The sequence below is a fragment of the Hetaerina americana genome, unplaced genomic scaffold (assembly GCF_022747635.1).
Source record: "Hetaerina americana unplaced genomic scaffold, ioHetAmer1.1.p SCAF_4, whole genome shotgun sequence".
Classification (NCBI taxonomy): domain Eukaryota; kingdom Metazoa; phylum Arthropoda; class Insecta; order Odonata; family Calopterygidae; genus Hetaerina; species Hetaerina americana.
In genome coordinates this window covers 57,623,600-57,695,688 of record NW_027286985.1, presented here as the reverse complement: position 1 = coordinate 57,695,688, position 72,089 = coordinate 57,623,600, and the positions used below count along the sequence as shown (strand labels likewise).

The window sequence follows — 72,089 nt, the reverse complement described above, 5'->3', positions numbered from 1 at the left end:
ATTCAAACTCAGGCCTTCAGCATGGGAAGCCAATACACTAGCTGTTGCACCAATGTGAACTCTCCTTCGTTGAAGTCATGTTATTTGGCTAGTAACTAAGAATGTAAAAACATTCAAAACAATTTTATATTATGTAACAATTGATATAATTAAAAAAATTTTTACCAGGTCATAATCACTACTATGAGTCATTTCTTCCCTTAGAACAAATTTTAACTTGAGTACATGAAAAGAGATAAGCAACTTATCTGCCTGGATCTTTGCCAAGTAACTGCTCCAAACATTTGATATATGTATTAAATTAATATTCATAATAGAATGATGCAACATGGTAGTCTGGAGAACTGAAATTTTACATACTGTTCAGTGGTCCCCGGAATGAAATCCTGGTCGATATATTTGGATTATACTCATTTAAGGCCACCTGGAGTACACGGAGCAGCATCCAGTAATTCCATTGACCCACCAGAGCAGCTCTATCTTCCCTCACTCTGACATTCACTCCTCATCCTCCCTCCGCAGCCACTAACAGAATACTTCCAGACAGCTCCACTCACACCCTGCTCAAGAGAAGGAAGGTTGCCAGGAGCAGAAGAGAGCAACGTAGGCAAAAAGTCAAGATCGAGGAATACAGGGAATGAAGAGCTGGAAGATGCAGGTGCGGAAAGTGGTGGAGAGCGAGCAAGTGTAATGAGAGACTATGACGCCCGCATGGGACAGGGAGGGGATGTGAGAGAGGAGGGTTAGAATGAGAGAGGGGGGAGAGAAGAATGAAAGAGGTAAAAAACTCATCCACTCTTGATGACCTGGCCACAGAGGGCACTGGAATGGTGAACAGAGTAGAGGAAGATGGGGGCATATGTTTGTTGGGGAGGAGGTCCTTCCACGTTGACCTATCCGATGGCTTCGCACATGGGATAGGAAATAATGGAGGGGTGGGAGTGATTTCAATGAGCATGGGTGCATTTGGCCATGGCAAACATATCAGGGACTCATCTTGAACCACACTATGGTTCAAGCTGAGTCCCAAGTTAGTAGGCTGCCCTTCGAAACAGAGTGAGGAGTTGGGGCTGCTGCACTTAAATTTGACAAGGCTTTTGGGGAATGGCGGTGCAGGCCATTTCATTAAGTCCCCTTATTGTGGACAAGGGTGAGTTGGCCTGGGCCGAGAATATTTCCTATGAAGCGAGCCTTTACAGTATTTTTGAAAGCTTTCTTGTTCCACTTATACAGGGGTTGGTGGTCAAGTACTTTGCTCTGATTAGATAGTCCTTTTCCATGCACTGTTTAATCCATAGCCATCGTCCATGCTGATATTTCTTGGACAGGCAAGAAAGCTTCAAAAAATATCTTTGACCTAAAGATGCAGGGAGGATGGTCTGTGACTACCTATCAACCAACTATTGTCACCACAAGACCACCAACGTGGATGGAAAACCCAGAAATGCAAAGACAAGCATTACAATCATTTGTTATCAAATATTTATCCAATGAAAAATAACACTTCATTGGAAGGAATTTCCCAAGTTTCAATTTGAAACCACATAACTTACTACTCATTTTCAATGAATTTGGTATTGTACTATAAATTATTACACCCATTACCATTGGGGTTTTACATGAAATTGCTTATTGATGATAACTTATGTGGATACTAAGTTAAATATGAGTGAATATTGCTATTTGCATGAAAGATATGGAATTGTATCCATGGTGGAGACAGACATGGCAAATATATGTAATACATACAAGGAATGCAAAGAAAATTACAATTTTGTGAATAAGTACCTATTATTATTATTATTATTATTATTATTATTATTAGTTAATCTACCAGTTAAGGTAGGTTTTTGGATGGACATAATTACTAATTAAATAATTTGTGACCCCTATCAAAACACAACATCCTACTTTACATCAGGTCAAGGAGCATACTTTGAAGATTAAGTACCTATATGGTTGACAATAACTTTGAACAAAATGCATACAGATAATGCCTGACGCATGTGGGATTAAAATGTTTGACACAACCGGTTGCAAAGGTGCTCGGAAAATTATGGCACCATGCCAAAATCAAGGAGCTGAAATGAGGAAGCTCATTTCCTTGGGCTGCCTATGGTTTGTATGTTAAGTACCTCAAAAATAATAGAATTATGGTGAAGCTGGGATTTATCCAAAGCCAACAGGAATCAGGCCTGGCACTACAGAGTTAATCTGAATTATCTAATACCTTGGCTACCACACCTCGCAGAAGAAATAATTGCATACCAAATTCCCATTACAAGATCATGTTAATTTAATGATGAAATTTGAAAAACTACTTTTTCAATAAATATTAAGATATCAACAATCTTACATCATTGGGATGATTGCAAATTGGGCTTCTTTTGCTACTTTTTGCATTGTTTTCCCAAAGATCTGATGCTTTCAACATGAGCAACTTTGCTCTCAAAAAAAGCTAATTTGAATCTGTAATTGCACCTTTGGTGGCATAAAACTGAAAACTTTCCTAGTCCTATTAATACAAAAAAATCTACATACATTCACTAGATTTGGCAGATACTACATATTTAAGAGGTGGCATCTCAAAATCTTTTGCCACCACCAGAAATTGGTGCCATATTTTATAAGATTTTCAATGTGAAAATATTTTAGGGAAACCTAATATTACTAAATTATAAATTGAACCAGTAAAAAACATTAGTTCATCGGTAAATGAAAGTTTAAACTTGATATTGGAAAGAACCACTTTCCAATCTTGCCAAAAAAGAATACCAGACACCACAAACTTCAATTAATCCTTCCTTTCTGCACTTCTTCCTCCCTTAATTCCACACATCCCTAGTATATTCCTGCAGTCACCCGTCTTGACTAAGGTTCTCCCCTTATATACTCTCAACATCAGGCTTGATTGGGTGGAAATTTATTTTTGAATGAAAGGAGAATGGGATGATTTTTCCACCAAACCTTTATTTGCCACATCTAATTTCAATACACAGGCATCATCTTATGGTACCCAAGGATTATGACTTTGCATTGAAACTAGTTGTTGCAAATGTAAAGTTTTCTTGAATTTCATAGTAATCTTTTACTCTCGGCTCTATTACAGTGTCAACCTTTACACCTTTTCTACTTGCTAAGACAAAATATAAATAAGTCATCAACGTACCTGTAATACTTGGTGAGTGCAAATATTTGGCGAATTTTCTCAGTAGAGCCAGAGATTTTACCCATATTTTCTCCTCTCGGCAGCAGAGGTACATTGTTTCAGGTGATTTTCCTGCAATAGTCCTCAGATGAAATGACGAGGGAAGTTTGTCATGTTTCAGCCGAGCAGTGACCTCATCTGAAGCGTATCTATCTGCAGAGAAAGCAATTTCAAATTAGCATTTTTTTAAGACTGACAAAATTAAGGAATTGGCGGCTAATTTCACAGAGCTCCAACGCGCCGGGACGGTTGCTTTTTTTCCATATTCGGATTCCTGGGAAATAGATTCCAGTCCCTCGGTATTCCGACAAAAGATTTGAGCGCACAGCCTGTGCTTAGATGGCGAGCGCGATACTAATTAGAGCGCTACCGTCTCACACAAAGGAATGAACTACAAAATTAAGGTTGAATTTTTATCCGCTTAACACGCGATCGAATCTGCTGTCCCTCCCCATTTCGAATTACATGCCAAGCGAGGGGTAGACCATAAGCTAATCATTGAGAATTGTGGAGCGTCTACAGCGACTAAGAACCAGACGTCACAAATCGAAATTTCATTGTGTGTTTACACACAATTTGAAGCTACAGTAACCGTGATTGCACCGTCAGTATCGCCGAGGATCGGCAATATTTGTAATTTTAAGGGAAGTGGCTGAAAGCAGAGGCCATTAGCACCATTTAGGGTGGATGAGAAAGGAAGAAGGGTGGAGAGAAACCTGACGCCGGCAGTAATCCACTATCTACGAAAGGCGCCAAGGGGTCCGCAGTTTAACGTCCCAAACGACGGACGTTGTACTCACTCAAAGTGCTCTCCGCAAAAAACCTACATCGTAGGGATCGAGACACACTGAAAAATACCTATATTTAAACTAGGACCCTCTTGGTGGGAAGCCAGTACGGTAAGATCTAGATAATCGAAACCTGACAATTAGAAACATGATACACTGAACACGTTTATAAAGAAGCCTAATCTACCACTATATGCTTGCAAGGGGCTTGTATGAAATTGCCACTCACCAATGATATACTAAGCTGCCCGTGATTTCTACCGCTTAAGTCTTCTCCAGAGTAGCTCGACGATATGCCCTCCCGGGTCCCTCCCCTTCGATCGGCCGGCTCATCCCGGCTCTCAAAGGGAACTGGCGAGACGAAATGCCCGTCGGCAAATAAGGGGGGGACTTCGGGGGGAATGCGGCGGAGGATAGGGGGGTTTATTGAGTGGGAGACTTCGCACAAGAGAGAGTGAAATTGAATTTGGGCGATGGAAAAAGGAGTTGGAGGGAATTGTTAGCCCATTTCAATTCCGAAAGTCCGCATTTCGCGTGTCTTCGCAAGACTTTACACTGGAGCGAACTGGAGTCCTGCAGTTAACCGCTCCCTTCCTCACCGAAAGCTTGAGTGCCGAGTGTACGTACAGCTGCCTCCAAGACCACAAGCCAGCAACGCAATTGCGTGCCCCTCCAGAAATGCGCGAGCGTCATTAAACGAGCCATCCTGTGACCATTTGTTGATCCAGACTTATGGTATCATTGTTAGTCCATGACTATAAAAAATACATGCCGTAATACACATGTAAGTGAATGAGCCCAATTATGATGCTAATGCCTTAAGACCCGGTAAATAATTTGCAAATAAGAATTAAATTGTCGATGAATTGCTGTTAGGAAAATTTCATCAGGAACTCGTTAAAACAAATGTGTTGGCAACTACATGTACTATTCCTCAGTAGATAGTATGAACCTGAATATTTCCTTAGCTTTCTCTGAGTTTATGACATAAGGGCATGGCAACTTGTACATAACTGGGAGGGTGGGTTGGATGGAGGGTCAGAGAAGAGTGGGAGGGAGGGTTGCCAATCCCGCCTCGTAAGTGCGATGAGTCAACTGCGTCCCATCCGACGGACTGTCCAGTGCACTGGGATATACTTGGGTAGCATTAAACCTCTTTCGCGGTGACTCTATCATGTCTTTGGTTGGTCTCAACCCCCCTACCCTCATACGAGATTCTCCCGCAGTATCCCTGCCTGTCGTATTGGGCGACTTAAAAGGCTGGAATACATAACCGAAAACTAACCCCTAGAAAGAAAGTGATACTTCCATACAGTCTAATGGATTTACTGTCTGTGCTCGGCCATACCATGCGGCCTGCGATCCGCATGGGAGTCTGCCGCGCCTGGAGACCCGTAAGTGAGCGAAGGGGACCCCGGAAGATGAGCGCTCTGGTTCCCAACCCGGTTTTGGAAATCCGGTATGGACCAGGGAGTAATATTTCTCTTTGGACTTGGATTTCGAGAAATTGGGTTTGCCCTATCCACTCCGAGTCAATTGGCATTCGTCACGTTAATATATTTTGAAAGAAGACTGGAAGTGGGACCTTTTTTTCCGACATTATTTCACTTGGTCCTCCAAAGTCATCGCTTCAAAAACCGAGCATAACGTTTCTGAATTCCAATGCATGATACGAAGAACGGAATGAAAAAAATCGTGGATTGGGATTGTTGCGGTGGCTATCGTACTGGCTTCCCACCCAGAGGGCTTGGGTTCAAATCCCGGCGGTGTTGAATATTTTTCAGCGGTATCCAGATCCCTATTTGAGGTGCTTTGTGGCGGGCACCCTGAGTGAGTACGCCGTCCGTCGGATGGGACGTTAAGCTGCGGACACCTTGGCGCCTTTCTTAAAGAGTAGGCTAATGCCGACTCCGGGTTTCTCTCCACCCTTCATCCTTTCCTGTCCATGCTCTATGGCACAGTCGACGCAGTCGGTCGATTCCCCTAAATACCACTACTATGAAAAATATCGTGCTATGCCCATTACAATGCAATCAAAACCAGAATTCACAGTGTATTATACAATTACAAGTGAGAGCATACTGGTCTGAATGTCGGAGCAGATGTACCATTATGCTCTCTCACAAGCCCTTTGTCCACTGACTAGAATATATGGAAACAAAAAATACACCTCATTATGGTTAGTTAATAAAAATTCGGATCGACCGCAGTTCAGCGTGACACTTCTTGTCGCATCAAAAACGGGATAGTTGAGGTCAGAATATTGCTAGTCATTTTCGGTGAAACTTTGTACTTGCAGGTAAAACTAGGCGAGGGGTATGTCTTCGAGCCATGACGCAGTGCATCTGCGATCAATATTAAGGTTTCCCCGAAGGACTTTGTGAGAACCGCATTTCTATGGTTGCCATTTCCATCGTAAATCTCCAGGAATTTGGCCATTGAAGCCATTCCCTTTCGGTGAGAGGCTCAATTAGGCATTGTAGGCTAATTTCCTTGTTTAGTTATGCCGGTATATTTATTCCAAATATCTAAGTTTATCTAAATGTAAAAAATTTACTTCCTCGATGACACTACTGTTTTCTTAACTAGAGACTATTGATGACATTTGGTAATTACATTATTTTATTAATTTACTTTTTTACTCCAAAAAATTTATTTCATTTTATCTGTTTTATAGTGCTAAGGTTACCACCTCTCGAATATCCCTAAAGGTTTATCACCATTTAATTTATCGAGGTCTGAAAATATTCTGCAGTAGAGGACATTTTTGACTATCATTAAAGTCGTGATTTTTTACCAAAGATCCATCCAGCCATCTCGAAAACTGTCAGCGCATACTTTTCAGCCTTGGAACAAGAATTACGTAAACCTGGATGGTAGTATTGACGAAGAAATGGCACTGCGTGGGACAATGTTATTCTAATCCCCTATCGTTTGTGGGAAGAATGACATCTTAAATCTGTTCTACGCTTAATCTCTCTAATGTTACTAACATGATCTCTCCTACCGTAGTACGATGGGGGTAATAATACATTTACCACATCACTGCTAAAGATACCTCCTTCCAATTGATACAGGAGCTTCAATCTGTAATTTAACCTTTGCTCCGTCAGTGATTTTCAGCCTAGCTGCTCTAATATTTTGGATGCACTACTAAGTCTATCATAACAACGTTTTACAAATATAGCTCCTCTACACTGCACGCGATCTAATTCGGAAATTAATCCATCTTCGTGAGGATCCCATGCACTTGCAGCAAATTCTAAATGAGGCCTAACCCACGAAATATAACGTTTTTCTTTGACCTTTTCATCACATTTACTTAGTAATCTTCTAATAAAGCCTCATTTTTTGTTAGCTTTGCCACAGATACCCCGTTTGTCTCTCACCGAGGAGAGATTGTGAGTGAGAGTAACGCCTAGGTATTTAATCGAGTCTACTCATTCCATTTTGGTGTTCCCAATGCAGTAGATGTTCGGGTGGGAATTGCTCTTTTTCCAAAAATGTATGACTACGCACTTTATTAAGTTGAATTCTAAATTTCAAGTGTCACACCTGCGTTTTTTAGCATCAAGGTCATCTGACAAAGCTACTATTTCCTCAGGATCACGGATATTATGGTAAACCAATGCATCATCGGCAAATAAACATATCTTACTAGTGATTACGGAGTCAATGTCGTTAACTTAAAGTAGGAATAAAAGACGTCTGATGACACTTCCCTGGGAAATACCTGAAGCAACTTCTACTGCATTTGAGAAAACTCCATTTATCACAACTCTTTGAACCCGGCCATTCAAAAAGTCTTTAATCCAATCCCGGATATTTTTATCTATGCCAAATGCTTCTAGCTTTGCGAGTAATTTACTATGAAGTACATTGTCGAAGACTTTCTTAAAATCTAGAAAAATTACGTCCACTGGAACATTACTCTCTCCCGAAATAAGAATATCATGAACAAAAAGCGCAAGTTGTGTCTCGCAGGATCTACCTTTTCGGAATCCGTGCTGATTTTTCATTAATAACTTCTTATTATCGAGGTGTCTCACGATCAAACTAGCACCTATATGTTCCATAACATTGCACAAAATGGATGTGAGGGAAATAGGTCTGTAATTCCTCGGTTCCTCCTTCTCTCTGATTTTAAATATTGGTGTTACGCTGGCCATTTTACAATCCCTGGGAAATTTGGGATCTACCAGCGACTTCTTAAATATTATTTCTTGATACGGCGCAATTTCCGAAGCTGTATCCTTAAATATACGAACGGGTATTTCATCGGGCCCAGAGGATTTATTTGGCTAAATATTTTTCAGCAAACGCTCTATTCCATGATATGAGATTTCCATTATGGGCATCGGTTGACCGACACGATTTGGTAAGCTATCAGGGGGATTCTGTTAGATGTTCTGAAGACGTTTTGAAAGAAGGATTTTGATAAGTTAGCCTTTTTCAAACCACTGGTTACTCTTTCACCTTTATCATTTTTCAGTGAATTAACAGTAGACTTATTTCCCCGAACTTCTCCAACGTATGACCAAAATTCTTTTGGACTCTATTCCAAATTTTCCGCTAACCTTTTCCTTTTGAATTCCCTTGACGCTTTCCAAAATTCATTCTTGGCGTTCGCCCTGCATATCTTATAATCATAAGTGATCTCATTCTTTTTGTCGCTTCTTTTTCGTGTTTGTTTATATAGGTAATGGCTATTCTATTTATTCTAGCTGAGGTGAGTAGTAGCTGTTACGTCTCTAATTGTCTTCAGAAAACACGCAATCTTAAACCTAACCGTTCTGCAGTCTTTCTCTCTAATTTTGAAGGAATGATCATTTCTTCCACAACAATTTGAAATTTTTTAAAATGTGCTGAAGATCTTGAGAAAACTGAAGGGTCTCAAATTTACATACATTTAGTCTAAACATTAATATTCATTTTTAGAAGGTATCCCGCCCCAAATCTTTCAATAATTTTGTCACACTGTTATCTTGTTATACACTCAATCGGATAAATCTCGCTACCCTACACTCTCCACGATCTAACTCTTTAATTAATCTTGTCTGATGAGAATACTAGATCCTGGCTGTAGACTCCAGGTAATTCGTTGGTAAATGGCTACGTAGACAAGAATTTTTCATGCATGGATCTTGACCAACCGGTAAATATCTGACGTAGCTAATATTTATTACATGAGAAATGTATTCATTTGAGAAAATGCCAACTCTCGATGATTGCCTGCTTAATTTTCATTCTGTTTTGTTGCGAATGATATTGAAAGCAGGGAAGAACTGAAATTCCTACACTTGCTATCGCTATATCAGTGTTTTTACCAATTAAAATTAATACGATATATTGAATTATTTAGTGCCAAAAATTTACGATATGTGACGCATCGGCATCTATTTCAAAATCTACTGATGTCGAGATAACTCAGATTCGCATGCAATAAATAGGCTCTGGTTCCGAGAAACCGATTCCACACTTTCCTCCCTTAGACACCACGCTCTAAAAGCTTTATAGGATTATTGCCCTTTGAACTGGTGTCTAGGTACCTAGGATTCATACCTCATAGGCATTGGCACCGAGGCCCCTATACCTAGTTCCCTTGCCCCAGGTAACTACCCCTGATGAATGCACTCTCGCCGCGGCCCCCTGGATCCCCTCACGATCCAGCCCGATCATCTCCCGGTGGCGGCGAGCGCCCAGGGGCAACTGACGCCTCTTTAACCACCGCCACTCGCGGGTTAAAGGGACCGCCTCCGGAAAGGAAGCGGCGGCGGCGGGGCGATAATCTCTCCTTGCTTCAGTGTCTCACACAAACACCCACACAAAGGGAATAAGGGCCCGCCTCATCCCCCTTTACGCCCGAGCAAACAAGCCCGCCCACTCTACCACTCTCCTCCAACTGCTCCCCATCCTCCGCCGCAGAAAGGGAAAACGCCTCTCCTCAAAGGGACGCCGCCGCCCTTGGACAGCGGACTCCACCAACGCCCCGACCTGCTTCACTTTGCCCCCCCCCTTTCATCCCGCGCACCACTTTCGAGCAACATCTCCCATTGTAATTAAGACCGCCATATACGAAAAGTGTGAAGATAGGGAGAATGATTGCTATCAGCGCTAATTTATCCCCCCTCATGGAAAGCAATCCAACAAACTTTTATTGTTAGGCGTAATATCGTGGAACGGCAGATTACTTCGTTGAAGAGGTGGCCAGAAGGAAAAATGTTGAAAATATAACTTCATCAATAAGGTATGCACTTACCATTCACGTCATAATTGAAGGTAGGCATCTAATCTAAATATTAAAGGTGAGTTTGGGCTGTCCCTAAACGACTGGCTTGGATTACGCATCACGCACACTAACTCTCGTTTGCCCCTCATTCCGTTCTTCAAATTTTTTCTCTGCTTCCTTCCCGTACAAAATCTTATTTTATTCCTTCCCAACAAGACATAGGACATTGGAAGGATGTCTCTTTAAAAGTGATGTTATTGCCCCCATCGTTCTACGGTAGGAGAGATAATGTTAATAAAATTGGAGAGATTAAGAGTAGAACAGATAAATTTAATATGTCATTTTTTACACGAACCGTAAGGGATCAGAATAATATTGTCCTACTGTGGTAGGCTGATATTCGGGTCAAAATTAGTCTGGTATGTATTCACCCCCTGCCACACACCCCAGCGGTGGCTTGCAGGGTGCTAAAATAAAATAAATAGAGATTTCCATGTTCCATTGGCTGTAGCACAAATATAGTTTATACTTGTATAGTTCACCGCCTTCATGTCAAAGGCATGAATGAGATGGCGCGAATTTATTTGATTGTTACGTTTGAAGTAGAAGCGAATTCATTTCAAACATGGAGGCTGAAGAGGAGGTCGAATGCGGATGAGTTTATCCCTTTGATTTTCGGTTCTCTACTCATTTAACATATTGCATGATTTCTTTTCGTTCGACCAGCCATTAAAGCTACCTGAAATGCAAGGTGAAAGAATGAAATCCCTGAAAAGGGAGTCATTATAGGTATGTAATCTACCCATTAAAGACGAAAAGTTTTGGATGGCATTTGTGTCCTCACCTCGACATCCTCTTGTTTCGTCATTATTTTGTCCTCAGTCATTCACTCATATCTTTCTTATTTCCGTCGACAAGGCCCCTCATTTCCCATCCGTTTTCCTCCGCGCTCCTACAACATTCTCCCTTCTGTTATGCTCTAAATCCTCCACCACTTTTCAAAATATTTTCCACCCACTGTATTCACCCCCTGCCACACGCCCTAGCGGCGGCTTGCAGGGTACTAAAATTACTAAATTAACCATCTTTCAGAGTACTATCTTCCAATACTCTTCAGATTTATTCTTCGCCAGAAAGCCCAAAACCTCTCCCACCTCATTTAAAACTTCGTTGTTAGTCTTCTCTCTGGCCACTATTCTCTCAAATATTTTTCATACCCACATTTCAAAAGCTTAGGCTTCACATTCATCTTTGCGACTCAAAGTCTTCGGATCCGTGAAGTTCCAAGTTCCATGTTAAATATGATGCCAATATTTCTTTATGCCTTTACTTAGTGTGCCTTTATCAATTCCCATCTCATATGACGCTACACATTTCGCATATCTTCCTCCTGGTTTAAATTATTTGCAACGTTTAACTGAGTTGACATGGTAACCCATTAATATACATATCTATTCAAGAATTTGAAAATAGTTACAAGACGTAGCATTCATAGGAACGGATTCTTCTTCTTAGTGCCGATCATCACATACTCATCGTGATAGCATGTGATGATCGTTGAATACCAACTTCCAAGATGGAAGACTTTCAAAATTATTTGAAACTTTCAAGAATACTTCAATGTGAACATAATTCCCCGACTAGCCCCGATTGATCGGTTAACCCTTCCGGAATCCGTTCAGTCGAATCCCTCTTTTGAAGATCTGTGGGGAAAACGACGCGTGCTCTCAGCACGGAATGCGACTAGGATTTTCCATCGCACGCCAGAATAGATGTGGCGACGAGATGTCGGTCCCCGTTTGACGACGGGTCTGTTGACGACGCAGTGGAAACTCACGCTGCAATGTCAATTGGGGTGTACCGCGATAGGGGCTGGGGAAAGAGTTTTAGTGAGTCTGAGTAGTAAATAATACGACTGAGAATATTATCGCCACCATTTCTTCGTTGAAACAACATAAAGAAAAGCGGGTATCGTGACAACATGTCCATAATTACATTTATTCTGAACTACTTGCAGATAAGCTCATAAGCAAGGCCGACATGCATTTCAAAATTCATTGAAGCTTTTACGTGATTGCACCTCTTAATTCTATTATTAAACAGTGTGGCACACGATAGATAGACACCGAAATTAATCGGGTACAAAGAATAGTCATAGATGGAGTTAGCTCATATGCAATATAAGTTACTTAAGGTGTCCGCAGGGAAGTGCCATCGGACCTCTTTTACGCCTACTTTACGTTAGCGACATTGACTCCGTAGTCACTAGTAAGATACGCTTATTTGCCAGTGGTTTACCGTGATGCTGAGAGGACGCGGTAGCTTTGACAGATGACCTTAATCCTATACAACGCAGGTTTGACACTTGGCATTCAGAAATAAACTTTAAAAAGTGCGTGGTCATACATTTTTCGAAAAAGAGTTCCCACCCGAACGCCTACTGCATCAGGAACACCGAAATGGGAAGTGCAGACTGGATTAAAAACTTGGGCATTACCCTCACTCACGACCTCTCCTGGGTGAAACACACTGTGAATATGTGGTCAAGCTACAAAAAATTAGGATTTATTAGAAGATTACAAAGTAAATGTGGTGAAAAGGTCAAAGAGAAATGTTATTTGTCGCTGGTTAGGCCTCATTTAGAATTTGCAGCAAGTGCATGGAATCCTCACGAAGATGGATTAATTGCCAAATTGGATCGCGTGCAGTTTAGAGGAGCTAGATTTGTAAAACGTTGTTATGATAGACTTAGTAGTGCATCCAAAATATCAGAGCAGCTAGGCTGGAAATCACTCGCGGGGCGAAGGTTAAATTACAGATTGAAGCTCTTGGATAAATTGGAAGGTCTCTTCAGCAGTAATGTTGAAAATGTATTATTGCCCCCATCGAACTATGGTAGGAGAGGTCATGTTAGTAAAATCAGAGAGATTAAGTGTAGAACAGATACATTTAAGATGTCATGTTTTCCACGAACGATAGGGGATCACAATAAAATTGGTCGACAGCGGTAGGGTCATGTTCGGGTAAAATTATTCTGGTTGTGTATTCACCCCCTGCCACACACCCTAGCGGTGGCTTGCAGGGTGTAAATAAATAAAATAAAATATAATAACCTTGGCTACGGGGCGGATTGCCGGAGCATTCGGGTAGTGACTCGCATTGTTCCTTTGAACGATTATTAAAACGCTATGAAAATAATGGCTTTACAGGTATGTAATAGCTTTTTATTAACTGGTGGGATTTTTCCGTTGCCATTTAGGAATTACACTGTCGACCTGTTTCCCTGAACCTCCCACATGGCCAAAATGCTTTTGAATTATTGTCCAAATATTCACCCAATCTTTTATTTTTAAATCTAGTTAACGCCTGGCGGCATGCTTTCTTTGCTAACCCTTTAGATGTTTTATGATTTTGCGTCATTTGATTTGGTTTATTTCTACACTCGTCCTTGTGTTACCTCCTAATTTTGAATTTCATCCTCTTTGGTGTTTTAATGCTTAACGTACTTCTACTTTATACCATCTAGGTTCCGTCTTGCCACTTTTCAATTAACTAAGTATGAATTTTTCTATTGTAGCCCGTGTGATAAAAGCACTCCACAAACTCTCTCTGTCTATGTCACTACTACTTTCCTTAAATGAACCGTAAAATTTCTGCAGCTCACGCCTTACTCTGTCGTAATCGGTAAGCAAGTAAATCTCTCTTTTGGGTTTTTGAATTTTCTTTGTGACCAAATTAATTTTAACTAGCACTATTCTATGGTCACTAAGTCCCTCAAGTGTTGCTTTACTTAGGACACCTTCTTATTAATTTGTGGCTAATAGGTCAAGTATATTATTTCCCCTGACGGGTGTTAGTACTAATAGGTTTCACGAATGTGATGTAAAAACAAGAAGCAGTGACTTGCATTACTCCTTGTTCTTACCTCCTGCAATAAAACTATATCTTCCAGTAAATAAATGAAATATTACAATCCCCTCCGATTAAAATTCTCCTATTGTGTAAACAGGAATTCAAACTTGCGACCTCCCTCTCTCTCTCTTGTTAAAAAAATGATATATCTCCAGCATTTGGAAGTATGAAGTAGGCACAAATGTAGACGCTTCTCGACCGAAGTCTATTTATTGAGCGCCAAACGCTTTCTATGTTACTATTAGAGAAAGACTGATGCGGAGGAAATGATTTAAGTGTTGCATTACATTGCTTGGCGAGAAAACAGCGAGAATAAAATGGAAAATGACTTCTGCCGAACCGATCAATAAAATATATCTATTTTCCTTTCCTCAATTTGTGACCACAACCGTAAGAAAGGTAAGGTATGATAGTTTGAACTTTCCTTACACCATCAATCACCAATAATTTTAATTGCTGGTGTCCTAACTCCGATATGGATGTATACGTTAGTACGACAAATTGACCGAAACTATAATGGTACCGACAGGTAATGATTGCGTATTATTTTAAAATTAGCTGATGACCTAACAATATCTGCCATAGGCAATCCTGGCCGCTTGTGACAATGAAGACTATTTTAATGTGTAATTCACCAGAGATTTCGACGATTGTTCGATGCTCGAGACGCAAAGAGGTCACTCAGCACGCGAAATAAGGCATGTGGAAAGGAAAACCGTGAAGCGATCGACCAGTGGAAACCGTAGAAGCAAGCGCATTTAAACAAATGGATTCGTCACTTTCAAACCGCTATATCTCCTCACCCTTTGCGCATGCTGGGATGGCCGCCGTAAACTTCCAGGAACTGGCCTTGATACTTGTTTGTCGGGTACACAGTCGCTCTCGTCTCCTCGCAGATAGCAAGTTTAAATTAATGCCCAAACAAAATCCGGTACACACACTGTGCCATAGACATTACTACAACCATTATTAATGGGGTCTATTGCTACAGTTTGGTAAGTGTAATGTGGTTACTACTCTTCGGTTGGATTGCTTGTCCTATCGCTGATCGCCCTAAGACACACGCCGTTATCCCTCTCGTCCTCTTCACTATCTCTTACACATCCATATCATCTCGTACCCATTAGGGTGAGTGGCAGGAAGCGATTCCGCACCAGGCATTCACATCAAAATTAACTTTAACTTCAACCATAGTGACTGACATCAGTGGAATAAAATTTACAATCCTACGCATGATAGACGATATGATAGCAAGTGTTACAACGATATTAGAGTTATTTCGTGGCTACGTACCTACTTGGAATTTAATAAAAGATGTTTCAGTTGTACCGGCATTATTATTCCTTCTGGTGCCTTATCGTTTGTGATTAAAATGACAGTTTAAATCTATCGTTGTTACAATTGAACTCTCTAGATTTATTTTTACGATATCTCTTACCCTAGTTCGTCAGAATAGCTAATGCATTTTTAACTTCATGGCAAAATAGATCTGCATCCAATTAATGCTAGAGGTTTAATTTATAATTTAACTTGTTTGTGAATGATTCTTCTAATAATCCTTTTACGCCAAATAATCATTCTTTTAAGAACTGCCGAGTTCTTTCAGCAAAAATTACAGAACAAAACCTTATTTAAATAATGAAAGAAGACACTTCACTTTTCCACATAGAATTTTTTTATTACGGCCTAGGTTTTGTTACAGCGTAACATCTTCAGACCTAAAGATGTTAGGTCTGGCGCTGCAACGAAACCTAGGTCGTAATAAAAAATTATATGTAAAAAGCAAAGTGTCTTCTTTCAACATGAAGGAATTCCATCATGTTACGCCCGAAACAGTGCCATTGTTTTAAATAATTAAAGATGGCTTCATTTAATTTCGATGGTCGAGGGGAATAGAATATTTTAGGAATGTGCAAAATGTATATTCTTTCCTTGGAAAATCACATCAAGTTAAATACCATTTAAATTGCGTATTCTTGTAATCAATAATGATTTACAAGGAAGTGATTGTACTGATATTCTATAATTAAAAGACGAGGCATAAACGTAGTTATATCAGCATAGAGCTGTCACTTCCTTTGTAATTCCTAGTTCTGTGTTTACATTTTTCTATTTCCTTCTCTCATTTATCTTCTTTATAAACTCATCTGTGATCCATGGTTTCCTTCCCCTTTCAATATTTACTGTTCTAATCGTTTTGCTGACTGTTTTCGATATGCTTTTTTGAGATGTTTCCATTTTTCTTCTACTCTTTCCGTTTCCCATTTTTTTCAAGTATTTTTTTCTACTGCCTCATACTGGTCATTTTTTTCGTGCCAGTTAATGCTTCTACATTCCATGTCCTAAACCGTCTTCTCTGCTTTATCGTTTTGAGCATCTACTTACTATCCCGCAAGCCGCCGCAAGGGTGTGTGGCGGGGGGTGTTAGGTCACCAGTCATGCATGCTCAATCCCAATCATGACACTTTAACACAAATATTAATTTGATCATGCACTGGAACAAAGTTAATCACACGAAAGAAAGTAAGTGTTTTTAATTACATGTAATAACTTACATGCAACAATATTGAATAACTGGAATCGTAAATTCAAATTATGCGGGAGAACTCTAAAAAAGAAGGGTTTATTAAATAAAAAACATGCAGGATATCGACAAAAGATATAGACTACCAATGCTAATTGCCTCCTTCGCGCCTGTTTTTATATCCTTTTTGATACCTACTCTGACCTTACCCTTCATTAGTAATAAATTATTATTTATTCCTCATCCACTCTCGGGAAACTGCATATTGATTACGCTGTTCCAACAACTGTGTCTAGCCATAATATATTTAACTGATATCTCTCTCAATAAGTGGGAAAGTTGCACTTATACCTACATCTATTGTGATGTTTAGACCGTGTTTGCTATGATTAAACCTTATCTCTTGCAGATATTTCCCCCCACGGCCATTCCTTGTTCGTAGTCCCCCTACCCCACTCCCACATTTTCCTGCGGGCACCACTATTAAAATCCCCGATATCTATCATACTAATGATCGGGCCCTTTAAAGTTTTCTTTCCCTTGTTATGTTATCAATAAAGGCTATTAAGAATATCAGTTCTTGTTCAGATACTTGATTTCGTTGCTAGATAGTGATCAAGAACTGTGCTTGAGTGCTCCAGTTCTTGAGCACTCCAGTTGAGAGAACTCCAGTTGTCATCACGTAGGATTCAAGATTTGTGCTAATCTCTGAACTATATTTGTGTTTAACATTGGTTTTTGTTCGGCTGTGGTTATTTCGCTATGGTAAATCTCTTAAATATTGGCAAAAAAATACCCGAGTTTTAAAAATATTTCGAGACACTTAAAAATAAATTTCATTGTGGGAATTAATAAATGGAATAATGTAGTTTATAAGTTCATATTTATAATTTAAACAGCAGAAATTACTTCATAGTTACAAACTAATTCTCACTATTCATATTTATAACTACAAAACAATTAAATACATGTTTTTACTAGAAGAGTACATTTTTTTAAGGTTATTGGACGGATTGGTATAGGAGGACCTCTAGGTTAATAAGAGATTAAACATCAATGCCGGAGATTTTAACATAGGTATTAGGCATGTACCTACATTCAACTTTATGTACCTCGGAGATGTACTTCAGAAGGGTGCAAACGTGAATGTTTGCAATAAAGAGTGACTGGTGAGGACGCCACATTCCATCGAAAGAAAGAACCTAAAATCAAATGATAAAATACAATAAATAAGACAACACCATTGACAAGACTTCCTTCCCTCGCAGAATATGTGATCTCATCAAGCGACGGTAAACTAACAAAACACCTTTGATGGGAAGACTTTTTGCCATCTATCATTTCTCATATGAACCATTCATAATTACAAAAAATACAAATTACTGTATCCTAGCCACCCCTTATGAGCTCCACGGAGCGGCTCATGTATGACGATAATATGTGGATGCGGGATGAATAAACCAAGAAAAACGACGATAGGGCAAAGGAAGCTGATCGGAGCATGGGTCTTGAACGATGGGCCAGACCTACGTCTAAATGATCGGCTTGCATGCATATATGCATACACTTCACGACGTCCACTTTCGGGGGTAAGGGTTGTCAAGCAAGGCGTGGTGAAAGGCTACAAGAGGGAAATGACTCCCTTTTACTGAGATCTGCCATACTGTCCTCTCCTTACATACTGTATCATGCATCCCTTCCAATCCTGATATATCTAACATTCCTCGCATTGATAGTCTCTTTCACCACATTAACCCATGACTTTCTGCGTCTACTCCTTTCTTTCAAACCACATCTTATCTACACAATACCCCGCAAGCCGTCGCAAGGGCGTGTGACGGGGTTGGTAAGTCACCAGCCATTCTACATACATTCACATTGCACTTCCCTCTCTGTTAATTAAAACATCAGCGAAAAAATATTTTTCTTAACTTCGATAACTTAGGAAATTGGCTTGGATAACTTAGCACGCATGCATTTAGTAAGCGGGTACGGTGCGCGGATCACCCCTGGAAAATTCCACTTTTCGGCGCTGATGCAATTCATGTGTTCCGCCTAGGATTCTGCTCCGTTTGTGCGTACATTCGCTTGTTTTTCCTATGCAATGGCTTCTCAAATGCGGGCAAAGTTCACTGACTCGAATTTCACCTCGATGATCCCCCGCGAATGCCTTGTTTCGATCGAATCGTCATCACGAATGCTATAAATGGGAGGCGGCCGACGAACGTTCCTACGGGGATGTTTTAACACGCGCAACTAACAGCCCAGCTCGCTGGGAACTGTGGTCAACCCGCGAAAAAGGCGAGGAGCAGATTATGAGGGTTTGTTCTCGAGGGAAATGGGGGAAGAATCGGATGATGTGATGTCGTGTGGCATGTCCGCGCGAGAATTGGCCTTGTCATCAATTTTCCACAAAAAATCAAATTAAAAAGATCTCCCGGGTTTTATTTACTTTTTCATGGCATTTATTGAGTCCGCAAAATTAATGTAATTTTGTTATTATCCGAATCGACGACTAACCAACAGGAAATAAAATATTATCCACATTTGCTTAACGATTTCCAGTTGAATCGTGTCAAGATTTAACGTGCAAGACTGCCAAGACTAGGCAAGAACGCTACTCCGAATATGTGCTTCAAACCAGAAATTCTTTCTCATTCGTTAAGGAATTCCTCTCGTGTTCTCATTAGATGTGGTTTGTGTATAACGATCCCGATATGCACGCCGACGTCAGCCAACCGTGGTTAAGAACTCACACACGGAGGGTGCAAAGTGCCATTCCCATTGCAAAATGTAACCAGTGTTGGAGGCTTGGTTCGACGGGTGACTCAGGTTGTTTAGCGGGTGACGCAGGGCTAGGGTGGCCGGCGAAGGGGTTATCACGACGCTCATGGGCCCGTGGGGGTGGGAGCTGTTGTCCAGCGCGGAGAGACGAAAACACACACGCCAAGTTTGGAGAGAAAAGGGGAGGGGAAGAGGGAAGCGACCTCCTGCTGAGGCTAAACACTGGCAGAAGAGTGCGATTTGGACCCTTGACCCCCACCCCTCTCCCCCCATTCTCTCGCCCTCCCCTCTCCACCGCCCTCGTACCCTGGGACCCGCCCTCTCTGGGCTACAGTTTGCTCGGAGATCCCTTAGGAAGACCACCGTCGCCAGGAGGAAGTCAAGGCAGCATACCCGTCCCATACCTGAGCCACCGGTCTTGCCGTGTCCTTTCTCTCGCCTTCCCGCCGGACTCCGCCCGCCCCTTAAGTGCTCCTTCCCCCCGCGTGGCACCGGTCTCATCGGACGACGCCCGCCGATGGACGGGACACAGCCCGGGGCCGACGGCAGGCAGCGCCGCGGCGCCTCCACCGACGCCCAGCGCCTCACTGACGACGCACGTGAGTTAAAATCTCCAAAGAATAAAAGCGGGGAGTTAGTAGCTTTTTCGACAGTGAGTTTGAAAAAAAAGTGCGCGAATAATTTTTTTATAGCAAGTTCCTAAGATATGCTGTTAGTTTGTTCTTCGGTCTTAAACCGGCAGCTTAGGTTGTAGCTGCTACGCACAGGGATCGTCATTTCATTTCTACATAGGAATTGTAAGGGATATCATGTGTTATTTTTTGTTGGTTTACACTCGAATCCTGATCTTCTCCTACATCTTTTCCCCACAGTGAAGCGTTCTGGTGTAGTTTTCTTTAAGCTTCCTCGTGATTCATAAAACTATAAACACGTTCGCCTCTCGGTTACACTATATCTTTCTGGATCGGTTTTTCTTCTTCGATTCACCACAGTTTGATTGGTAATAGCCCTCTCTGCTGCTAGTATGCATTTACAGATATAAAATACCCCGCAACCCGTCGCGGGGGCGGGTGGCGCCAGCCATTTAAGCGTACTGTATACCTAAACTAATAAATAAAAGTGACTTAACTATAAACGCTGTGACACTTGCATACCTATACGCATATCTACGTTATGTATTAATGGGTGTTTTCGGGTAAAACTTTAAATTCTACTTTTTAATTGGCCATGTATGCGTGCTTAGGTTACAATTTGCATCATGCTAGGGAAGAACGAGTTATTGAATTTGCCAGTGGTGATTTTCATCTTTTCTTTTATCCTTATGGTGCAATCTACCAATAAAATGTTGGCCCAAAATAAATCGCTCGGTGTAGACATACAATATCCATACGAGGTTGTTTTGATTCCAGAATTACCCATCGAGTGCAACCGAGGTTTTATATTTGTGAAAAAGCGTCATTATAAATTTAGAAGTGCGACTGTATTGTTCACAGAACTTCGTCGGAAGGAATCACTTGTACTCATATAAATTTGAAGCAGGTGCCGATTCTCAAAGTTAGGTGTCAGTTTACATGTCGCTGTGGAGTTTCCCTCCTCTAAAGACAAATCTTAATCGAAATATAACTCACTTATATTTTACAGAAAATATTTTAGAAAGTTAGACTAACGTTTATGAATTTTTCAAAAGGACTTTTGAATAACTCTTAGCTTTGAGAAAGAGTTTTCATATATCTCTTCTTAGGGCGCAAAGACTATTACAAGATATCAAATCTACCATTTTAATTAAGGTCATTTGTCTAAAATCTGAGAGATTTGTTGTAGAATTAGTTTTGAAATGTCAGCCTTCCGTTATCATAATGCGGTATCGTATCGCGTAAGGAATCAGAGTAGTTTTCATCGAAGTCATCATCTCAAGTTAATCAGAATATGGTACATAACTCTTTTAATATCATAACCATTAATAGGTTCGTTCCGCACAAATAGTTCGCGTAAATGTTGAAGAAATCTGATATCTTATAAACTTAATAATATTTAGTATAGTGGCAGTAATCGTTTTTACCTCGGGTAATATTTATTTACTGATTTGGAGTGGTAAAATGGAAAACGTAGAAACTATTCCGTGAAAAAAGATTGCCGCTGCTAGCTCCTATGATGTTACTGTAGGTAGTTTAATTACCGTAGTTAATAAAAATATAGTAATGCGCTCAGCACTGTAGTGAATACTTTTACGGGTGGTGACCTAACATTCCCCGCCACACGACCTTTCGACGGCTTGCGGGGTATTATGTAGATGTACATATAGATGTGCATGCCTGTAGTGGAATCACCCGAACGGTGACTTGCATAGTAGGTCATCATGTGTATGTACATTTAGATGAAAGTACTTGCAGATAAAAGTGTGAAAACCAAAGTTCCAAGGCCCTTCATCTTCCAAAGACGGAAAACTCAAGTTAATTGGGAAATTAACCTGTTTGGAGAGGCAGGCCATCCTTATTTGGCCACTCTAATGACTCATCGGTGTTACTGGTTTTTTTATGACAAGTCCTTGCTCCGCAACTATTCGCCGAGATTAAGATTATGTATGTTTACTATATAAAGGGAAAAAATTTGGGACCCTATACATAAGAATCTAATTTAGAAATTAAGTTGATTACCGAGAAATTTGTTTTTTAGTTAACAGCCTTTTTTACTTAAAATATTACAAGAAACGAACAGAAAGCTTCGGGTATTATTTTCGGTTATTCCTCGTTGGGAGGATCACTGGAAACGCGAAGATTGCATGCACAACTTAAAATGTTGAATAATTTCAAATCATACGAGTTAAACACTGAAACAGTGTAAATACATGGCTCCCTCCTCTATTACCCTCCTTTTGCTTCTATTACCCATCGTTATGGACATTGGAATTGGGCTGCCTGTCTTGTGGTTAGTATTTACTATTTAGTCGTATGTGAAGTGAATAGTGGACACCTGGTGCGGAATTAATCCCTGCCGCATATCTTAACCATGGCTTCCAGGGTATCGTATGGATGCAGATGAACAGTCATAGCTCGGCCTTACATCGGAAGGGAATACCTAGAAATAGAGTTAAACTGACTACAACGTAAAGGAATTGACTGCGCAGCAAAGCGATGTAATTAATCCTTTCTCCTTCCCACTATTTTTTGTCATAACTTTAATAAACATCGCTAATGGCAAATCGAACTTACTGAAAATAAAACAATATTAACCAAATGATAAAGATCAATTTAAAGTAAATGATTACATCAATGAAAAGGAAATGATCGATAACTACCCTAATGACTGGTGACCTCCCACATACCTTCAGCGTGTCCTCATAACACCCCTCCCTGACACACTCCTACCCCTGCACAGTACTTAGGCGTAGATTCCTTTGTTAACCGTTCGGTGGCGATTCCCCGACAGAAATTCCCCCCCGGGAGATGGGTGATGCCTCGGCCACTGCCCCTCCCTGCCCTGGTGGCCATACCCGCTAATACCCAACGGACTCCCACGGAGGCGACACCCTCGATCCCTAATCCCCACCGCAACTAACAATGACCAGGCAGTGAAATCCCCCGTGCGAACAAAGTCACAGCGGTAGTTGCCAGGGAAGGCAACAGCCATCTAAGGATATTTGCGCTATCAGGAATAGGTGAGTAATTCGGTAGGTGTGGGGCATTCAGGGAATGGAGAAAGGGTGGAGAGAAACCCGACGTCGGCATTAACCTTCTCTTTACAAACGGCCCCAAGGGGTCACAATTTTAACGGACTTGAAGTGCTCTCCATCTGGCACCCTAAGTAAGGATTGGGATACCATTGAAAAATCCTGAGACCTCTGGGATTCAAACGCGGGTCCTCAGAGTGAGAAGACATTCGAACAATCTCATTTTGGCCGATTGTTAAATGTTTTGTAGCCAATACATGGATAGATCTCTTTTTTTTCTCCGTACGAAATATCTCGTACGATAAAGCAATATAGGGAATCATACAATACTTTATTTTTGGAAAAAAGTAGGTTATTCAATACCAATTTATGTACACCGACACGGGCTCACTGTTTTCATTGCACTGTTATTCACAGAAATGTATGTGGATGCAATATGCTAACAATTACATGCTTTTTTCACATTAGACATAGCAGAACGAGAAGAAACAACTAATTAGCACATGAGAAAGGTTGTGAGTACCTATTCTGATTATTTTAGATTAGGATTGTCCAAATTAAAACTTGCTATCCAAGTTTAGCTTCGTTGATTATAGTCTGATTCTTTTTTTTCACAACACATAATTTTACCTGCTGTGTGCCAAACTTTACACGCATGCCTTTAAAGAAGGGCGAGATAGTTAATGGGTGATCAGTGATTGATAGGAGTGAAGAAGTATATAATTTTTAGTTGTGCGTGTTTCGGGCTGAAAACTCTATTCTCAAATTGGACTGCGCAAAACTTTGGTACAAAAGTTTTCATATTTTATTATAAATATACGAGGGTCATCCGGAAAGTAGTACCCGTTCGTGCCGCATGAAGTGCTGACGACGCGAGTAGCCGCTGGACGAGGTCAGATAGCTTCAGTGGCTTGTCTGCCTTCTCTGAGCCAAGTTGCGTGACGCTAGCATTGCCTGTGTTGTTTCTGTGATTGTTTACAATGTTTAAAAAAATTGAGAACGCCGCCAGTTGTGAAGTGAGGGCAGTGATTAAATTCCTCAATGCAAGAAACGTTCGCCCATGTGATATTCATCGCCAATTAAAGGAGGTGTATGGAGACAATGTAATGGACGAGTCGTCTGTTCGGCGGTGGTGTCGCAACTTCAACATGGGGAGGGGGAACACACACGACGATGAGCGTTCGGAGAGACCGTCTGTCATTACAGACCAACTGGTGAGCTCAGTTGACGAATTCGTGAGGAACGATCGGCGCGTCACAATTGATGACATCTGTGAGCATTTTCCCAATGTTTCTCGAACAATTGTTCATGAAATTGTTAAACACCATCTGCATTATGCAAAAATTTGTGCAAGATGGGTCCCTCGCGTATCTCAATGAGCTGGCGGCGAAGGACTATGCAGCAGGAATACAGAAACTTGTCACACGTTATGACAAATGCCTTAATTTGCTTGGAGATTATGTTGAGAAGTAGTTTAAAGTATCCTCTTTCAAATAAAATTTTTTATGTTTGTTAATATTTACTTTTGTGTCTTTATTTCACGAACGGGTACTACTTTCCGGATGACCCTCGTATTTTTGGTGGGATCGATATGTTTGTAGGTGTGTGTGGAGCGTTCGGCAGCTTGATGGAAGGTTCTGCGTTCAAATCTGGGTGATGCTACAGAATCCATGGGAAGCCATCGGTTGAACAGGGAAAAAGCCTAAATATCTCAATTGTATATATTTCAGGAGTTATAATTAATACCTTAATTAAGTTAGCTTACTTCATCCATCAAAAATCTCCTTGGGCTCGGTTCGTGTGATACCCTTTGTTTCACTTCCTCCAGGTTCGCGATTTTATTCTCCTACGCTCAGCAACTACAAAACACTTCATTTTTCATATAGAATTTGAGATTCATTTCCCACCTACATGGTGCCCTGTAGACAATCGCTATGGTGCGTGGCAAGAGATGATCGCACATTAGTCGTGCGGCATAAAAATTGCTTAAATTAAATCAATAGTGTTGCTCCTATGTGAACTGCCAATTATTTATTAAATAATTCAAATGATGGAATTCCCTTTGGTTTCGAAGCGTAAAAAAAGTTCTCCACGCAAGTGAGATGAGCTGATAGTGAGGGCGACTAGAAAAAAGTGTTAGATAAAAAAAAAATAAACCCACTCTAGACTAGTTAAAATAAATTTTTATCCTTGCTCCGTCGTTTGCAACTATCATAATCCCTTATCGTTATTGGCGAAAAATAAATTTTAAATCTCTCCGTTCTACAGTTGATATCTATAATCTAATGATTATGGTCTTTCATTATTAAGTAATCTACCGGTAAATGCAGGTTTGGCATGGACAAAACTACGAAATAATATTTTGTGACTCCTAAAAACACACAATCCAGCAACCTACTCTACATCAAGTCCCTCTTCTAAACTAAACATTCTCCTCTTCAATAAATTCTTCAACATCCCACTGCCGATAAAACGCCCTTCATCCATTTCTTCTACCTCCATTTGATTTTTCCCAAAAAACCCTTCTCCTCGCCCACCATACCTAGTACTCCTTCATTTGTTTTTCCTTGTGGTCCATTTCACCTTCTCCATCATTCTCCACACCTAAATTTCAAAAGCCTCCAATCTACTTCTATTGTACGCCTTGAGTGACCACGTTTCCGCACCTTACATAACTATGTTCCATATCAAATTTTGATGAGTCTTTTTTTAACATCCTTACCCAACATCCCTGTCATCAACTCCCTCCTCCTTTTAAAAGCCTCTTTCCCAAATGCAATTCTTCTCCTTACGTCCCTACTACTTTGACCATGTTGGTCCAAAACACTTCCGAAATACGTAAAAAATTCCACCTGCTCTATCTTTTGTCCTCCTGATCTGATATTTAGCTTAGACTTTTCTTTCTTGGAAATCGGATAACATTTGTTTTATTAATATTGAATCTCATCCCATATCTATCGCACTGAATTTCCAATTCACGCAGTAATGCTTGCAATCCCTTGGCTGACTGCCAAACTAAAGCTTGGTCATTAGCAAACCTAACTGATTTTACGAATTTCTCGCCGAATTTCATTCCTTACTCCAGTTCTTCCCATGCCTCTTTAATTTTTTCCTCCACATGTATGTTGAACAGTATCGGTGATAATGAACAACCCTACCTTACACCTTTTCCCAACACGGCCCATCCTGGCTCTGTTCCCCACTCGCATCTCAGCAGTCAGACATGTACAGGTTGCGGAATAGCCTCCTGTCCCTCCAATCCATTCCTATGTTCTGCAATAAATCCATTAGTTTTTCCCAACTCCCTCTATCAAACGTCTTTCTGAAATCTACGAAACAGGTAAATACGTCCTAATTCTATTCTATAGTCCTCTTGATTAGTTATCTCATTACTACAATAGCATCCCGCGTAGCTCTCCCCTTCCTACACCCAAACTGATTATCCCCTGGGTAATAATTTGCCCTACTCTCTATCCTTTTGTCGATGATCCTGAGAACAACTTTAGCTGCGAGGGAAATCAAACTTATTTTGCTTTAGTCCTCACATGATGCCTCTACCTTTTTCGGGATCGGCACTAACACTGATCTCACAGTCTTCCGGCCAATTTCCTTCCTCATATATACTGCGAATCAGCCTCTTCCTCCCACATTTTCCTAAACATTTCAGTAGTTCCGCAGGAATTTTATCCGCCCCCACGGCCTTATTTAGTTTCATCTCCCTTAATGCCCTTCATATCTCATCGCCGAGCATGCCTGGACCTAAGCTATCTTCCTCTACGTCATGTTCCTTTTGTATGTCTAACTTTGTTGGTCTAAGTTCTTTAGTATACAGTTCTTCTATATATTCTTTCCATCTCTCTTGAATCTTGCCTGCGTCAACTATTATCTTACCCGCCTTATCTCTAACTGTTAGCATAGATCTTCCTTTCTTACTTCCCGATAAAGATTTAACGTTGCTGTACAACGCACCAATTTCACCCTTCCTCTGCAAACTTTCCATATCCTCGCAATGCGCCTTCCACCATGCTTCTTTAGCTTTATTTATTGCCCGTCTCAAATTACTATTTAACTCTTTGCACTTCCTTCTGCCTAGCTCTGTGTTTACACCCTTCCATATTCTGCTCTCTTCTATCTTTCTAATCATCTCATCCATTATCCATAGTTTCCTTGTCCTTTTCCAATTGACGGTTTTTATAGTTTCTTTTTCGGATTTCGATATCCCTTTTTTGATACATTACCATTTTTCCTCGACAGTACTCAGCTCTTTACACTCATCCATGATTTTCTTTACAGCCTGTTGATACTCCTTCCTTGTAAATCCATTTAATCCTTCTACATTCTATTTCCTAAACCGCCGCCCCTGCCTTATCTTTTTGAAACCGACGTTACACTTCATGACAACTAAATTCTGGTCAGAGTCCGAATCCGCTCCCGGGGAAGCTGTGCGAATTGATCTCACTGTTCCTGAAGCTGTGCCTAACCAGAATATAATCTAACTGATACCTTTTCAGTCACCTGGCATTTTCTATGTATATCTACGCCTTTTGTGGTGTCTAAACCAAGTGTTGGTGATGACTAACCCCTGTCTCCTACAGAATTCAATTGCTTTCTCCCCACGGTCATTCCTCGTACCTAAACTGTAGTCCTTCAATCACCATCTCTTCCTTCGTCTACCATCAAATTCCAGTCTTCCATCGCTATAAAATGTATCCTACAGTAATGCTACGGGGCAGCTAAAGAATTTTTAACATCGTCGCAAAATAGACCTGCTTCAAATTGATTGAAGAGATTTAATCTGTAGTTTAACATTCGTCCAACTGAAAAATTTCCAATCATTTCCAACTTCATAATTAAGATACACTAATAAGCTCATTATAACGACGTCTTACTAAAACTAACCCCTTTTCTTTGTGCACGCCCTAATTTGGCAATCAAGCTAATTTCTTCAGGATCCTATCTATTAAAGGAAGATGCTACCATCGATGTACAAGACTTCCCGAATATTTTTTGTGCCTTTCGTATTTTTGGACTCGAAGAACATGTACGAATGAGACAGAAACGAAATAATTCTTCAAGGTTGATGGAAAATTGAAGAACTCAGTGAGGGAAGCCAAATTCCCTGTCGTAACCTGAAGCCAAGTTTTTCTTGACAGCAACCGAAAACGGAAAGGCATGAAGGACAAGTATGTTTGTTGAATCCACATATAACACAATATCGAGCCTCCAAAATACAGTAATCAACTCAAAGGTCGGTTTTAATAGTTAAGAATACAGTTGAAGTCCTAAGAGGATTTGAAATGCATGTGTTTGGAGTACGGAGGCAGGCTGATATTTTCTCTTCAAATGTAGGCATTTTAGGTAAAAGCTGTTTACTGAATAATTATTCTCTTCGACCGGTAAAAAGTGAAGACAACTGATTATTGGCATCGTTAGTACTCATAAAAGAAGTTACGATCCCAACTAAATAATTCCTCAAGACGCTATCCTAGGGATGACATTTCCCTTCAATATTTTCTTTAAATGATCCGGTTACCTATGGAATGATTCACGCGACCGCAGGTTTTAAGAAGCACCACGGATAGATCGCGTATCACACAGTTCACATACTTAAATTGGCGTATCGTCACAGATGCAAAGTAACCTTTGCGCATGAAAGATTGAAATCGCATTCAAACCAGTCTAAATTCAGCTTTCCGCTGAAAATAAATATGAGATCATTTTCGGGAGTTCGAAATTTTTCAATTCAATAATAGTGAAATCGTACATTATTAAAAACTCAGTCAAAAGAAATAGTGAAATGGCACATTCACCCGTAAACTCCATGAGTAGGCAAACTCAAAAAGAGTCCATATATTCAAAACCACTTATTTTGACAGCAAATCTCATTTTGAAAAATTCATCTATTGATGCCATTCAGGGCAAGAAAAATACTTATGAAAAAAGTTCAGATGAACCGAATCACATTTATGGTGGTTTTATAGTTATGAGATAAATGGCAATTATGAATTCCGCGTTCGAGTTTCGACAACGGAGTGATATAAACACGGGAAGGGCGGGGATGATGACCCGGAACTGTCCTGGAAATTTGAGCGGATCATTCCATCCTTAATACAGTAATGGGCTATAATTATTATAACGGTCACAAACCTTTTTTAGAAGTGCGGAGTGTGATTTCGTAGCGTTGATTGTTTAATTATAATTGGTTTTTCACACTGATGCCTTTCGAGTTATCGAGCAATAAATATAATTTTCCCAATTCGCAAGGTGCTTATAAAGGAATCTCCGCCCCCTCGCCATTATCCCTAAGCATCTTGAGAATTGGTCATTTCACTTGGTGGAGGCCATTTCACCTTCCCTCTCATCTTCGTCAGAAGAATACTTAATGCTAGTGCTTCTGTTTTTGGAAGCCTTTACCCCTTAATCTTAGTCCTCTTAATGCTAATTTTTTTGAATCCTTAATACTCATCCCTTGATATTTTTCCTTCCACCGATTTGCACTTATATATGTGAAAAGAGGGATGTTATGGCTCTTTTTTTCTGTATCCCATGGTAGAAAAAATAATGGTATGATCCCACGGTAAATAAAATAATTCGACTGAGGATGTAATCACACGACAATATGGGCGACCTAAAGGCAGAGGTATAGTTTACTCTTCATCATCTAAATGAAGCATACACATGTTAGAGTATTTTCCTTTATTATATTTATTCCCTCTGGCGATGGGGTTGTATGTTGAAAATAATGTTTTCCTATCGCACTAGAAAAGGTGCCCACAAAAATATTTTTTAGACTTTTGCAAACATTTTAATTCCTACCCTTTGGCTCTCAAATCCATTAAAAATACCCATCGCAATGGTGTATTCCATTGCATTTTATTCATCTGAGCGGCGGTCATGGAATTCTCATAATTTTTTTCAACGGTAGGGTGACGAAGAGAGACACGTGATTTACTTTAATTTGCCTTATGCATGGACGAGCGTTATGATTCTAGTTTTCGAAAGGATTCAAAAATTTCGTAGAACAAGGAGTTAAAATCCCAAATATTTTTGGGTTCGATGATATACATTTTTTTACTTGAGATACATCCACCCTTCATGGAATATCTTGTCTCAGGTGTAACATTATGGGAACTATTCTCATTGAATTGAAATACAAGCACTTATTTCACGCAAAAGTTATTCCTTCAACTGGAGTGTTCGGATAAATTTTCTGAGGAATGACCGAGTGTCTGTATATCAATTCAAATATGAGAATCGCATGCCAAAAAGTGAAAATAAGAGAAATTCAAGAATCATTTGCCGATCGATTAAAAAGGAAATAAAACTAACAATTTTTAGTGATATCAACGACTATTCGCGAGTCAATTTTTGGTCAATTATTTCATTTGAATCAAACCCTGAACCGCGTTTGCATACCTTGCTAGTCCGTTAAACATTCATTTTCCTTTTTTTTCAAATATGGACTTCGATTCGGAAAGTATTGGATACTCGAGGATTATTTGTGGTAAACATGAGAAATATTTGTCTCATAGAGGAATAAATTGATTGGATGCACATGTCATGTGAAAGAATGAAAGAATTACACCACGTTTGCTAATATTGGAAAGGTGGGTGAAATTTGGGCCACCAAACATGTGCGAAAGAAGAGTAAAGCTTTGTGAGAAGAAATGGGTATACTGAGGAAGTCATAGTTGTGGTCGCAGGGTCTCTTAAGGTAAAAAATATCACAGTTTTCATGAACAGAAAAGCCTGTATGAAATGATGGCTACGCACTAGGCTAGTTAGGATAACAGCTGTATCTTGAGCGCTTTCGCTGACAATCATTCTGAATCCTTTTCGTTCTTGGGAAAAATTACATTTCAAACTTGTCGTTTTTGCTGTTTGTCTGAATCAGCGGCAGCTGAGTATGCATGGATTGAACAGCATTTCTGGCCTTTCTACACGTACCCAAGGCCAATACCATCATTCCCTGCCAGCCAACTCTCCACCCACACTCCCAAATGCTCTCCCTAAACATTCATTACGACGCCCCCTCCTCTTCCGCCCGCCCGCAGGTCACCTAGGCTGGGCAGCCGGGTCGCAGCTGCCGGAGCACCGCCCCTTCACACGGCGCCACCCTTCGGAGTCGGCGGCAGCCACGGTAGCCGGGGCTGGAGGCGTCTCCGTCACCCTGGAGAACGCCGACCTGTGGCGCAAGTTCCATCGCATCGGCACGGAGATGATCATCACCAAGACTGGCAGGTAGGTGTGCGGGGGATAGTGAAAGGGTTCGCCTCCTGAACCTTCGGCAGTCGTGGTGGGGGAGGGAGGGGAAGGGCTTTTCGATTGCATGCAAGCAATTTTAGCATTATAATGCTCGAAGGGATTAGAATTGATCCCCTAAAGAATCCCCTACTCATTGATTGAAAGTAAATTATTTAGGGTAAACATCTGAGAATTTAAAATACATTTCATGTTTTTTTTGGTTAACTTCTGTCTCTTGGGAAATTATAGTTTCTGTGGAGAAATATGATCCGAAATTTATGTCAAGACTTTTTTTATATGTCGTTAATTCCTGGTACAAACGAGCCATCAAAAAAGATGGATTAATTTTTTTAAACATTGGAACCGAAAGCTTTGCTGTAATTTCTGCTTATTCATATCGTGTCATTCACCCGGTGTCCACCAATCCACGAACCGGAAACTGAGCACATAAATGACGTAAGTCGCAGTTTGACGTGGCTCAATTGCTCGCTTCATTGAAGTTGATGTCAAGGCTATCAAGTTTCCTCGATTTCCTGATACGTTTCCTTCAGATGATCGACGATGATAGATCAGCTTCATGCGCGAGCTGGTGCAAACGGTGGTCCACTCGAAAGAGGGGATGAGCATGAATAATTTACCCTGGTTTTCCAATATATTCGGCTCATTTCTTTCCGATGGCTATTATGAATGCGCATATTGGATGGTTTTAGGTAAAATTATGAATTTCAAGAAAGGTGCCCTTCTTCATAAGAAACTTGTCGTTGAAGCGCAGAATCAAATGAAAACTTAACCTTTTACACAACACTTGCCATAATCGAGTCGTCCTTAAGATAACTGTAAGTAAATATCTTCCATGTAAGTAAATAGTTTTGGAATAGAGCATATTCCTCTGGCTAATAGCAAGATCAATTAAAAATAAAACGTTCGGCCGGGGTAGAGTAGGCGCTTCGAAACCTGACAGATATTAAAACACCCAATGGTGATTACGTTTCCAGTCTCTTGTTTAGGCTTTGTATTGGTATACCTATTTTTCCTTTAATTTCTAATTCTAACGCCTGGACTCTCCTTTAGTTTGTATATTTTTATAACGTATAAAAAAGTAATTTTTATATGCCTAGGTTTAGAATAGAAGCGCTCTTGAAAAACCTTCGTTGATTTCTGTTGGAGAAAACTAACTTCTCAATATACATTTGTTATACTTTTTGAGTGACATGAAGACATGTGGAATTTAAGAAGAAATTATGTAGGGAAAAAGGGAAAGTCCTCGTGAAACGTTACAATTATTGGTGATATTTTAGCTTTCTCCGGCGTTCAATGGTCTGATATTTTTCTGTAATCTATTTTTGAGTGAAGGTAAACTCATGTTTGAATATGTCCTATTTATCGCGAGTTATTGACACTGCTCTTATGGAGAAACGGTGTCATTATTTCACCATTAGTTTCTTCTCTAAAGACGATACGATTACTTAATATTGAAAACAATGACCACAATCTACAAAAAAGCATCAAAAAATATAATATTTTTATTGTCAGTTGTGATTACCTATATTAAAACATGAATGGTTAGTCTTTCACGGTAAAATAACGATTCTTTACAATACCACCAAGAAACTCGACTTATACATTACTTTTGCTCCAGGGAAGAGCTTTTGAATTGACGCAGGCAATGCGCCTTGAAATTAAGTTATAAGTTCGTGTTTCTCTTTATCAGTTTTCGGCAATGGGGAAAGATAATTGATTAATAGGGTCATGATATATAAGGACAAAAATATTGTGTTTACTCGTCTGGGTAAATGCAATTATATTGCCAAGTATTATGCTTATTTTCTTATTACGCTTAGCATTGAATAAATCAAATGAAATTTTTAAACATCCAAGTGCTATTTAAAGATATTAAGGATATTATTTGTGTACTCTTTTATCTTTTGATTGTTACTGGGGTACGCGAAATTCGTCTTTTGACGAAGTCAATAGTCAATCTAATTTTTTTAAATTACGTAAATGAATGTTATTCGTTACTTAAGTAAATATCGGACGCTTATAGTTACTATTTTTCACTGTCAAATGTGTTTATAGCCCGTTGTATGGGAATACGTGATCGGTATAAGACTGAAGAAAAGAAATAATTATACTGTTTTCTTGAGCACGTTTCCCCTAATGCGGTGTACAACGAAAATGTTTTCACCGTTCTTCAAAGTTCACGAAACGAAATTGTTCCGCGAATTTCAAAGGAGTCGTAGCAGTTGGATCGCATGATACGCGATCGCTACTGTCATAGAGATGAAAATCATGTTGTGTGTAGCGATAATGTTAACGAGGAGAAAAGACACAATCGCGCCTTCACTAGCCATCGGCTCCACCATATGTATGTACATATGGCGGAATCATTTTCGAGCCCTTAATTGTCTTCGACTGGAAATGCGAAAAGCTTTTCGAAGGCCAGGTCGCTTCTTTGAGCATACCACTCGTGTCGGCGCTAGCTCAACGCGCCGAAGTGATTTGGGCTACCAGACGTCGACGAAAGCGGCAGTCATGACGCTATGCCCTCAAAGGAGGATGACAAGGATTTCGCACCCCGTCTCACTTTTCCTCCCTTTGTGGGAGCGGAGGGGATTAGGGTGGAGGAGTGTGGGTGACACCCTCCCCGTAACGGCGGCGCCGACAAAAGACTTCCGGGGCGCCGGCGGCGCCAAGGAGCCTCAAGACACACACGAAGCCCAAACGACCCCAGCTCACCCGCCAACCGCAAATGAACTCCGAAATGGACAACGAGCAGACCCCGGGTGACCATTCGGTAGGTACGTCCGGAGGAAGGAAAGAAAGAAAAAAACACCGTATAATAACCGCGTGCGTAAGGCGAGCTTGAGTCGAAGTGTTCTTTTCAAACTGAAGTGTCGTATCAAATCCTAGACCCGAGTGTAGAATGAGATGAGTAAAAGTACTTTTTAAAATTTCTGATGTGAAATTGAATCGATGAATTTGCATTCCGAGATAAAAATAATAAATTAGTAATAAATAAATGGGTGGGCTTGTTAACCGATTAAATTAACAGTAAAACTTCTCGATAGCCTGAAAATTCGAATGTTCGCAATCCGCATTTTGAATTACGATATTAGCCAAGAAATGGTCGCATTAATTGTTTGGTCGACCATGAGTCGACTTAAAATTGCTATGTGCCTGAAAGAGCAAGCAATTTTTCGAATGAAACTCAAGGTATTCGTTATAACTTGGAGTGGAGTCGAACGCTCACGACTGCATGTACTTCGATAGTTTTTAGCCGAATCAACCAGATGATTCGATTTTATAATATTTCCCAAATAATTAACTATTAAAATGCAGTTAATGCCACATAAAACCAATCGATCCTTTATGGGAAAGTCACGTCGACGCGGCAGTGACGTGTGGCGTGGCACGCTGCTACCACAGGGAAATCCCTTCAATCCGGTCCAGCCTTAACCACTTTGGGTTTCTCTGAAGATGGAACTGAGTGAAAAAAAAACTTTCCATTTATTTATTATACTTTACTCCTTAATTGAATTAGAGCCTCTTCGGGAACAAAATATTCGAGGAAATAAAAAGAAGGCCTCCATACCTCATTTCAATTCGGAAGCCAGACCAGCATAATTTTGCCTTCCTCAGATCTAATTTAAAATAAAATAAACAATAATGACATAATTGCCTTGATTACGAAAGTATACCTCATTCGATAGGACCAAGCATGTCATTTACATTGTAAAATACGTCTTCATTAATGTTCTTTTCTTCTATGACGGAAAATATTAGCAAACAATTAATATTTTTCTCCGTAATTTATTTTCTTAAAATAATTTTTGAGGCGTTTTATGATAAAACGATTTATTCAGTAACAATGAAGAAGATGGAGTCGGACCTATTTTTATATACCTGCTTCTCCATCTGCCGCGTTCGTTACGCGTAGCATTTGACGCTCCGACAGTGAAAGGCGATGACGAGATTCAATTGTACGCGTATGTATTTCACACAACCTCAGTTCTTGAAAACCCCCATGACACTCAACAATAATTACGTTCTCAACGACATAAAGGAAGCGAAACAACCTTTAGCAAATATGTTGGCCAATAAACTATCCTGGTTTGTTTACACTTTATCCAGATATTAAATAATTCCGACCCCTTTCACAAGGTCACCAAAATATTTTGCTTCTAATTACCCTATCGTGACCTATATACCATAAAAATTCCCGTACCATGAAAATACAGATGAAAATTTTTTTAATTCATTGATTTCCCCACCGAGTCACACTCATTTTCATAGTTCAGCCAAGACTTCATGCCCACCAGTTCCTTCTGTCACCATTTTCTTGACACTCGCAGCAGACGAGTTTTCAACTACAAATACCCAATAGCCCATACCCGCAAACCAGCCCCTATTTGTGGTCACAATTGACGTGGTCTCCTTTTACACTTCGATTCAAGGTGACAAAGGCCTTTACGCCCTCCTCTGCAGAGCCTCCTCTTCCACCGTCTTACACCCACTACCAGCTCCCTTTGAAGTCTCGCCGAATCCATTCCCATTCACAAACGCCTTCACTTTCAAAAGCCAAATATGCAAACAAAAGGAAGGAACGGCAGTGGATACAAGCGCGGCAACATCACACGCCAGTCTCTTGGAGGGCCTTCACGAAGAGACTTTCGAAGCAACTCCAGAAACCCTACGCTTTTGGTCAGATACTCGTGCTTTGATGCAATTTTCATAATTAGGGTCTATGACAAAGATTTTACCTCGTTAAATGAGTATGAAATTTGAATTCGATTCATTTCTATTCCCAATCCATTGTTACAACGCATTTGAACTTCCCGGTCACATACCCGAAAGAAAATTCATTGCATACGTACGCACGATGGCCTCCTCGAAACAATTGTAGTTACACTATTACATGAATACAGGACTATGAAACTCCGAGAACATAGAATCTGAAACTCCATTATGGGCTGGGAAAATATACCTCCATCTTTTTTATTTATACGAGACACTATCCAAACGTAAACACCGTTCGAAATCCTTAGATGAACGAATTTCGCTAATATTTCAACACCATTCATGCCACACATCTAAGCATCACATACATAGATATTCATACAATTATCATTTGTAATACTATATACCAGTAAAGTAACGTTTCATCTACATCTACGAAATCATCTCCCATATAAAGTCATACCCTGCGAGCCACCATTAGGCCATTGGAAGTGTTAGGGCATCAGCTTTTCATGTATGAATACGCACTTATAAATAAATATAATTATACATTTGCATACACGGAAAAACACGTTTTAAAGGCTCTAACCATTATAAATAAATAACGCTCATTCGTCCATAATGTTATATATATATATATATATATATATATATATATATATATATATATATATATATTAATATGAATAACATTGTAGACGGATGGGCGTTTTCAGATTAAATTCTTTATTTGTCGTACATTATATTTTTTTGAGTTCTTCATACCTTGTACCAAAGTTATCACTGTCCAAAAAATCCTCTCATTTCATTCTTCCTCTTTCACCACCTTCACAATCTCACAACCTCTAAATAGCTATCTCCTCCATCCACTTTTTTGTTTTATTCGAATTTTACCTTACACCTCTTCCCCACATTTACCCCCGAGGCGTCGATGCCAAGCGCTTGCTACCAATCCGGAGATCGCGGGTTCGATACCATCATTAGTAGGTTTTCCTGCACCCTGTTTTAATGGTTATCCCTAACATCCTTTCATATTTGTAATCCAACGTAAAATTCCAGAATTTGACTGTTTTTTGTCAACATAAAAAAGTAAATATTTAAAGCTACGCCATTAGTCCTCGTAAGTGGCATACTCATCCCCTCCACTAAATTATTCCAAGGCTCAAGAATATTTTTAAAAAACCTTTCTCGCTCTCTGTACACCATCGCTGCCAAAAATATTTCCACTCCGGACGTATTTACTAATAGCCAACAGCGGTGACGTTCCGCCACCCCCATGACCCACGAGACATACTGTATTTTTGTGACAAGTCCACCATCCCGACGACCACACACCCTGACCTGCACTCCACTCCGCCCCACCGCTTCTTCCTCCTGCTCTCTACACGCCCTTGTCAGTGCACGCGATGCAAGACACGCCCCCTCCGCCGCCACCTTTCTCTCGTCAACCTCCCCGACGCACACAGCCCTCCCTCTCCATATCGTCGTCGCGCAAGTAGCGTCCTCCTCTCCGAGCACGTTAGATCGGTCTCCTGCGTGCACGTCCCGAACCCTAGTTACCACTGTTTTTCCGCCAGGTGAGACACTACCCTGGTTCTCCTCGACCCTGCACACTCCCGTTCCCACGGCGAATTTGTTTCACCGCCATCCTAGAAGATCCACAGCTTCCTCCACCACCAACAAAGGAGTGCACGCCTACTCGCGCGAGGTCGCCCGCATTTGGATAACCAAGGATCATTCAACAGCCCCATTTTGAAACTCATCCACTCGCCGTTCCCAGACCGTTGAGAACACCTTAAACGCAGCCCGCCTCCTTTTTTCCCTCCTCCCTAATCCCTTGCCGACGGAAGTTCATATGGCACCGTGTCTCTTCCGTCTTCAGGCAAGAGTGGAACGGAGCTCCGAGAGCGGCAGGGGATTTGGGTGGGTGAGTTTAACTATCGCTGTTCTATTGTTTGCCTCTCAATGATTTTGTTGCTGTAACCTTGCGCCACTGCTGTTTAGAAAAATGTTTGTATATGTATGTACGTGTGCGCGCGCGCTTAAAACCAAAATACTTTAAAACTCACGCATTTGTAATTGAAAATGGTTTTTATAAAAAAAGGGATTGGCTAGCAAAAAAATGGGAGTAATTTTATCGTCAAAAATTCACACTTTTAGACTGATGGAGGCTGCTGAGAACGCAAAATATTATATTCCAAAAAAATTCGTGGGACCTTTCTTTCTTTATCATGTTGGTGTATGCGTCCCTTTTTTAGTTGGTGACACGCCTATAATTTTCAGTGTTATACACACCCTCTCACACGGGCGTCACTCCTCGAGTAGGCATAACCAGGGGTCCCTTGGGAGAGGGGAGGAGGGTTGGTGAACATTTTTACCTTCAAGTGGCCATGGGAGAGGGGGAGAGTGCTAAGAGAGGCAGGAGGCGAAGGGGGAGCCGGTCCCCCTGCATCGGAGGGACGCACGAGTGAGACGGTTCCCGCCCACGCTCACTCAACGAGAGCGGCGGCGGATGGCCTCGCCCTTTCCGGAGCCCCTGTGGCGAGGATGGGGGGGGGGGCAGGTCAGCCGCCGCCGGGCCCCATAGGGAAGGGGAGGCGACAGGGGACCCTCGACAAGGGGCCGGCGTGAGTGGGCGCAGACGCCGCCGCCGCGCTAATGGGCCGCCGCGGCGGCGCCACGTCCGGAGGGCCGCTAATGGGCCCCCCTTACACAAACACATACGCGAAAGAAGATAGACCGGAGGCCCTGAATTTGGCAAATGTTTCCATATGCACTTCCCCCACATGGGACATCGGCCAAAACACATGCTCTTGCCAAGAGGGCTGCGCGATTTTTATCTGCCAATATCTACCGTCGATGCATAAAAAAATATCGAGATGACAACGGAAAATTGAATTGGAAGGAATGATCTCATGCGATGATTTCAGGCTCTCGTCGTATGGAGCAGAGGCCACATGTTCACATAGCACGAGGATAGAATGTTAGGCAAGCGATGAAGGGGTAGAAGTAGGATAGGCATTTTGGACAGAATGGCGAAAGGCGCCAAGGGGTCCGCGGCTGAAAGTCCCATCCGACGGACGGCCTATTCATTCAAAGTGCCCTCCACAAAGCACCTCACCAAGTGGGGATCGAGATACCTCTGAAAAATATTCAACACCGCCGGGATTTGAACCCGCGTCCTCAGGGTGGGAAGCCAATACGGTAGCTACCGCACCATCTCGATCCCTGTGTAATTGAAGAACAGCTTATTGTTGTGAGGGTGTCAGGTTGTTTTGTTAGGAGAAACAAAGGAAATTATTGAATTCTCACTGTTAGTATGAATCCATCCAAAACATTCCTTTGATTAATTAATTTAACGACTTTATAGGAGCGAGATTGAGACTTCAATGACCCTTCTTCCACCTAACACTTACACATTACAATAAAGACAATCACAAACATCCATGCCCTAGGTGGAGGAAAACCCACCTAGGCGGGATTCGAACCTGCGCCCTCTGGGTTGGCAAGCGAGGTTGTTACCGCGTTTATTTATTTATTAAACGTCTGTCATTATGGACGAGTTTGGGATTTCATTGTCCCTTCTTCCACCTATCATTACACTTGAAAAATACCCAAGCCCTAGGCGTAGGGAAACCAGCCTAGGCGGGAATTGAATTCGCGACCCCAGGGTGGCAGGCGAGAACGTTACCCCGTCGCCATCGGAGTCGCCGTTAATGGTAGAATATTACATAATGATAGTAAGTACATATTCGATTAGTAAATCACCTAAATTGTTCACATAATTCGAATCGTCAACATCGTAAACCGACGGCACCATCCATATCGTTAAATCGAATATATCGCCGGTGATGCCAAATTGATGATAATTATCGGGGCAAAACTTCCCCTAAAAATTATCCATAGACTTGACCAATGGTAAAAAAGGGGACATTCTGTCCATACATTGTCATACCCTACCCTTGCTTACAATCCATGCTATTTTTGTCGTAGTGGAGAAAAACCTCGTATATTAGCTTCAAAATAATGTTTTAAAATCATGTTTTAACTTGAGCAGACAAATGTTTTACTGTAACTTGAAAATGGCCCACTACAGAAAGGATAATAAATAAGTTTTCGTGGTTCCCTACAAAATGAACAGAAGAAGAATCCATGCAACCAGGCCCAACATCTTATCTGCTATTCTGAACACTCTCCACGGCTCCTTTCCCTCCGTTCCGCTGTCCGTATTTGATTCTGTGTTGTTTGATCCTTTGATTTCCGTGTATATTACATGACAAACTCATATTGATTCGAATATTCTGCGAACATTTGAGAACCAGCCCTGAAATCATTCACTGAAGAATAAAAAAAAAACAGAGAAATGCTGCGCTGTTCGTGAAACACTGCATAAGGAAGGACAAAGCGGAACACATTCACTTTTTAAGTGGCTTGGGAGCCCCTGGTCGTTAGAAGGGACAACCCATTATTATTATGGTAGTCCACCGTTTTAGGTAGGCTTTCGATGGACACAGACTTAACTACCGTTACAGTTCTTAACCTCGCCTAACAAGATCCTTCCTCCCTTCATGTCTATTCTTCCCTTTCCCGTCTCGTTCTTCAAACATTTCCCCCTCTTTTCCAGCCTTCAACGTTCCGTCGTCAATAAAAACGCTCTACATCCATCTTCACTGCCTCCTTCGGATTTCCCCTGACACGTCTCTTCTCTACTCACACCATGCCTCGCACTTCGTTTGTTTTCCTTTCTTTCCACTTTATTTCTCCACACTAACATCTCAAAGGCTTCCAACCTATACCCATGTTCTTCTTTCAACGAAAAATGTTCCGCGCCATTAAGGTGATAATAATAATAGGAGACAAATATAGAATTGTGCTCTTAAATTTTTCCTTTTTGGGATATTTTTCGCTTTGATAAGTTCAATATTAATATCACTTGCCCCACACTACTTCTCAATACCCGAATAGAAAATTATCTACTACAACAGGATGCGTCTCGGTCTGTAAACTTAAAAGTGATTAGTTTCAAATTTGGATAAGAAGAGAAAGATACTGCGGATAGAGAACTGCGGTGGAAGAATTAACAGCCTATCAGAGAACTGAAGATGATTTACAAATTAATTCAATTTGATAAGTAATATTATTTTCAAATTTACTTTCAGGAACAAAGGCTATACAATTACTATCGTATGTGCGATAACATGCGATGGCACTCCCCTTGGAGATATTCTGGATTCACTCCTGCTTCTTCCACTACATTTCCATGTCTATTGCTCCAACTACTCCATCACATGCCCTTACCGCAAAAAATGAGATCAAGCGATATTGAGTTTATGCAGTACGACTTATCAAGACGCGGTAGTGAAAATTTCCCATAATTTAGGATTCTTCTCTTCGTTATTATTCTATACAGGTATCCTCTTTGTATCTTGTATCTCAAAAGCTCTGAGCCACGGTCTTCGTTTAAACTGCGCGCGATTTTCTAAGTTTTAATTCAAATGAATAAAAATATACTTGGGTCGTAATTTATGATCAGGGATTTTCATATATTGTTATTTAATCCAATTATGCAATATTTATCGCTATAAACTTTTTGCCTGCATGTGCGCTGTCTTGATAAAAATATAACTCCATTTCTTCTCGGCGGCTGAAGACCAATTAAATGTATTTCACTCCACTCTATTTGCTGTAAGCCTTGTCAGAAATCAACATAGGGATTTCTCTCTCTCTATTCCACCTACAGGCGTATGTTCCCATCGCTGCAAATCTCCGTATCGGGCCTGGACCCTGATGCGGAGTACTACTTCCTACTGGAGCTGGCCCTGGTACCGGCGCCCGGGGCGCACCACCGCCTGCGCTTCTCGGGGCGGGAGTGGGTGGTGGCGGGTCGCGGTGAGGCCCAGGCACCGGCCGGCGCCCGCACCTACGTCCACCCGGAATCTCCGGCCCCGGGTGCCCGGTGGATGCTGGGTGCGGGCGCCGCCCTCGGGGGTGGCGGCCGTCCTCAAGAAGGCGGCAAGAGGAAGACCGCCGTCATCTCCTTCTCCAAAGTGAAGCTGACCAACAACTCTCTCGACGGATGCGGACACGTGAGTGCACATCACCCTAATCTGTTTTTGTGCTCGGGACGACCTAAACGCCCCCCTCTTTAATGGCCGTGAAAACAGTCACCGATTTACGTCGGATAAGCATGGGAAAGAAGAAAGAAAGACATGAGAAGCAAATCGAATCTCCCTTGTTTTGGAGCTGAACTGCGAATAATTTGACCGCTTGAATCTATGAAAACACTTAAGAAATGAGCGCTAAGTTTTATGATAGTGTTCTCTACCTCTACGTTAAGAGATGCTATTGAAAATGAAATTAATGTCAATTAAGAAATAAAAGTAATGTGACTTTTTTGCACACACTTATAAACGACCATAAGAATTTTTCTCTCCACATTTCTGATGATACTTAACATTATTTCTCCCCTATGGCGCAAATGAACTCAGCTGTGGGTCGCCTCCCCTAAATACTACTTCTTAACACTGAATTAATTTATTTAAATTGTTCATTTTATGCAAATTACTAAAAGAATTTCTTATCTGCACTATGCAATTTACTGCCGTTTCATATCTTCCAAAATTGTCAAATATTTTTCAGACTCTCTTCCAAACAAATGATTCTTTTACTAAATGAATCACTGATCTCCTATTGAACAAATACATCCTCCCAATAGCCAACATCTCTGGTTCAATGCTTGAAGTTTCAGTGAATGAAGGGAGAGACCCCATTTCTGATACTTCTAACTACTAGTCAATTACTTAAGCAAAATAAGATGTTTCTGAATACACTATGGCTGCCAACCCCTGAGAATTAAATTCCCTGCGAAAAGGCAAACTATGAGTAGGCTTAATATTGGCAATAAAGGTCGACAAAAACAAACCATGTGCCTATTCACTTCTTACATCTATGGTTCTTTTCCTCACTGTATTTTCTTGATGGTGAGTTTTCCTAACCTGTGGAAGGCTAAGCAGCATATTCAAATTGGTGACTGAAAATCACTTTCTCAGGAAGGGATCCACACACACACAAACTACCCTCTCACTCATTTTCATGACTTGGGATCTCCCTTCCAAAAAGAACGAGTTGTGCTATACGGTCTGTAGTTTAGTCTGACAACAATTTCAAAAAGTAAAAATCATTTACCATGACTGGGATTCAAACCTGGGTCCCTCAATGCCCAGCCGAGTGCTTTAGCCAGTTAAGCTAGTGAGGCATCTTCTTACGCTCCGAAATTTTGGGGGTTTTAAAGGAACAAGATCTTATGATAAAATACTGTACATAAATGTCACAGGTATTCAATTCCTCCCAGCTCAATTTTATGGAAGTTCATGTTCATTAAATGAGGAACACAATGTATATTTCCATTGTTCTTTATTTACGTACAACTAGTTTCAATGCTTAGGCATCATCATCAGGCACAAATTAATCATGTCGCGGTCCATTTATATACCATTAATGAGGGAGAGGAGAAGTGGGTGTGAGAGTGGGGGAAGGAGGGAGAGGTTTTGATACATAGACGTATCTTTGCTATATGAACAGGCACTGATAGACAGTTCGAAAATTTTATGAACAACCTAAATCCCCAATGAGAAAGAACAAAATAATCAACTAAATTTTCAATGTATCACAGTGTCGAGAAAGGGGCGGGGCTTTGAATTTACAATTTTCTGGGAAAGTACCACCCACCACATCATCCCCTTCAACTCCCGCCATCACAAATCTCACAAACTTTCCACTTTTCATTTCCTACTAAACAGACTGTCGGCTATTCCTCTCTCCAAAAATAATTGCTCAAGAACTCAAAACGATTAAAGATTTAGCAATGAAAAATAGCTACAAAAAAAATTTAATTGAAAAAATACTACAAATAAAACAGTACTTTAAAGCAAACAATCTTTTGTTCAAACCAGTTAATGTGGAGGAAATAGGTTACAAATGGTGTAAACTCCCTTATTATGGTTTGATTTCACAAAAATTGCTAACCTAGGGATAAAATAGGGAAAAATTTCGGATAGCTTTTTACTATGTGAACAACTTAAAATCATTCATGAATACTACGAAAGACAAAGTGGAAAATCAAAATAAAAGTGGAATTTTTAAGTTAAATTGTAAGGACTGTAGTGCTATCTATGTAGGCCAAATGGGTAGATGATTAAAAACACGAGCGGAGGAACATAAACGCTGTTTTAGAAATTGGGACCTCAAGCAATCTCACTTTGCCAAGCATCTATGGGAAGAAAATCATGGGAGTGATTTCAATCCAGAACTCATACACCAGATAGAAAAAGGAATGAGGATAGACAAGTCGAAAGAGCTGGAAAACAGGAAGAATTTAAAAACGAGTCATTTGGTAAACGATTCATTGTTTGAATACCTCTCCCCAACCATGAAAGTACCTCTTTCCTTCACCGAAAGACCCAACAACCCCCCCCCCCCACCCACTGTGAACCCACCAATCACCATTCCTGATACTCCCCTCGCCCCCTTCCCATCAACACCGATCACAACCCCACTTTTTTCCCCCTCCTTCCCCCCTCCCACACCCACCCCTCCTCTCCCTCATGAATGGTATATAAATGGACTGCGACTTGATTAATTTGTACCTGATGATGAAACCTAAGCGTTGAAACTAGTTGAACGTAAATAAAGAACTGTGGAAATATACAGTGTGTTCCTCATTTAATGTCAAAGGTATTTGTAGTCATACTCGTTGTGCCACAGTCCACAAGGTTAAAGTCAAATATCAACACTAGGGTTTTTTATCTTTGACAAATTCTAATTGTTCTAGAATCTGTATTCCATGTTAAATTGAAGCATTATTTTATATGTTCCATTTCAATTGAATGTCAATTGGTGGAGCAAGCCTATAAGAATAAATTAAATCATCATTATGGTGAGCTAGGTAATAATTAAGCTATCTATGTACAATGTTAGTAAGTATGCAAAATATGAGTAATATTTAGAATTTGCATAGTGGGATAGGTACTAAATGGATATAGTTTTTTTATAGAGATAGGCATGAATGGTTTATTTCTGTACTATATTCCCTATTGATATTATTTAATTATTAGATATGTAGTAATACAATAAAACAATAAAATCGAAAAGCCACACTGATAACATCTATTTCTTTCCACTACAGGTTGTGCTGACCTCGATGCACAAGTATATTCCAAGGATTCACATTGTTAAGGCCTCAGATTATTTGTCACTATCATGGGGCCCAGAGGCCATCTTCTCCTTCCCTGAAACTGAATTTGTTGCTGTGACTGCATATCAGGTGGGTGCATGTGCAGTGTATATTGGGACAGAAGAAATCCGCATGATTCAAGCCTCAGATAATCGGAAAAGCTGTCAGCTATTAAGTCTAGATATAAACCCTTTCAGTGCCAAATTTGTTCAGAGCAACACTGATGTATTTTACCAAAAATACCAGTATCACTCAAGGCAACTATTTTCCCGTTGGCTCTAAGTGTTAATAACAACTGAATAATTCTCATTTTTATGCTTTATTCTCTTTCAAATAGCCTGGTAGTTTGCGCACAAAATTAAGTAATTAATTATGGCACTCAAAGGGTTAATATCAAAGGTTTTGAATGTATCTGAATCTCAGGATTCAGTTCTTACTGCCAGAAGAAATTATAGAGAGGGAATTAAGTGGCCTGATTATGTGGCTCAGAAATCATTTTGAAGAAGGTGCTGTGCTAAAAAAACATCATTTTTCTACCACATATCACTGAAATTAGTACTTCTACTGTGCTGACAATCACTATGACATATTTCATCAATATTATTACCTTTTCACCCGAAGAATTTCAGTTTATGTACTAAATAAATATCACTTAGCAATGTTGTAGATATAATATGTTTAGAAATCATATCAGGACTAGATAATTCAATTGATTCAGTATACTATACATGCTCAAATTTTGTTAGCAGAAATTATAGATAGTAAAATTTGAAACATCTGGAAAAGAACAAACCTAGACCTAAGAGACACTGTACTTATATGCACCACACATGAATTGCATGGCCAATTGCATGTATTAAATAATGTATTTTCTAGAATACACTATTGATAATGATACTTAAGATTAAAAAAAACCTTCATCAAGGGAGATTTCAATTTTTTTACAAAAATATTTTGACATTGACTTATTATGTACATAGTGATAAAATATGCTGCGGGATTTTCTATTTTTTGTAGAATGGAAAAATTACCAAACTCAAAATAGACCACAACCCATTTGCCAAGGGCTTCAGGGAGACTGGGATGTCCAAGAGCAAGCGCAAACTTGAACAGATGATGGTGGAGGCAACAAAAGACGAGGATGACAGAGGGCAGTCAACAGATGAGGAGGAGCTAGTAAAGAGTCCCTGCTTGGACCACAATAACAATGGCAGTGGCTCAGGTAATTGAAATTCAGAACTATCAGAAATTTTAATCAGTGTAAGCATACATATCTAAGATATTCAAAAAAAGGTCATTTAGTAATTACCTAGTGCATATAGGAATACCCACCCACTCAGTCAAAATTGTTATTTATTGTTGATATTTTCCCTAGTCTATGGAATTAAATCATTTTACCAACTAGTCAAAATTTCTTTTTGATTAGAGGGATTGATGCATGTTTCTGTTCATGCACAACCTGTCGCATGTGATGAAAACTTATTTTTACAAATGACGCATGATAATAGAAATAGAGAAGCAGACTGTAAACTATAACGTCAATTAGAGAAGCAGACTGTAAACTTAATTTCAGTGTGATAGCATCACACAAAGGAGGGATTTGAACGATGAAACTAAGCAGATGTTGCCAAGATGCAGTCCATGAATTATTAACTGTAAAAATGAGTTAACCTATTTCAATATCGTGGCAATTGTTCACAATCTTCACTTGCAGAGATATTTGACAGAATTGAAAAAGAAACACTTGTTTGTTGACTAAGTTAGAAATGAAAACTTTTGGCCTTGGTTATATGCCAATCCACACATACAATTTCATGTGAAAACTTTGTCAAACATTCAACTACCTCGTGCATGCTTTCGGTTTCTTCTCATTTTTTCTCAATATTTTTTATTGTTTCAATCAATCCTCGAGTCTTCCCTTTTCCTAATTCTCTTTTACACATTATAGGGATCCAGAGGAAAATCCGCCCATGCTCAGTACAAAGCAAGGAGTCAGCCGGAAGCAGACGCTCAAGATCCCCAGTGAGTTCACCAGAGGGGTCGCATGAGGGAAGCCATGGGAGTCACCAGTCAGTTGCAGATGACTACTCAGCCATGGATTTTCAGGCAAATCCCAGGCTGCCAATCTATGACCACTTTCCAGGATATTTCCCATTGCTGTGGGCATCATTTGCACACCAAGCAGCAAAATACAGCCCTCATCATCAATATTACTCAACGCAGGGCTCTGCAGCACAGCAGCATTTGGACCAAGCCATGTCAAGACTTGCTTTCCCCCCCTCATCCCCTTTCCTCCCATCCCACCATCCTATTCCACACCCCATGGTAATCTCCCCCTGGAAGGCACCACTCTACAGCCCCACAAGCTACAACTTCTTCTCACCACAGGCAGTCAACCCTTATCTGCAACACAACCTTGCACCCCCATGTACTAACATCTCCCAATTCCTAACTCCAAATCTACCAACCAATTTAGAGAAACCCCCATACCTCCTGGATCTCAGCTCCAAACATGCTTAGTGTTCACAAGGGATGTTTCCAGGCTCTGCCTTTTAGAGTGATCTCAGGACAATTTTTTTGGGATTTAATAGTGAGTGATGTAAGAGTGACTTAAGAATTCTCATGTCACTTGAAATTGGGGATTAGAAGAGATGAAATGCCAAATATCTTCTATATTATTAAATGACTATTGGAAAGAACTTGAGTGTTCCTTGAATTCCACAAATTTATCATGCATCCATTAATTTCCATAGGTATGTATGCCAATGTAAAAAATAATGGTGGTTTAATGTGAAACTAGTCAAAATCCAATGCATGACAATTTGGATTTGCTCAATTTAAAGTTCCTAGGTTTTATCTTTGAGCTACTTTGATACATACATGTATGGTCATCTCCTTATTGTAAATTAGAATTTAAAATCTGAAAAATGTTTTAAGAAAATAAATTAAATTGTTGAAAATTCTGCCTGCTATGACTGATTAATCCTATGTTTGCTAATCCATACCTAATGTTATCGATGACGAATGATTGCCACTGGATGGAACCATCAATTTGGACTGCCTTTCTTGGAATTACCACAGTAGGAATCACGTAGTAAGTTCAAAGTATGAAGTTCAATATCCAATGCACATCGGATGTTTAATAAAAGGATGGAAGTATATAATGACTCTGTTCCTATCCCTTATGACACTGTATGATTGCTTTCCCTACTATCCTTTCCTCTTGTGTCCCTGTCCATTTCTCCTTTGGTGGGTGAAATAACTCCCCAATACTATCCTCTGGTTAAAGAATCGGTGTAAGTGCTTCCATAAACCCCCGGCAGATTTCAGGGTAAATTATATTTCCTCAATAGCTCAATGGTTAGATCATCGGCTCCGCAAGTCAAAGATCTGCAGTTTGAGTCGAAGCCAAGGACACTATTTCATGCTAGTGATCTGCTCGATTTCATCTTTCCCACTGTTCCTGTAATCATCTTTTATATGTGTTCCTATCCCTTTTCCTTAAATCTGTGTTCGCCATGCAGGGGGTTTTCACGATTGAATGTGTGTGTGTATATATATATATGTGTGTGTGTGTGTGTATATACATATTTTTTTTAATAATCTACCAGTAAAGGTAGGTTTTAGATGGACACAACTACCAAATAAATATTTTGTGAATCCTAACAAAACACAATCCAGCAACCTACACTACATCAAGTCCCTCTTCATCTCTGTGTACTTCCTTCCTCCCTTCATCCCATCCAAAATTCCTATCCTATTCCTGCCCTTTCCTTGTTTGCATAGCATTCTCCTCTCAATTACAGTCTTCAATATCCCACTGCCGATAAAACGCCCTTCATCCATTTCTTCTGCCTCCATATGATTTTTCCCAAAAAACCCTTCTCCTCACTCACCAAACCAGGTACTCCTTCATTTGTTTTTCCTTTCGGTCCATTTCACCTTCTCCATCATTCTCCACACCTAAATTTCAAAAGCCTCCAATCTACTTCTATTGTACGGCTTGAGTGGCCACGTTTCCGCACCTTACATAACTATGTTCCATATCGAATTTAGATGAGTCTTTTTTTAACATCCTTACCCAACATCCCTGTCATCAACTCCCTCCTCCTTTTAAAAGCCTCTTTCCCAAATGCAATTCTTCTCCTTACGTCCCTACTGCATGTTGGTCCAAAACACTTCCGAAATACGTAAACAATTCCACCTGCTCTATTTTTTGCCCTCCTGTTTTAATATTTACCTTAGCCTTTTCTTTCTGGGAAATTGGATAACAATTGTTTTATTAATATTGATTCTCATCCCATATCTATCGCACTGAGTTTCCAATTCACCCAGCAATGTTTGCAATGATACTTAAACCTCTTTTGCTATGATAAAAAACATTTGTATATTTTAAATGTTCCTATAAAATTCACATAGTACTCTAAATATTCCTCCACACAAAGATATACATCATACAACATCCACATCATAAGATTTTTATTACGAAGACTGATACACTTTCAGATTGGAGATTCACAAAATTTTTTTAAGATTGCAATTTTCACACATGACTATGTTAGGAAGCACATATTACAATTTGTTATACCAGGCCTTCAATGGTGAAAAAAATGATCCTCTAGCAACAAAACAATTTGTATTTTGAAGCATAATTTTCGACTATGTATTTTAATACAACAGGTTTTATTTCAAAAATTAGAAATTCCATATAGTTGCGATGTGATAAATATAATCCCTTCTCAACTTAAACTAGGGAATTAAAACAATTTGGTAGAACCCATTGAATTAGATGCAATAATTTAGCAATAAATTAACTTAAGAACAGACAAATCACAACCATTACGACATATTGGATACACTAAGAGCCTAGTTATTTTCAAATAATTTCCTGAATTGTATAAGGCATGAACTATCCAATATACTAATCAAATTCACCATACAGACTAGAATTAGAAAATGTATACAGTCCAAATGCAAATATACTCTAATGCTACTTTTGTGTGTAGGAATAATTTCTTCATATTAAAATGAAATTATAATAATAAACATCAGAATAAACAAGAAGTACTACAATGCGCACATATAAACTGGAGCAAATACGTATCTCTGTGTGATATAATCCATCAATGTACACTGAGCAATGGTTTCAGTGCATGTGGTTGCACCAACAAATAAATTAAGTCAATAATATTTATTTGAAAGGCATATATTAGTTAACAGACAAACCAACTGGTCCATGGGGAATGATATCCACATTATCTATGCAGATAGACTACAAAGTTGAATTTCTACCAGTAGCTAAAAAAATTGCAGTATTACTCTCATTATATTTTGGCAAACCGTGCCACTGGATTTGGTTCAATTATTTGTTTTCTATAACCTAAAAGTGAAATTTATTATCTAGTTATTCACACTGTAAACTCTACTTGAAATGTGAATGTTTGTAGAATAAAATATATCCCTTGACAGTCTATGCTTGAATAGCAGTAACAAAACGTTTTCTATTGATACAAAACTACCACAATCAGGTTTAAAAAATGCTTTTAAGTAAATTAAGAATAATTTACATGAATACTTTTGCATAAGATGCATTAAAAATTAGTTCATAATTTTCACTGGCAACACTCGCAATTTGGCAAACAAACTGCATTATTAATATCACCAGATAGGGGAGGAAAGCAGCTTGGTGAATCAGTGATACCCATGAATGAATAGTTTTTTTTGGAAAAGATGTCCACAATCAGAATGCATTACATTATTATCAGTCTTGCACAATACTTAAACCAAATTAATTTTAACAAAAAAGACAAATAAAAAAAATGATCCCTGCAACTACTAACTCACTGTATGCAAAAAATGTGATCAGTGTTACGATATTCAAAAGTTCAGTTTTAGTTATGTTCAGTAGTAATCTATTTTCTCCTTGAGTTCACTTTGATCAATAAATTGGATTTGGCATGAGATGGCACTGCAGGGCATTAGAATGCATAAATCATTCTATTATTTTGTTATTATTATCCGATTGATTCATTTTCCAGTTTTGTAAATGGATACACCAATCAATTATGATCATAACAGTCGGAGCATTTAAATTTGCCAAATGCATTTTGACATGTGTGTGACTATAAACACGAACATTTTTAATGATATTTGCTTCTATTATTTTTCACATATGAATCCTCTTATGATGGTAAATAATGATTGAACAATGAACTTGCAACTAAAAACTATGCAACTAGCTACCATGCATCAATCTTCACCTTCCATTCGTTTAAATTTTTTCACACAATTGGATAATGCAACATGTGACCCAGGAGAATTTATGATTATGTCATGATAGCAGCAGGGTGATTTTCATAAAAACACTCAGAAGTGCTTTTTACTGGTTTATAGATATTTTATTAGTAAAACACTGCCAATGTAACCCTTTTCATACCCAGATATGATATTTCATCAGAAGTACAGTATTTCTCATCTGTTTGGGAAACATGAAATAACTTATCTCAGCATGACACTGCTGGCCACACATTTTCCCATAATTTCTTGTGATGATTACTTAATGCATGTAAATAATTCAGGCAGTGAGATCTTTTGCAATGCTGAGGATAAGTGGGCATCTACATTAACTTGAGCAGGATTGGGGAGTAATGGAATGGTAGACAAACGTAGGGAATAAACTATTACCTTCTTTAATGAGAGTGTTACAGTTCAATAACCCATCTGTAGCAACCCATCTTATTATGCTTTAGCCCTGAACTTCATAGGGTACTCAACAACCAAATTTCCAAATAAATATGTTAACCTGGTACTTTTTAGCAAACTTTAAATTGAACCTATATTTAAGGTACATTGAAAACCAGTACACTAAAACCCTTTAAAATTACTTTATCCTTGAGGAGTAAGTGAAAAGCATAAAATCAAAATCATGGTGCTTAGGAGATCACTAAGAGAGCAGAAGAAGGAATCCTCTTGGCTGACAGCCTCAATCTCTTTGAACATATACTGCTAACAAATTGATCTCAAGAATTGAGTTCGGCCAATAATTATGGCTGAGGCACAAATTTATTTTCTGCTCCTATATTTTATGCATGTAAATGCTCCAACAGTTAGTTAGTGGTGTGACACAGACCAGTACAAGAGTTTTGGCTAATATTCCAGGCTCAATACCAGCTGAAACCACAGGTGGTACAGGTAAAGAACCTGCAACCCCCTCCCCCCACTCCAACCTAATGTGTGAATTTTGTAATCCCTTATAAGGCTTGGTAACAAGCGAGTTCTACCATTACCTTTCAAACCAACCTTCGGGTTGATTATTCTGTGGCTGGTGTATCACGTATAATATATTACTATTTATTCCGATATTCATCTCATTAATTAACCATCCACATTAATCAGCTCAAAGGTTGACTTTGATAGGTAAGGAAAAAAATTATCTTCGACTTAACCTTGAGGAAAGGTCATCGTGTTACAATATATTCAAAAATTCTATTTGAACAAACATAATTTATCACAAACCATAATCTAAACCTGCCTTTAGAAAAAAAGAATTAAAAGAAAATTTTTCATACCCTTTCAAGAAATATGGTCATTCAAGTTTGGGACCCTTTTCCATTAGTCTTACCAGAATTTGGTAAGGAAGGCATTTTTTATTTTAACCAAGCAAAAACCTGAGTGGTTAAAAAAATTATCTCTACATAAAAATAAAATAATAACCTGGAAGAATGATGCAGATCAAACAGTAATTGAAATTTCAATTACTGAAAAATCAACACTATGTATGAGGGTGGTTCAATAAGTACCCGTATTAGAAATGAAGAAACCATTTTTTCAAAAACATTTTTATATTTTCAACATAGTCCCCTTTTAGAAAGATACACTTCTCCCATCGTTCCAACCATTTTTTTAACCTCTCCAAAGAATAGGATTTGTCGAACTCTCCAAAATACACCTCTGTCTTGGCGATAACTTCCTCGTTTGAGCTACATTTTTTTCCCACGAGCCATTTCTTCATGCTAGGGAATAAAAAAATGTCGCTGGGAGCCAGATCGGGAGAATATAATGAATCAGTGCGGCAGCAATTCATAACGTAGTTCATACAGTTTGGCGGCGACAACTCCGGATGAATGTGTTGTCCATCATGAGCAACCGCGGCACCCGTCAGGCCGACAATTTTTTCATCGCCAACTTATCATGTAAAATATTAATTGCCGTTCTGGTCGACACACCTACGGCCTCTACTACTTCACGCACTTGTGTTCGTTGATCAGCAAGAATCATGGTGCGGACTTTTTGAATGATTTCCTCGGTAACCACGTCTGCCGGGCGTCCTGGTTGCTCCTCATCAAAAACAGATGTTTGCCCACGTTTAAATTCGTTGAACCAATATCTCACTGTGGTCATAGATGGCAAAGTGTCCCCATAAACAGCATCCAACTTTGCTTTTATCTCCTCCCATTTCTTCCCATCCAAAAACAAAACGCGAATTACCGAACGATACTGCTCTTTTTCCATCTTAGCGAAAATCACGAAACACGTCTTACTCGAATGGCTGCCATATCCAAACTAACCTTTAAATCAGTGTGAAATTTGTTTTGATGACGTTTGATAGATGGCAGCACACAATGATAACAGAAACTTCTCTCAGGAATGCCCTTTGTTGTCAAACACGGGTACTTATTGAACCACCCTCGTATGTACACCATGATTACACAAGTAAATCACCTAGATGTATCATAATGCATGATAACATTTCAGGCATATTTCAGTTGACAAATTAGAGACTCACTAGTATTATGAGCATTATGTTAAACAATGTAAGGGGAGAAAATGGATGCCACACTGCTCTAGTACACTAAACAAATTGAAAATACCCCTCACTCTAGCCGCAGTTATTCAAACCTTGTGCCCTATGCTGTGCAGCCATATATGTGCTGTACTGATAAAGAGAGCCATAATATTTTAAACTCAACCATATCTTTAATCTACTCCCTGTCCCAAAAAAAATAACTGGGAAAGCACCAAGTACCACCTGAATCTGGAATCCTCTAAGTAGTAGTTGAACACTACCAACAAGTCTACCACCTCAGTTTAGCTGAGCTTAGTTCATTTTATACAAAATTTAATGCAACATAGCAATGCAACATATTAAATATGCAGCACACTGACCCTCTGGCACTTTCATTGCCAGCACAACCCAAACTACAAAGGAGAATGTTCATGAGCAGGATAAACAGAGCTGGCATGACCCTTCTCTCATGGAAAATGATAATGTGGACAAATAAAAGACTCAATTAAGATACATTCAACTCCAACCAGTTTGAATTTAAATGGTGTCCCGGATATTTCCAGGCAGCCTACTAAACCCCCATCTTAACGCAAAAAAAAATACCGTAGGTTGATAGAGATAACAAAAAACATGAAAGATCAGTTATGTAGGAACCATTGGCATGAATGATGAGTTATCTCTAAGCTGATGTCACGTGGTAAATCTTTTCACGGTTTTCATCACAAAATGCAGATACATGAAACCATTGTAAGCGAATGCATCAATTTCACATGGGAGTGGACAATTCATGAATATGAGAGGGTTCAACATCTTAAAAAAGAAGTCAGTTGTACTGCTGATTGGTACTTCAGGTGTATTGGGAAATAATTGGTGGGAACTGACAACCAACTAAACCAAAATGTTGACTTGATCAATTTTTTGTGACAAACACCAGAGCTTAATGCCAGATTTCAGCAACGAATGCCACTTCAATCTGATAGCAAAACATAGTGCTAATTATTACAGTCATTTTGAAATTTTTATTATGCATATCCCTTAACTTATTTGATTCAGATCTTAATAATGAGAGATCTTCATGGCCAAGACACCAGCAATGCACACAGAGGTCAATGAACAGTCAAAACTAATGCATGTAGAAGAATTAATCAGCAGTAGCTTTTGGCCTAGAATTTACAGTGTTTCTTTAATCACAGACAATAACGGAACTTTACCAGACGCATTTGTACTCTGCATCCAAGATTTTTCCAAAAATATTCGTGAGTGATCTGATGAAAATATTTACTGAAGGACACCTGCTTTACTTTTGCCAGTGATTTTACACTTGGGTTTTGGCACCACAGTCAAAATCAGAATCATCATCACAGACAAACCATACATTTGCATCAATACCAGATTACTGCAATCCCAATCTTGGATATATCAATATTTTCCATGTATTCATGAAATTAATATAAAATATATATATAAATATATATTCATACTATCAAAAAATAGCATCTAAACAGTGACTTTCAATTTAATATAAAATTCTGTTTGACTACTTCATGTTGTAAGTAACACTTCCCTTGGCAGTGAGAAAATAGAATAATCACTGGAAATATAAGTATACTACAATAATTACAATTTATTCCTTATATCAAAACTATATTAAAGTGGAGGATTATGGCAACATATGAACACGACTAAACCAAACTGATCAGTCAACAGCTTTTTTTATCAAAAAAGACACACTGCTCCTTTGGCATTATTTCAGAATTAATCTCAATTAGTAAGAAAAGTAACAAGGTGAAAATACCTTATCAACCCAAGGGCATAAAAATGACATCACAGTTACACTCCTCTTCACTGGATTACACAATATACATTACTGCATCAGATGTGTTTATAGCAAGATTCTTTGCGACATATCTTTTGATGCCCATTTTTCAGTTTTGGTGGGAGTAGATATGGGAAAAATAATGAATAGGGAAAGCTGGAGAGCAGATAAAATGCAGCCAACTGCATTTGGAATCTGTAAAAAAAAGAGAAAAACAAATGTGGATTGCTGCTAACAGAGGGTAAATTCCAGCATTAATTGCAAGTGCTAAAAACGTCCATCTCACCTGTATAAACTGGTCATCGAGAAGCACACCATAGGCAAACCACTGGCAAGATACCACAAATGTTGTAACAATCAATGGAAATGGAAGAATTTCAGCACTTTTGTTCTTAATTACTTGAGCCTGGTATGAAATAGAGCACAAAAGATTCTTAATGGAGAATAATAGCATTACTCTTTAATGATTGGTATTAATGTTTCAAATATGACGTAACCAGCAATATAAGCACAAGAAGGCAATTATGCTGAAATAAAATACCAGGGAAACCATAAGCTTCCATGTACAACTGATTGCTATTGGAAGTCATATAGTTATCACATTTTTCCAAATTACTCAGTACTCCAAATTGCATAGCTAAAATGAACTTATTACATTTATTTTTTATGGGAATAACCCTTTTACACAAAGAGAGGCAAAAACATATTTTAGTTCCACAATTATAAAAAACATTTACAAATGGGTACAAATTACATTAAGTTACATCTCGTTATTGAGAATTAAAATATATTTTAGAATTGGAGAAGAATTTTGATTTGCAATGCATGAAGACATTTTCAGATGGCATACAGTTATGCAAACATACCTAGTTCAGTTAATTAATGTAGACAAAATATCAATATTAAATAATATTCCAAATAAGCAAATGGAAACAGAGTATTATGAATATAGTGTTTGTTACAGGCCAGATGATGATACAAAATGATGAATCTTATTATTAGTTATTAACTAGACCTTGAGGCATCAAATAGGAAAATTTTCCCAAGGGGCATTAAGAACAACTCATTAACAGGTACAAATATACACACAGCAAAAATTAGCATTCTAAACTACGAGCTGTCAAGACGAGCATTACATTGGTCGACCAAATGAGGTGACGACTCCAGAAACGGTGAAGAAAATCCACAAAGTGATACTGGATGATCGTCGACAGAAAACGTGCAAGCTAGCAGACATAGCGGGCATTTCAAAAAGTGCAGTATGTTGCATATTAACTGAAAATTTGGACTTGAGAAAGCTGTGTGCAAGATGGGTGCTGCATTTGCTCACACTCGAGCAAAACCAATTTTGTGATGATGTTTCAATTGAGTATTTAGCAAAGTCTCAAAGCAACAAAGCAGAATTTTTGCACCACTTCATCACCATGGATGAAACATGGGTCCATTGCTTCGCAAACAAGACAAAATAACAATCAAAACAATGTATTCAAAAGGGAGAACCAGCTCCAAAGAAGGCGAAGACCATTTCATCTGCAGGCAAGGTCATGGCATTGGTTTTGTAGGATGCATAAGCGATAATTTTCATTGACTATCTAGAAAACTGAAAAACTATTAACAGCAAGTGTTATGCCAACTCATTGTAATGTTTGAGCGAAGAAATCAAGCAAAAACAGCCGCATTTGTCTAAGAAGAAAGTGTTGTTTCATCAAGACAATGCACCATCTCACGAATCCGTTATTGCAATGGCCAAAATTCATGAGTTAAAGTTTCAGTTGCTACCTCATGCACTCTATTTGCCCGATTTAGACCCCTTAGAGTATTTTATGCTTGCAAACTTGAAAAAATGGCTCGATGGTAAAAGATTTTCCAACCGTGAAGAAGTGATGTCAACATTTAATGGCTATTTTGAGGAGCAAGACAGTTCTTATTATAAAAAGAGTATCGAACTGATTGAAAATCGCTGGGAAAAGTGTATAGAGCTGAAAGGAGATTATGCTGAAAATTAATTGCATTTTTTTTCCAAAATTTTTGTATTTTCTTTGCTGGGTCGGGTACTTTTGGGATTACCCTCGTATTTGTGTAGGTAGCAAACTGACTTAGCAATTAACCAAACATTGTGGGACGTGATAGCCATGTTATTTTGATGTTAAAATACGTGATTATGGCTGCAATATATCATCTATTACATTTTTGGTAGGGATAAGGCTGTCTCCTATCTTTTTAGGAATTTTCTGGTCACTGAACTTAAAACTCAAATTTACACCCAATTTATTGGTATTTCTTTGCAATTGTAAGTGATAATTGATGAGTTGAGACTGATATTGCTTCAATTAAAAATGACAAGGTCTTCGCTTAGAGGAGAATATTGATAAAATATAGCCTAAAATGGAAAAGGATATGGAACTGAATGATACTGTTTCACATCTTACATGCAGTTGAAAGCATTAAAAGGAGACTTCAGGATACCATTTCATGATCCAGAGAACTTTATAATAAAATAATGACTGAGTAAATATTTATGCATCTTTTGTCATGAAAGCATTTCATGGAGTGCTGTTGGAAAACCCATGTTTCAAGAAAACAGAAATCATCAAAAACCCACAGGTTTTGCAAAATCTGGTTTCTACCCTGCCTTTATCTACCATTTGCTCAAAAGGTTTGTGCACCCAATGGTAAGAAAGGAGATAAGGGTAGTGACCACAAGTATCTAAATACTCCCATAGCTGGATATTTGCAAACCTATTCCCTGGGGAGAAAACCTGGTTTCTGAAAGAATCACTTGCAATTTTTCAATAGATAATGGTGAGGATGAAATCATCACCCAGCAGTTGACATCCTAATGAAGGATGAACAATTTAAAATTACCAAGCTGAGTGTTTCCACTTCTGTTACAGAGCTAAAAATTATGCATTAGATTAAAAATTAATACATAATACTTTCTAGAAACTCTTTGTTCTCATGGGTGAAAGAAAGACATACGTACTTGGAAGCATACTATGAACTTTCTCCAATAGAAATCTCCTCTGATTCACCTGGAGTAAACTCAAACAGTGATGTTGGAATGTTTCAATATTAAAACTACGGAAATGTATTTATTAAAATATAACAATTTCACTTACCAACACTGAGAAAGGGGCAATGAAAAACAAACAGGTCATGGAACAACAAATTAGGCCCATTCGAAACTTTGCAACATCAGGATCAGATTCATACTCCACATATCCAAGGGTAGAAAACAGCACTAAACTCACAGCAAACAACTGTCTGATGATGATTGCCTTAAAATAAAAATTTAACATTAATACACTATTTAAAAAAAACATTTTGCTCTAACTATGTAATTAGGCTCACCTTTTTTGCACTATACATCAAATAAATAACCACGTAAGACAATTGAAGAAATGCCCCCACAGAATTCACAACTGTGAGTGAAACATCTTCAATTAGGCAACCATAGCGAAGCCAGAGACTGCACCTGATAGAGATGACAGAAGAAAAGTTATGTGAAATCAATTACTTCAAAAACCAACATTTATTTATGTTAATTACCATGCTAAATATAACAATGAAACTAAAGGATAATGAATTCAACTGTCTCCCGTGGTACAGATTTTCAAAAACCTCAATCGCCAGGCATTTATACATAAAATCTTCTCCAAAGAAAATATGACATTATATACCCAAGTTTTTGAATGCTATTCTTTAAATCAATTTTATTTACAATTTATGACTTGACTCTTCTCGTGAAATAACAGAAGTTTGAATATTCAGGTGAACTTTCAATGGCAAATGTTCATTCACTGGCAATCAAAAGTAAATGTATAATCATTAGCCATCTAAGTAATCATGTTCACATTTGTGCCAATATTCTCAGTCCTAAGCAGAAGCTAGCCTGTGTAGGTTGAGAAATGCTGTCAAAATTACAGATTTGATTTGGGTTGACTTTAGGTTTTAAACATCTTAACTAATACTATAAATCAAGAACAGTGATCCACAGTGTAGGTTATCCCAAAAATAAAGGTCAAACAATGCATTGGAAATGTCTCAGACTGCAGATGGTGCAGCCCTTGAAAAGCAAGCATTAGTATTTATTATGTCCTAGAGATAGCCACGTTCTGTAATAAGATCCCTGTTTAATAGAGTGCAGAAATGGACAATATCTTTACAACCATCGGTAAAATGAGAGGAACATCTTCAAAAAATTTCAAATTAAAAAATGTTTAAACTTGGAAAAAAATTTGACCAACAATCCATGGAGTATTATTCACATTATTTTAAATTTATTTTAATTCCTCCACATTTCTTGTTTCATTCAAAAGTTGTGACCCCCTAAAATATCACTGTTGATTTATGTGAAACTTTCACTTTCTTAACACTTTTTTTCAAAGTTTTCTCATTTTAAAATCACTTGTATCTGATTTTTCAAATTTTCCAATGCTTGTTAAAAATAAAAGACTTGAAAAATATCCTTATATGCCTAATATTTGGAATGCTCTACATAGAGCAGAGGCAAATGCGCCCTCACTAAATTCGTGAAAGGTTCTCTTTTGTTTAAGGTTGTAACTTAATTGATTGATAAGGATGAATAATAAATATTTAATCCTTCTTACTTTCCTCCAGTTTAATTTCTATAAGATTTGAAATGCTGAAATGATATTCCATGTGACCAGTTCAGTGACCTATGGAAATTTCTTTACAAATTGAAGTTCGAATCAGTTATCCTAGAGTGAATAACAATCTAGTATGCTGACTTAAATATGATAGGGAGGTTGGTAAAATGAGTTTTTACTAACATGATGGCAAGCATGCGTGTATGGGATGGAGAGGATTAAGGAAATGGTAGAAGTATTTGCAATATAACTCATCGATATGGGCATATGCATATAAATGTTGGGCATGAAGATCCAAAAAAAAACTGTAATTAGCCTTAGATTAGGCTCCCATAAATTAGATTCTCTGCAGGGCCAATTAAATATGATTTCAATCATTTCACTGACAAGCTATGCTTCACCTATATAACCACAAGAGAGGAGACAATTGAAAATGGCAACGTTTATTTGGGAGAATTGTATGCCACTTCTGGTGTGTCTCAAGGAAGTGTACTGGGACCTTGGCAACTGGAGGAAACACAATAATTTGTGAATGATACAGGAGAAAATATGAAAGGCTCCAATAGGATGTTTGCAAATGATTGCATTATTTACAGAGAAATGGAAACATTTTTTGAAAGCCTTATATTACAAATTGATCTAATTATTTTGTAAAATTGGGCAAACTAGAACTGAATGGCTGTCCATTCTAGCAAAACAAGACTCTTTGCAATTATCTAGGACTAACCCCAAGTAGGGACCTAAAATGGGGACCACATATAGAACATACTGCAACTAGAACTTTACACTTTGTGATAAGAACGCAGGGAAAATAATTCATTGAAACTAAGGAGTTCAGCTGAAAAATTTTGTTACGCCTATTTTGAGATAAACATGTATAGGGCATCTGTTTGAGATCCTCATCTTGCCAGGAAGATGAAACAATTGGACAAAGTTAAGCAACTAGCTGCAAGATTTGTAACGGGTAATTTCTTACTAAATGCTAACTATACTGAAATGTGGAAAAAATGGTTTGGGAATTTCTCAAATCAAAGAGGAGAAAAGCAAGTCTGAAGTACACATATGGATAAATGACTGGATTGCTACACCCAAAAGTATCCAACGGCCCTTCACAAGAAGGGTTGGGATGATTATAACTAGGCTGAGAAAATATTTACGATTTTTTGGTTCGAGTATGATGCTTATATCTCACATTTATTTTTTATTTCCTGTAATATTTGTACCATTCTTTTTTGCCACAACATATTATCACATCTAACAATTTTGGTAACATAATTTAAATAAAACCATAGGTTGATAGCAATGAAAAGGTTTCAAAGAATTACATTTGAAATGACACATTATAATAACTACTTAGGCACATGGATCACAATTAGCATACACACATGTACATTGAAGGGGAAAATTTGAATGAGATAATTTTTAATGAGTCAAGCGCTTCATTCCATTCAAAAGAAGACATTTAAACTAGTGAAGCATCTTCAGGAAACTGAATTCTAGATTTATAAATATTTCATTGCGCTGAAAGTTATTTTTTTGTATTTTAAAATTTTCAAGTTCAATGAATCCCGAAGTCTTGACCTCAACCACCATTCATTGGAAAATATTTAGATAAACAGTGAATTTTTCAATACTTTAGACGCTGTATTCATTATTTTGTTCAAAATTATTTACCTACTTGCTCAAAATGGAAGTTGATTTCCTTCAAGCATCAAAAAATATTCTCTACATCATGTCTTTCAGTGCAGGCTCTTTCCCTAATATCCTAAAAAACTCACTCCTATTTATAAATTGAATGACAAATGTGATGTTTCCAGCTGCCATCCAACTATAATTCAATCTGTGATAATCAAATTATCGGAGAGCAAGTTAAAAAACAAACATCACCGCTTAAAAATGTTTTTATTTATGGGCAACATGCCTTCAGACTGATTATGTCTACTGGAACACATCTATTGTTGTTCACAGTAACATAACTTATGCCATAGAGAACAGTCAGTAAATTAACACTAATTACACCAATTTTGCAAAAGTTTAAAATGAGATAAATCATACTACCCTTTAACATAAACTAAAACCAATTTGTATTAATAGAATGATATTAAATTAGTTTCAAAGTTACATGGTTGGTCATAAGCAACTAATCAAACCAATGTCCACTACTACGTCTTTCATAGGTGCTCAGGTGTACTATAGCGACCATACCTTGGTATAATACATTTTTTAAAATGAAAATTATATTGTGGGTCGCAGTAAATACGTGGAGCATTGGACTACCAACCGGAGGGCCCGGGCAAGCCTTTCTGGGCACCTGCAGCCACATGCACCAAGCAATGTGAATTTTTGAGTATCAGACCGTCTTGGGTAGTCATGGCCAGGTCTGGCCCCCGACACGGAAGGCATTTAACGTGATGCAGATTGCCAGAATCTTAGCAAATGTTTTTTGGTAATCTCTTATATGTGTGTTCAAAATTGTATGTCGTTAAATATAAAAAAATTGATGCAATTCCCTTGCATCAAGAGAAATCACCTCTTTACACTGATGGTTCTATTTGTGGTGAAATTATTCCTAGGAAATCAACCATAAAAGATTATTGAGTTTAATTAGCAGTAGTTGACTTAAGGTAGTCAGATTACATGCGTAATTACTACAGCTCTTCATACGTTATGTTTTGTAACTACATTTACGAGAAATTTCCAGCAAATAATGTTTTTAAATTATGAAACAATGGGCATATTAAATGTAAAATCTCTCTGTTCAACATCATCTAGCTGAGTTACTTTTACTGGACAATGTATGCAACAATCACATAAAATGTTTACCCTTGCTTAAGGTAACAACATTTGACACTACATGTATTTATTCCAGAAGTACTACATTATTCCACATTAAATGCTACAGCAGAAAATGTTCTCACCTATTCAATGGACGCTTCGCTCATATTTTTCGCTATCTCGCCTTACTCAGTGATACTTTTCACACTTTGAAAAGAAATGCTTATAAATTTTGATTAAAATTTACACTAAGCCATCATAATTTTATTTATCTTTTGCAATTACGACAATTTGCAGCCTTATCATAGAACTTTGTATCAATTTTTCTCTTCTAAAAACCGTGGAATACATAATGTATATAGTCATGTGTTTCAATGTGAATCTTTCTATTAGTACAACATTTTATGGCATTAATAATTTAACTAATTAGCATAATTTTTACTTCACTTTTCACAAATGTGTTGTTTTTTGACATGTAACAACTGTATTGTACATTGGGAATATGCCCGTAAAACGTATTACCACTAAATGTATAAATTTGTATTGGTGTAAATTTTGGATTTAAGATGCTATTTTACAGTCGTAAGGTGGAGGCTACCACGTCCTTATGTATTCTTTACGTTAAGGGTTTTGCGATATTAATAATCGCAGTAGGAAATAACGGTCCATGATCATGGATTTCTAAACCGAAGATTGGTTCGACCACTATAAAAATTACTGCATTGTTCAGCAGTTACAAACAGCGCCCTTATTAATTGCAGAAAATTGTAATTTTAAGGGGAAATGCTAATATTCAATCATCGAGTCTGCGTATATAGTCTTAGTAATACAAATATAAGGCACATTCCATACCAATGACTAGCTAACAACAACCACAAATGCCCAAGTTTTTAGGCACGAGGTAGTATCCAAAAGAAGTAATTTATTGTGAAGTTCAGTTTCTTCGCCGTTCGCAGCCCACTTGTCTTCACTTTTCATCGGTAAAAATATCTGATATGCCACAACTTTTGCTATGTTGAGCTAGATAACCAAATAAAATAAATTTTATTTTCAACACTTACGACACAAACCCAACGACGAAAGGAAAACATGATGTATCACCGCAGGTCCCTTGCTTAACGAGCTTCCGGCATATCAGACTGGGTACACGCATACATTGTCATTTGGATGGAAATAATACAAATATTAGTTGGGGAGAATACATCCTGTATAATACGAGTCTTGAGAAGAAAGAGTTAGGACTTACACTCCCGAGAGAAATTGAAAAATCGTACTAACAGAAGCCGTCGTGGCTACAACACCTTTTAACTCTACCATTGTCATTTCACGGAATGTTTAAATTTCAAAACTTCGTAGGCTTGACGAACCGTCCAAGTTCTTATCAACACGGAACGAATCATTAAGGTTTAGTTTAAAAACCAGTCGGTATATCACAATCTCGTCTTGCCAGAATTGTTTTCAATATTAATGGCACTTACGAAATATTTATGTCGTGCCAATTTGTCTTACAGAATTAGCCATTTAAATGTTACTGCATTTATCCCAAATAAGATTAACCTATGCTCCCAACCCGTGTCAAAGAAAAATCAAAATTTATACTGCATTCGTCACACTTAATATTTAGTTAGGCATTTGTTTTCAACCTACTTGTCAGAGCCAAAATAAATCTAAATAATTTTTAAAATGCTGTATTACAATGTTATTAAATTTGTATTTAATTTATATATGATTTTTTAATTGAAGTACGAGCTCAAAAGAGGACACATATACCGTTACGGATCGATCATCAACATCTCATTGTCTCCTGCAGTGAGCTGAAGGAAAGATGTACAGTCGTCTGGCTTTACGTCCCGGTAATTTTCTTAATATTATAGTTTAATTCAATATATATCGCAAATTTAATTGCCACCTATATTCATATTTATTAAATCAATCACAGAGGTAATGGTTTACTTGCTTTTCAGCGCTGCAATGCCGAGCACTGCAACCCATCTCGGTTCGCAGTACTACGACTGCTTCGGCAGCCAAGGAAAGCGATGAGCGTGATTTAGTTAATTTTCCACGACCTGTAAGGCTGGAATACCCTGGTAAGGTTCGTCTTGGTTTTATACCAGATGAATGGTTTCAGCTCTTCTACAAGAAAACTGGTGTAACTGGTATGTAAATCTCAGTGAACACTAATGTGCTTCATAAAATGAGATATCTGTTTGTAATCGTATTTTTGTTAATATTTTAGGACCTTATGTTTTTGGCACTGGACTAATTACATATCTATGCAGCAAGGAAATATATGTAATGGAACATGAATTTTATAGTGGAATTTCATTGTTCTTAATGGCAATATACGCCGCCAAAAAATTTGGACCAGCAATAGCTGCCTACACTGATAAGGAAATTGATGTAAGTATTCAGTGATATTTCTGAGAGATTTGCTGCACAGTTTGTCACTTCAATGCTCTCACATGGAATGTCTTGATTTAGGCTGTTGAAGCCGACTACAATTCTTCTCGAATTGAGGCAAAGAAAGCGCTTTCTGAAGCTATTGAGGAAGAAAAGAAAGAGCAATGGCGGGCAGAAGGTCAGTCCATGCTGTTTGAAGCTAAAAAAGAAAACGTTGGACTGCAGTTGGAAGCGGCATATAGGGAGAGGATAATGAACGTATACACTCAGGTAAGATCTTGATTTATGGGGTACCTAGGATAAGAATGAGTAAATGGATGCTGCAACATATTGTTTCCTACTTCAGGTAAAGAGACGTCTGGATTATCAAGTGGAACGGGAAAATATTATGCGGCGTATTTCCCAGAAAAATTTGGTGTCTTGGGTTGTATCTGGGGTTATGAAGTCAATTACACCCCAACAAGAAAAGGAGAGTCTTCAGAAGTGCATCGTGGATCTCAAAGCTCTCGCTGCCAGGGCATAATCGTACCCATAAACAAGCCTGTAGAAAAGGACGCTATATTGTGAACGATTGAAGGTGGTGTTTGCATTTCCTTGTATGTAGCCATGTACATTATTAATGGTCAATAAAAATGTTCGTTGCCTAATTACGTTAATATGTACTTGCACGGAGAATTCTTATGCCGTATCATAATTTTTAAGCCCACATTTATGGTCGGGTTAAGCAGTTTTGAAATAATTTGCAGGTTGCTCGATCTAATAGTGCAGATATGCTAATCCACCATAGGTTCACAACAGCTCTGTATTGTGGTGGTGACGGAGATGGTATGGAGTTCATGGTGGAACGGTTTATGATTATCATTAATCAAATAACATATTGTAGCCAAGAGTTGAATCAGTTACACTAAAGTACAATTGAGTGGGTTATTATGTAAATGGCATGGGTTGATATTTCCGAGAGTTGCAGCACCATTACTTTTACGCAAGTAGTGGTCTTAGAATAGTTTTGGCAGTCGGCAAGCAACCCATAGGGAGTTCGCTCTCCTCCAGTGTAGCATGGCACAATATGGTTCCTTGGGTAGGTCCTAATAATTCTCATTCTGTGCCTTATGGGAAGTATTTTAGATGAGAATCTCAATTGACTAATCCAATGTAAACTCGCTTGTATTCATGGAATTCTTAAATTTGCAATTTCCAGGCATAATGTCTGGATGGTCCATATACCCTGCAAGTATGTGTGGTAGGGGTGTTAAGGCGCCATGCTGTTATGAATAATTAATAGCCTCCACAGAAAGATATTGTGATATTAAATGCCGTATTGGGTAGTAATGGATATAAACATGGAAGTTGTCAGTACTCATGAAAATACGTTCATTCAATGATCCAACAAAGCTTTATTATAATGACATTGCCTTACAACCTACTAATATACTCTCTCAAATTACTCGCAATCAACTAGGAAATTGCGAACAAATCCTGAGCATTATTAAGGGCAAAATATTAAAATACATTTAAGTTTCCATGTACAAATTTTCTACTATTGCTCCCACTCTGCCCACAGGGCAATATGCAATTCATCTAATTATTGTCACTTTTGTCCTTGAGCTTCAAATTAGCACATGATAATGTCAGTTCAACTGGTTTTTGTCTAATATGAAACAACTCATAAACAGGTTCATAGCGCTTTAGTAGAAATTTTGTAACATTCATCTAGCAACAATACTTAGTGATATATCCGTCAATTAATAAATACTTTCTGCAGAAAAAAATTAAAGAGAATATGCCTGACAAAATACTGGTTGTACATAAAAATACTGCCAGGGTATTAAAACATCTTAGTTGTCATGAACATCACAAATAACAAAAAGAACAAACTTAAAAATTGCCTCACTTTATTGTGGAAGTATACCATTATATCACGCTGCACGATTTTTTAGTACCATATCATCCTGGAAAACTACAGGCAGCATAAGAATATTGACTAATTACCCTGCCCTGTGAATATCACACTGTATGGCAGAGTGTTAGATGAACTCTACTTTAATATATATAATCAACCTTGTTGATTACTGTGATTTATTTTCCCCATAATATATTTAAGCATAAAAATATGCTTTCACAATCGAGTTTGAGCTTTAAAATTAACTAACACTGGGCCATTTCTGGCAATCCCCTATACAGGAAATCTTTTGATTTCTCTTCTATATAAAAAATATATGCGTATATTAAAATGGAAGACATATAAGTAGTTATTTGTCAAAGGGCCATTTCCATAGCAACTCAAGCAGAGGGCAGGGCATCCATCTTCAATTTTTTAAAATTATAGTGGTTATCTCTACTTTAGAAAACAATTTTTACTCCCAAAGTTTGGGGAAATGTGAATTTTTAAAATTCTCAAAAAATTATTATGACTTACAAGACCTATTGAAAGCAAAATAGGAAATTACATCAAATGCTAATTTTCACAGTGGCACGCAGAGGTAATCAATATTTTCCTCCGACATAGTATTGTGATAAATATTTTCTCAAGAAAAAGGTAGCCAATATAATTTTTTGATTGAAAATGTCCACCTCATTCTCATTGGTGATAGCTGCCTTATTTGAGATGGGAATGGTTGAAGAAAATTAGTCCTTCTTGATAGGAGCAGGTGTCCTCGGATATATGACAAACAGGGAAAGCTGAGCCAAGAGCAAGGTTAAACCCATTATGTTTTGAAACTGGAACAGAAGAAAATAGGCCAAGTTCAAGTTAAATGTGCTTCTCTTGGGGTAAAGAATCTTATTTCATTTCTCTTACCAGAAGAAAAGCATTTTCAATGATGATCCCATATAAAAGCCATAAAAATGTTACTACCGAGCCCGACAATATAAGGGGAAAAGGTAGAGTTGCTGTACTTTTGGTTTTTATAACAGTGCCCTGAAAGTAACCAGATATTTTATTAGATAAAGTAATCAGAGAAAAACCCACTTGTAAAGGATATCCAAGCGCACTTGCTAGTTGCTTACCAGTGAAAACAATGGTGATGCTAAGAGAACCATCATTAGTATTGTCACAATAACTCCAAACCTAAACTCAATTAAGGCTGGTGATTCCACCTGGGCATAACCCAATAGAAGGGCAACAAACCCGATGGCTTTTATTATCTGCATAGTAACTTCATTCTAGAATTTTAGTATTAAAGGTAATAGCAAAACAAATTAATGCACCTCAAAGTGAAAACTTAGGTGGCTAAATGGACAAGTAATAACTTGATTTCAAGAAACAGTTAAAGAAATTGAAGCATTCGGTATGGCTAACAGCAACCGAATTGTTGATTGTCTATTACAAGAAAGTTAAGCAACATAGACAATGAATTATTTAGAAATCCAATGGGCCCATAAGGCACCTTAGATTGTTTGTTACTACAGCACGCCGTGAGCTTACCTTGGATGCAGTGTATAAGTAGTAGACAAAAACGTATGCAATGTTTAGTAAAATAGCAAATATATTAACTTGAATCATGGCCGGATCTTGCAGGAGGTAACCATACTTCAAATTCAATGATCCTCTGCAGAAAAGAAAAGGTATATATCGCAAGGTACAAGGAGGGTATTCAAAGTGAAATCATAAATAAAGTATGCACTTACACCACGACTCCACCTAGAAAAGGTGTGATTGGAACATCCTCCGTATTTCCTTTTCTTGCAATATCCCGGCATATAAATCTAAAGAAAGATGACTTGTAGTAACAAATGACACCTATTGACTAACGAAAACTAAATGATATTATTAAGTACTTACATTCCAGAAAAAAATTGCCCTATAGTTGTAATACTGGCTACAGTTCCCACAATATCTCTATATTCCTCGAAAGGCATTTCGAAAGCTTTCTGTAATAAATTTAAAGTTAAGCGAAAATGTTATCGCCACATCACTGGACTACTAATATCTCAAGATCTTCAATTTCAAAATATGTGCAGCTATATCTAACGCTACATCAATGGATAGTGATAAATGCAATTCATAGAACCTCAAAATGTCACGTTATATTTTACTATTTACTTACTCTTCAGTTCCTTATCTTCCTTATGCCGCCGAAAATCGCCGCAGACAATGCTGATGTTTACTACATTCTCTTTTTCTTCAAACGTCCTTGAGGAGCATTTGCTCTACTTTTTAACCCTTTAAGCGTATGCGATTCCATCTGATTTAGTTCACTTTCCATTTTGTAAATGTCTTGCATGATAACTTCAAATAAAAGCTAACTATGATAGTTCTTCCCAATATTTACTTCGTGTTACTTTTATTTTCATCTAATATTTCCAGATTGATTTCGATAGGTCACTTGAAGAGCCCACGAATGACGAGTTCAAATCAATTTCCTTCAATAAAGGGCAATTTCTGGCTTTCCTAATTCGTTTTAAAGCAGATGGTGTTTACAGGCATCGTGAAAACATCGTGACGCATCCGGATGGTGACCCAAGATAAAAAGAGTCCAGCGTGATTTGCTCAGAAACATATTGTAAAGGTGACCACCGTTTTTAGCATCGAATTAATGACTAGTTCATTTCACGGTACACGTGTCAATTACGCCAAGAAATGAACGTAGTATCCGTCCTTTCAGTCGGTGTTTTGCGAGATGACAGATTTTTCATCAATGATTTTTTAATTAAAATTTTCAACATTGTCCACATTATTCACTTGACACATTAACTTTTCCAGCAAAGAAACTTACGCTTAACTGGAAATGAAAAAAAGCACATATAATTCAACGCGCAAGCAATACAAATTAAATGGAATAGTATGAACAAGTTGCAATCATGTTCACGAAAGTAACTCTTTTCGTAAGTGAACTGGAAATCGAATACGATAATACTCATTAAAACCGACAAGGATAACATAAACCGTGTAACTGATAGCTGTCACTGGATATGATGCCTCCATCAAAAAAATAAGTAGATAGTTCATTTGTTGAGAAACCAGAGCTTCAAACGCATTGTGCATGGTCTAACTCAAAAATAGTTGTGCACTGAATTTTTCAAGCATGAACATTTTCAAATGAATTGTTGTTATGGGCGTGCAGTTGTCTTTTTGTAAAAACGGTTGGTGAAAAAAAATTGTGCTTAAGGATATAAAGCTATGCTTTTGTCATGAAGAGTACACTCTTTGTTTTATCCTTTTCACCAATCCAGCGAACTCTGCATCATTACATCTACATTAATCTGACCGAAAAAGGGAACAAAAAAATAACTGTGATGTAAAATTTTTTGTGAGTTTTACACACGACTACATCTACAGTCATTACTATTTGGATAAACCAAACATTCCTAGAATTTTTTTCAAATTGAACTAACTGACTTCGGTTGCATTATCCACCAATTGTTTATACACCAGGTATGCTTTTCCATTTAAATTTGATAACTTGGAAATACAAAATGCAAGCAAGATATTAAAGCCTGTCATGCTGTCTCAATTCCAGATTTTTTTAGAATATACATACTTTAGGTCTTGCTAATAGTTTACCACTATGTTGATACCAGCGTCATAGAAGTACCGTTTTTGAAAACTCCCTAACATCATAAATTGTCTCAACATGCTATTCTAGTTCACTTAGTAAAAGGAAAAATTCAATAGAAAACAGAGTAATTTTGAAAGTTTACTGACTTTAGTCTGTGGAAAGCAATCCGAAGGGGAAATTCATTAACATGAAATCCAATGAAAACATAGTTGTTTAGAGGTTACTATTTATTAAAGTAGAGGTTTTCTCAACTTCCATTATGTAACCCAATAGAGCTTTTCCTGATCTGCTGAGACAATTAATAAATACTGTGTTTCACTATTACTGTGTAGGATGAACTGATGCTCACTCCTATAAATAGACTCCAGTGGCTATTTAAGGTGCAGCAATCTTTTTTAAAGGATGAGTTGTAGGCAGGAATGATTGTATATTATCTGTTTAACATGCAAATATTCAGAAATTGAAAAAAAGGACTATTTTAATCTCAAAAATTAATATTTGAATCATTTAATAATGAATTAATGATGACTCTTGGCCAATTTGGACTTTTCCTTACCTATGTTAAAGTGACAGGAAGTTAACATTATGTTCTGAATTTTTTCTCCTCAGAATAGGGTAGAGTTCTCCATATGGTCCTTTTCTCTTCTGCTCTTCCACATACTGCCTCATTCCCTACTGTGTTCATCTATTTCATCTTCAGCATTCTCTTCTGCACAATATTTCCAAGTTCCATTGTGGATACTTGATCGAAATGACATTTATCTTAGCAAACTGTTGTAAAGATGGAAATTACCCATCATTATTTCAATTCTTTTAGATGATATGTGAGAGAATATTAAAATACCCACTCTTGATGCTCACTCATAAGTAAAAAAATTCC

The 72,089-nt window shown here is 38.5% G+C and overlaps 4 protein-coding genes and 1 long non-coding RNA gene across 6 annotated transcripts in view; 2 read left to right on the top strand and 3 right to left on the bottom strand.

Moving 5' to 3' along the window:
• The window catches only part of LOC139692290 (uncharacterized), an 11,256-nt gene extending 8,046 nt beyond the window's left edge, over positions 1–3,210 (bottom strand). Inside the window, exons 1-2 of one of the 2 annotated variants that reach the window (XR_011701731.1) lie at positions 3,170–3,210; positions 361–560 (exon numbers count right to left, since the gene is read on the bottom strand). This is a non-coding gene — a long non-coding RNA (uncharacterized lncRNA). Of the gene's footprint in view, positions 1–360; positions 916–3,169 lie in introns of those variants that run through there. The other variant, XR_011701730.1, reaches the window with a different exon arrangement.
• A 16,752-nt stretch (positions 3,211–19,962) lies between these two features.
• On the top strand, positions 19,963–47,845 carry LOC139692221 (T-box-containing protein TBX6L-like). Its single transcript, XM_071590286.1, has 7 exons — positions 19,963–20,044; positions 31,167–31,353; positions 41,834–42,055; positions 42,113–42,179; positions 45,278–45,415; positions 46,343–46,547; positions 47,274–47,845. Exons 1-7 carry the CDS (start codon positions 19,963–19,965, stop codon positions 47,843–47,845), a joined length of 1,473 nt encoding a protein of 490 aa, XP_071446387.1.
• Positions 47,846–55,710: 7,865 nt separating this feature from the next.
• On the bottom strand, positions 55,711–64,895 carry slv (sugar transporter SWEET1). The gene is made up of 6 exons (XM_071589746.1): positions 64,558–64,895; positions 64,373–64,450; positions 59,278–59,401; positions 59,046–59,204; positions 56,213–56,332; positions 55,711–56,121 (listed from the first exon to the last, which is right to left on the bottom strand). The coding sequence occupies exons 1-6, from the start codon at positions 64,632–64,634 to the stop codon at positions 55,993–55,995; spliced, it is 687 nt and encodes a 228-aa protein (XP_071445847.1). The 5' UTR covers positions 64,635–64,895; the 3' UTR covers positions 55,711–55,992.
• A 149-nt stretch (positions 64,896–65,044) lies between these two features.
• Positions 65,045–66,358, top strand: ATPsynB (ATP synthase subunit b, mitochondrial). The gene is made up of 5 exons (XM_071590333.1): positions 65,045–65,164; positions 65,276–65,467; positions 65,548–65,711; positions 65,793–65,981; positions 66,058–66,358. Exons 1-5 carry the CDS (start codon positions 65,137–65,139, stop codon positions 66,232–66,234), a joined length of 750 nt encoding a protein of 249 aa, XP_071446434.1. The 5' UTR covers positions 65,045–65,136; the 3' UTR covers positions 66,235–66,358.
• Positions 66,359–67,086: 728 nt separating this feature from the next.
• Positions 67,087–70,279, bottom strand: LOC139692342 (sugar transporter SWEET1). Its single transcript, XM_071590466.1, has 7 exons — positions 69,758–70,279; positions 69,493–69,581; positions 69,339–69,416; positions 69,136–69,259; positions 68,718–68,873; positions 68,509–68,628; positions 67,087–68,429 (listed from the first exon to the last, which is right to left on the bottom strand). Exons 2-7 carry the CDS (start codon positions 69,567–69,569, stop codon positions 68,337–68,339), a joined length of 648 nt encoding a protein of 215 aa, XP_071446567.1. The 5' UTR covers positions 69,570–69,581; positions 69,758–70,279; the 3' UTR covers positions 67,087–68,336.
• Positions 70,280–72,089: the final 1,810 nt, after the last annotated feature.

Excerpts from the sequence above, each read along its gene's own strand:
- LOC139692221 (XM_071590286.1), top strand. The coding sequence starts at position 19,963 with ATGGACGGGACACAGCCCGGGGCCGACGGCAGGCAGCGCCGCGGCGCC. Across the intron at positions 20,045-31,166 it reads GCGCCTCACTGACGACGCAC|GTCACCTAGGCTGGGCAGCC; the intron begins GTGAGTTAAAAT and ends GCCCGCCCGCAG. Across the intron at positions 31,354-41,833 it reads ATCATCACCAAGACTGGCAG|GCGTATGTTCCCATCGCTGC; the intron begins GTAGGTGTGCGG and ends TTCCACCTACAG.
- slv (XM_071589746.1), bottom strand. The coding sequence starts at position 64,634 with ATGACAATGGTAGAGTTAAAAGGTGTTGTAGCCACGACGGCTTCTGTT. Across the intron at positions 59,402-64,372 it reads TTCGTCGTTGGGTTTGTGTC|GTGCAGTCTCTGGCTTCGCT; the intron begins GTAAGTGTTGAA and ends CATCTCTATCAG. Across the intron at positions 56,122-56,212 it reads TCGATGACCAGTTTATACAG|ATTCCAAATGCAGTTGGCTG; the intron begins GTGAGATGGACG and ends TTTTTTTTACAG.
- ATPsynB (XM_071590333.1), top strand. The coding sequence starts at position 65,137 with ATGTACAGTCGTCTGGCTTTACGTCCCG. Across the intron at positions 65,468-65,547 it reads CAAGAAAACTGGTGTAACTG|GACCTTATGTTTTTGGCACT; the intron begins GTATGTAAATCT and ends TTAATATTTTAG. Across the intron at positions 65,982-66,057 it reads TAATGAACGTATACACTCAG|GTAAAGAGACGTCTGGATTA; the intron begins GTAAGATCTTGA and ends TTCCTACTTCAG.
- LOC139692342 (XM_071590466.1), bottom strand. The coding sequence starts at position 69,569 with ATGCCTTTCGAGGAATATAGAGATATTGTGGGAACTGTAGCCAGTATT. Across the intron at positions 69,417-69,492 it reads GGGCAATTTTTTTCTGGAAT|ATTTATATGCCGGGATATTG; the intron begins GTAAGTACTTAA and ends ATCTTTCTTTAG. Across the intron at positions 69,260-69,338 it reads TTTCTAGGTGGAGTCGTGGT|AGGATCATTGAATTTGAAGT; the intron begins GTAAGTGCATAC and ends TCTTTTCTGCAG.